General features: G+C 37.9%; 4 protein-coding genes across 7 annotated transcripts in view; 3 read left to right on the top strand and 1 right to left on the bottom strand.

Annotated features, from left to right (window-relative positions):
* Window positions 1-45,048: 45,048 nt before the first annotated feature.
* Window positions 45,049-50,628, top strand: LOC107788654 (calcineurin B-like protein 3). The gene is made up of 10 exons (XM_016610350.2): window positions 45,049-45,185; window positions 47,564-47,639; window positions 47,751-47,892; window positions 48,690-48,772; window positions 48,900-48,959; window positions 49,070-49,178; window positions 49,260-49,312; window positions 49,435-49,515; window positions 50,134-50,246; window positions 50,338-50,628. The coding sequence occupies exons 3-10, from the start codon at window positions 47,781-47,783 to the stop codon at window positions 50,393-50,395; spliced, it is 669 nt and encodes a 222-aa protein (XP_016465836.1). The 5' UTR covers window positions 45,049-45,185; window positions 47,564-47,639; window positions 47,751-47,780; the 3' UTR covers window positions 50,396-50,628.
* Window positions 50,629-51,068: 440 nt separating this feature from the next.
* Window positions 51,069-55,156, bottom strand: LOC107788653 (heat shock cognate protein 80-like). Its single transcript, XM_016610349.2, has 3 exons — window positions 54,860-55,156; window positions 53,189-53,330; window positions 51,069-53,105 (listed from the first exon to the last, which is right to left on the bottom strand). The coding sequence occupies exons 1-3, from the start codon at window positions 54,980-54,982 to the stop codon at window positions 51,271-51,273; spliced, it is 2,100 nt and encodes a 699-aa protein (XP_016465835.2). The 5' UTR covers window positions 54,983-55,156; the 3' UTR covers window positions 51,069-51,270.
* Window positions 55,157-61,217: 6,061 nt separating this feature from the next.
* Window positions 61,218-66,790, top strand: LOC107788652 (peptidyl-prolyl cis-trans isomerase FKBP16-1, chloroplastic). 3 transcript variants are annotated; one of them, XM_016610345.2, is made up of 9 exons: window positions 61,220-61,375; window positions 62,048-62,095; window positions 62,669-62,857; window positions 62,969-63,003; window positions 64,418-64,511; window positions 64,630-64,690; window positions 65,926-65,971; window positions 66,122-66,192; window positions 66,520-66,790. In XM_016610345.2, exons 1-9 carry the CDS (start codon window positions 61,254-61,256, stop codon window positions 66,595-66,597), a joined length of 744 nt encoding a protein of 247 aa, XP_016465831.1. In that variant the 5' UTR covers window positions 61,220-61,253; the 3' UTR covers window positions 66,598-66,790. The 3 variants fall into 3 exon arrangements, with proteins under 3 accessions (XP_016465832.1, XP_016465831.1, XP_016465833.1); XM_016610347.2 differs by having other exon boundaries at window positions 61,222-61,375; window positions 62,043-62,095; XM_016610346.2 differs by lacking the exon at window positions 62,048-62,095 and having other exon boundaries at window positions 61,218-61,375.
* A 4,687-nt stretch (window positions 66,791-71,477) lies between these two features.
* Window positions 71,478-72,089, top strand: part of LOC107788651 (uridine kinase-like protein 4) — a 9,088-nt gene continuing 8,476 nt past the window's right edge. For both annotated transcript variants that reach the window (XM_016610344.2, XM_016610343.2), the window contains exon 1: window positions 71,478-71,618. The gene's annotated coding sequence lies outside the window, so the exon portion shown is untranslated. The remainder of the gene's footprint in view (window positions 71,619-72,089) is intronic.

The following is a 72,089-nucleotide window of genomic DNA, read 5'->3' as shown; positions in this document are numbered from 1 at the left end:
ATGGCATTTTTCCCAATTCAAAATCAAATTTGACTCTTCACATCTTTCAAGTACAAGAGTCAAATTATGCAAATAATTTTCAAATGTTTTTCCAAACAAAGTAAAATCATCCATAAGAATTTCTAATTTTTTTTGTTATATTTGAAAGGATGGGACATGCAACGTTGAAAAGTGGTTGGTGAGTTGCGTAGCCCAAAGGGCATTCTTCTGTAAGCATATGTACCATGAGGACAAGTGAATGTTGTTTTATCTTGATCTTCAGGGGCTATCAGAATTTGGTTATAGCCAGAGTGACCATCAAGAAAATAGTAAAAACTATGACCCGCTACCCTTTCCAATATTTGATCAATGAAGGGTAAAGGAAAGTGATCTTTTCTGGTAGCATCATTTAATCATCTGTAATCAATACATACTCTTCACTGTGTGACTGTCCGGATAGGTATGAGTTCATTATTTTTATTTTTTACAATTGTCATATTTCCATTTTATGGTACTACCTATACTAGACTCACCCATGGACTGTCTGAGATTGGGTAAATGATTCCAGCTGCCAAAAGTTTTACCACTTCTCTTTTCACAACTTCTTGCATTGCTGGATTTAGCCTTCTTTACGATTGAACAATCGGCTTGTAGCTTTCTTCCATCAGTATCTTATGTGTGCATATGACTGGGCTGATTCCTTTGATATCTAAAGTTGTCCAACCCAAAGTTTTTCTTATGTTCCTTCAATACCTTGATCAACTGCAATTCCTGTCCATTAGTCAACAAAGATGAAATAATTACTGGAAAAGATTCATTCTTAAGATAAACATATTTCAAATTAGAGGGTAGTGTTTTAAGTTCAGTTTGATTGAACTGTTTCTGATGGTGTATTTTCTTCCCCTTCTTTTTTTAAGGTTTCAGCTTCTTTTCTAATTGTGGCATCATCATCATTAGTCGTGCCAGATTTTGCTAAACATCTTTTCAATGAATCTGAAAATAATTGATCATCTTTGTATTCATCTGCAAGATCATTAAGCAGGACAATGGTAAAACAAGAAGATGATGAGTTATCATCAGGATACATCATCATCTTTTGCATATAAAAAACTATTTTTTCCTCATCCACTCTCAAGATCAATTATCCTTGATGTACATCTATTATGGCTCTTCTTGTAGCTCGAAAATGTCTATCCAGAATTAGAGGTACATCAGTATTTTCTTTCATTTCTAGGACTATAAAGTCCATTGGGAATACAAATTTATCAACTCTAACCAGAACATTTTCAATAATTCCTTTTACCTTTTTTGTACTTTGATCAGCTAACTGCAAAGAAATAATTATATTTTTTATATCCCCAAGTTCCAACTTTTGAAAAATTGAAAAAGGCATCAAAGTGATTAATGCCCTAGAATCACACAAAACATTTTCAAAATGAGTTCCTCCTATAGTACAAGGAATAGTAAAACTACCTGAATCTCCAAGTTTTTGTGGAATCGTGTTTTGCAAAATCGCACTGCATTTTTCTGTTGGCTTAACCACAGAAGTTCCCTCAAGTTTTCTTTTGCTGGAAATAATCTCTTTTAAAAACTTGGCATATGATGGCATTTGGGCCAAAGCATTTGTGAAAGAAATATCGATATACAATTGTTTCAAAATTTCCAAAAATTTAGAAAATTGCTAATCAAGTTTTTCCCTTCTAAATTTTTATGGAAAAGGAATTGGCTCATCATTGGTATTTTCATTACTTTCTTGAGCACTCGTTTTCTTTGTCTCAGATTCAGATTTTTTCTTGCCATTATCAACAGTTTGCTTCTGACCTTGATCTTCCTTAACTTACCTTCTCTGTTGGGGTATGGATCATCAAGATTTTTACCTGACCATAAGGCAATTGTTTTGACAAGTTCTCTTGAATTTTTCTCCATATTGTTGGGCAATGGTCCCTGGATCTTTCCTGAAATTAAAGTGGCTAATTGACTTACTTGAATTTCTAAGTTTTTCAAAGCAGCATACAGACTTTCCATCTTCTCATAAGTTGTTTTGATGTACTTGTACATCAAGTCTTCCAAGGTTGGTGCCTGTTGTTGTGGTCTAGGTTGATATGGCCTAAAATATTGTTGCATCATGTTTTGTCCTTGAAATCCAGGTGGTACTTGTATTGGTGGTTTCTGAAAATGCTTAGCATTTTTTGCTCCAGTGGGATTATTCCATAGGAAATCAGGGTGCTTTTGGGCCAGAGAATTACCGTATTGGTAGTCTCTATATCCAATCACGTTCATCTATTCTTCAACTTGATTGCTCGTTTGGCATCCATAGTTATGATGATTTCTTGCACAGATATCACAATTTTCAAACACAATATTTTGCTGTGAATTTACTTGAAAAGTATCAAACTTTTGAGTCAAAGAAGCAATTTGTTTTGACAAGATTGTCAGGACATCATACTGGTTTATGGCTGCAACTTTCTTAAGGATAACTCTGTCAGATGTCTATTGAACCGCATTTTCAGAAATCTCATTTAGTAAATGTAAAGCTTCTGCATTGGTCTTTCCCAGTATAGCACCTTCAGTTGCAACATCTATAACATTTCTTGCTGATGGCTTTATACCATGATAAAAAATATATAATTGCATGTGCTCATGGATATCATGATGTGGGCATTTTCTCAATGTAGATTTCAGTCTCTCCCATGCTTGGTATACTGACTCTGTGTCAGTTTGCACAAAATTAGTTATTTCCTGCCTCATTTTAGTGGCTTTGGCTGAGGAAAAATATTTACTAACAAATTTTTGAGTCATTTGGACCATGTTGTAATAGATCCTCTTGGTAAACTACGTAGCCATAATTTTGCTTCTCCTTTTAAATAGAAGGGAAACAAGCGTAGCTTAATTGCATATGGTAAGACACCATTGTATTTTTCTATTTCAACCAATTCAAGAAAATCTATCAAATGAGTATAAGGATCCTCACTAGCTTCTCCATTGAATACATATGACAACCCAGCCAGTCGTCTTATGAGTTACTGCTCCATTTTTCCCCATTTATGCTTCTTATTGCTTTGTGTATCGGTTCTATATGTGATCGGATTGGTTGGCTCGGGTTCGGAAAGGTTTTTGAGAAGGTTTAAGACACTTAGTCTCTTTTGAGGAAGCTTAAGTTGGAAAATTCAATCGGATGCTGACTTATGTGTTAGAAGCCTCGGATATGAATTTCGATGGTCCGAATAGATTCAGGAGGTGATTTGGGACTTAGGAGCGTGATAGGAATGTGTTTTGGAGGTCCGGAGTAGATTTAGGCTTGAATTGGCGAAATTGGATTTTTGGCGTTTTTGGTTGATAGGTGAGATTTTGATATAGGGGTCGAAATAGAATTCCGAGAGTTGCAGTAGTTATGTGGTGTCATTTAGGATGTGTGTGCAAAATTTTAGGTCATTCGGACGTGGTTTGGTTGGGTTTTTGATTAAAAGCGTAATTCGGAAGATTTTGGAAACTTAGACTTGAATCCGATGTGTTTTGGTTATTTTCATGTTGTTTGAGGTGTTTTGAAGATTGGTATAAGTACAAATAAGGTTATGAGATAGGTTTGTATTTTTGGCTGAGGTCCCGGGGGCCTCGGGGTGATTTTGGATGGTTGACGGAAAAAATAAAAGTTTGGAATGGCAGCTGAAGTTGAAATCTACTGTCATAACCGCATCTGCGGTAGGGAGGCCGCAGGTGCGACCCCCGTAGATACAGAAAAGAAGTTGCAGAAGCAAAATAATCTAGGAAAGCTATGACCGTAGAAGCGGTTGGTGAACCGCACCTGTGATGGCGCAGGTGCGGCTAGTGAATCGCAGATGCAGAATGTAGCTTAAGTGAAAACCGTAGAAGCGGTTCAGGGACCGCAAATGTGGTACCACAGAAGCGGGATTTTGGCCGCAGGTGCAAAATCCCTAGGCCAGAAGGTATATAAATTGTTTCCTTCACCATTTTTGAGCTATTCCACCAAGTCTAAGTCGGTTTTGGAGCATTTTGGGCGATTTTGAAGAGGGAATTCAAGGGGATTTCATTGAGGTAAGGATTTTGAACCTAAAACTTGTTCTTATGATATTATTTCACGGATTAGAGCTGTAATTAATGGAACTTAAGGGTTGAAATTGGGGAAACTAGGGCTTGGTATTGGAGACCTAGACTTGAGGATTTGAGGGACCATATTTGGTCGGATTTTGGTACTTTTGATATGTATGAACTCGTAGGGAGATAAGGAATCTATTGATGTAAAATTTATTGAATTCCGAGATGTGGTCCCGAGGGTCAGGTTTTGGTAATTTCGGGATTTATGCTATAAATTGATTATTTTCGCTTGGGCTTCGTTGCTTTAACACTTAAATGATATTTTAAATGATATTTTAAATGATATTTTGGGCTGAGCACCATGTTTTACTGTTGCCTGAGTGGCTGTGAGATTCTGACTGAGTAAGGCCGAGGGCCTATGTTGTGAGGAAACACTGATTATGATTATGAGGCCGAGAGCCTGAGATTCGTACGCCACGAGGTGGCTTGTTGATATGAGGCCAAGAGCCTAGTGATGATGCCACGAGATGGCTTGATATTGCACTTGGGTTGTAAGGGACCCCTTCAGGAGTCTGCACACCTCCAGTGAGCGCGGGTACCCATTGTGATATGAGATATAGCCTGAGGGGCTGGTGTTGTTCTATGATATTGCCCAAGGGGCGGATTTGTTGACACTGTGGCCGAGGGGCGATCCTTTATGTGTTTATCTTTCCTAATTGTCTGCCATATACTTGCTTAATTGTTAAAAAGGCATTTTATGAAGTTTAAACTGAATTCAGTGACTTTACACATCTTTACTGCTTCATTGTTTCTACTGGCTTTTACTGCTTCCTTATAGCATGTTATGTGCCTTACGTGATTTTGTACTTCTCAGTCTTTATTTATGATTATTACTCACTGAGTTGGAGTAGTCACTTTACTCCTTGTACCCCATATGCAGATTCAGGCATTGTAGATCCTGCTAGCGAGGGTTGAGAGCTCCTGGCAGATTTCGGAGTTCACAAGGTAGCTGCTCGGCGTCCGCAGCCCCGTGCTTCTCCCCCTTTATCTCATTTCCTTTCCCTTATTAGTGACTCTGTAGTAGCTTTGTAGACTCTTTAGACTTGTATTAAATTGATAGATGCTCATGACTGGTGACACCCCGGTATCGGGCTATGTTGGTTTTATTTTCTGCAACTATACTATTTCACCTTATCTATTGGGGATATTTATTATTGTTAAGACTTACTTGCATTATCTTAACTACTTAAAAATGATTTGGGAATGTATTATTTGGCCTTGTCTTCTCAAGAGGCGCCATCACGATCGGGTTCGGGTTTAGGATCGTGACAAGTTGGTATTAGAGCCTAGGTTACATAGGTCTCACGAGTCATGAGCAGGTTTAGTAGAGTCTCGCGGATCGGTATGGAGACATCTGTATTTATCCTCGAGAGGCTGCAAAATCTTTAGGAAAACTTCATATTCATGAAATTCTTGTCGTACGAATTTGTTGATCCGAGTACTAAACTTCTATCATTCTATTCTCTCATAGATGGTGAGGACATGCGCTACCGGTCAGGATGGACGACCACCAATACCACCAGTTGTGGCCGCTAGAGGCCGAGGACGCGGTCTTGGTCGCGGTAGGGGCAGAGGTGTGGCCCGCACAGTAGCTAGGGGAGCACCTGCAGATCCACCAGCCGCCCCAGTTTAGAATCAGGTCCCAGTTGTGGATGCTCCAGCAGCACCATCTCAGGAACCAGTTGTGCCCATTGTGATTCCGGGTCTTCAGGAGGCCTTGGCTCAGATTCTATCAGTTTGCACTGACCTAGCTCAGGCGGTTTCAATCACTACAGCCGCAGCTACTTCTCAGGCCGGGGGAGGCTCAGACTCCCTCCGCTCGCATACCTGAGCAGGTCGTACAGGGACTTCAGACACCAGGGACACCTCCAGCCCAGCCGGTTTTAGTTGCTCAGGACTATGTAGTTCCTGCCATGCCAGAGGATGAGTAGTGTAGGTTGGAGAGGTTTGGTAGACTTCAGCCTCCGACCTTCAATGGTGCAGAGGGCTAGGATGACCAAGGTTTCTTGGATAAGTGTCAGAGGATGCTGCGTACAGCGGGTATTCTGGAGACCAGCGGGGTCGCTTTCACTACTTATCAGTTTTCTAGAGCTGCCTTCACTTGGTGGGAGGCTTTTAAGAGGCTTAGGCCTGTTGGTGTAGCACCCCTTTACCTGACAGCAGTTCTCCATTCTCTTTTTGGAGAAGTATGTGCCGTAGTCTCGCATAGAGGAGCTGCGCAGGCAGTTTGAGTGGTTACGTCAAGGAGAGATGATTGTGACGCAGTATGAGATGAGGTTCTCCGAGTTAGCTCGTCATGCGATTTAGTTGGTTCCAACTGATAGAGAGAGGATTAGGAGGTTTGTTGATGGCCTTACTTATCAGCTTCGTATTCTCATGACTAGCGAAAGAGTGACTGGTGCTACTTTTGAGGAGGTTGTAGACATTGCCCGTGAGATTGAGTCAGTTCGTCTCTAGGAGCGAGAGGAGAGGGAGGCCAAGAGTCCTCGAGGATCTGGTAGTTATAGTGGTACTCCTTCGAGGGGTTAGTTTCAGCACGGCAGAGGCCGTCCATTCAGGCATGCTCAGCCAGCTCGCCCAGGTTATCGTGGGGCGTCATCAGGTCGTGGTTCTCATAGTTCTCATCAGGGCCAGTCATCACTTAGTGCCCTTCCAGCTCAGAGTTCATGCAGTGCTCTATCAGTTCAGGGCTCTTCTATGCCAGGTGTATCTGCTAGTCATTCTGGTGCAAGAGGATCCCTCCAATCCCTTTTTCCAACACTCGGGAGTTGCTATGAGTGTGAAGAGATGGGTCATATATGGAGGCGGTATCCTTGTTGTCGTGCGGGTTCATCTTAGTAGAGGAGTTAGCCATCGGCTTCAGCACATATTACTTCATCACCACCCACCCACCCAGCTAGGGGTGGAGGTCAGTCAGCTAGGGGTTGTCCCAGAGGGGGAGGTTGATCAGGTGGCGGTCAGGCCCATTTCTATGCACTTCTAGCTAGACCCGATGCTATTGCTTCTGATGTTGTTATTATAGGTATTGTTTCAGTCTGCCATAGAGATGCCTCTATATTATTTGATCCCAGTTCGACCTTTTCTTATGTGTCATCATACTTTGCTCGTTATTTGGGAACGCCCCATTAGTCTCTTGTTTTACCTGTTCATGTATCTACCCCGGTGGGCGATACTGTTGTTGTAGACCGTGTGTACCGGTCGTGTGTGGTGACTATTGGGGGTATGGAGACCCGAGTGGATTTTTTATTATTATGTATGGTGGATTTCGATGTTATTTTGGGCATGGATTGGCTATCTCCGTGTCATGCTATTCTGGACTATCATGCTAAGACAGTCACATTGGCTATATCGAGTGTGCCACGAATTGAGTGGCGAGGTTTGACTAATTATGTTCCCAGTAGAGTGATCTCATTCTTGAAAGCCCAGCGTATGCTTGGGAAGGGTTGTCTTTCGTATCTAGCCTTTGTGAGGGATTTCGGTGCAGAGACTCCCAATATTGATTCTGTTCCAAATGTGAGGGATTTTCTCGATGTGTTTCATGCAATCCTGTCGAGCATACCACCGGACAGGGATATTGAACTGGTGCCAGGCACTTAGCCCATTTCTATTCCACCGTATCGTATGGCACCAGCGCAGTTGAAGGAGTTAAAGGAGCATCTTCAGGAACTCCTTGATAAGGGGTTCATTTGGCCTAGTGTGTCACCTTGGGGTGCGCCAGTTCTATTTGTGTAGAAGAAGGATGGCACTATGAGGATGTGCATTGATTATAGGCAATTGAACAAAGTAGCAGTTAAGAACAAATATCCCTTGCCTCGCATTGATGATTTATTTGACCAACTTCAGGGAGCGAGAGTGTTCTCCAAGATTGATCTTCGTTCACGTTATCACCAGTTGAAGATCAAGGACTCAAATATTCATAAGATGGCTTTCAGGACCCGATATGGTCATTATGAGTTCTTGGTGATGTCTTTTGGGCTGACCAATGCCCTAGCAGCGTTCATGCATTTGATGAACATTGTGTTCCGGCCTTATCTTGACTCATTTGTTATAGTCTTTATTGATGATATTCTGGTGTATTCGTGTAGTCAGGAGGAGCACGCGGAGCATTTGAGAGTTGTGTTACAGAGATTGAGGGAGGAGAAGCTTTATGCAAAAAAATTCAAGTGTGAGTTTTGGCTTAGTTCAGTGGCTTTCTTGGGGCACATGGTGTCCAGCAAGGGTATTTAGGTTGACCCGAAAAAGATAGAGGCGGTTCAAAGTTGGCCCAGACTGTCCTCAGCCACAGAGATTTGCAACTTTCTTGGTTTGGCAGGATATTATCGTCGGTTTGTTCAGGGATTCTTATCTATTGCATTGCCCTTGACCAATTTGACTCAGAAGGGTGCTTCATTTGTATGGTCGGTTGAGTGTGAGGGGAGCTTTCAGAAGCTCAAGACAGCCTTGACCACAGCTCCAATGTTAGTTTTGCCATCAGCTTCAGGTTCATATACTGTGTATTGTGATGCTTCGAGATTTGGTATTGGGTGTGTATTGATGCACAAGGGTAGAGTTATTGCTTATGCTTCTTGTCAGTTGAAGCCCCATGAGAAGAACTACCTCGTTCACGATTTGGAGTTGGTTGCCATGGTGCACGCGTTGAAGATTTAGAGGTATTACTTGTATGGTGTGTCTTGTGAGGTGTTTACGGATCATCATAGCCTCCAGCACTTGTTCAAGTAGAATGATCTTAATTTGAGGCAGTAGAGGTGGTTGGAGTTGCTAAAGGATTATGATATTACTATATTGTACCATCCAGGGAAGGCCAATATGGTGGCCGATGCTTTGAGCCGAAAGGCGGTGAGTATGGGGAGTTTGGCATATATTCCAGTTGGGGAGAGACCTCTTGCGGTTGATTTTCAGGCCTTGTCCAATCGATTCGTGAGGTTAGATATTTCGGAGCCCAGTCAGATATTGGCTTGTGTGGTTTCTCGGTCTTCCTTATATGATCGCATCAGAGAGCGTCAGTATGATGATCCGCATTTGCTTGTCCTTAGGGACAGAGTTTAGCATGATGATTCCAGAGATGTGAACATTGGTGATGATGGGGTTTTGAGGATACAGGGCCGGATATGTGTGCCCAATGTAGATGGGCTTCAGGAGTTGATTCTGGAGGAGGCCTATAGCTCGCGGTATTCCATTCATCCGGGTGTTGCGAAGATGTATCAGGATCTGAGACAACATTATTGGTGGAGGAGGATAAAGAAAGACTTTGTGGGATTTGTAGTTCGGTGTCTCAATTATCAGCAGGTGAAATATGAGCATCAGAGACCGGGTGGCGTGTGTCACACCTCCTTTTTACCGCCCGCGAGGGGTGAAGGGAGTTTTTCCAATTAAAGGACGATCGAAACGGGATTTATTTATTTATTTCAGAGTCGCCACTTGGGAGATTTAGGGTGTCCCAAGTCACCAATTTTAATCCCCAATCGAGGAAAAGAATGACTCTGTATTACAGTCCGCGAACCAGAAATCCGGATAAGGAATTCTGTTAACCCGGGAGAAGGTATTAGGCATTCCCGAATTCCGTGGTTTTAGCACGGTCGCTCAATTGTCATATTTGGCTCATTTATCAGATTTTTAAACAATTAAGAACTTATATGCAAATTTAACTTTTAAAACCGCTTTTATCATTATTTATTTTATACAAAATTGCAACGTCGTGAAAACGCATCTCGAACCACGCCACAACTAGTGCACACGTGATTTGTTGACGCATTTTGACTTCGTCAAGATCGTAATTTGGGTTACATAAATGTACACCCGTATTTAAGAAAATAACATTATTAAATATGCGCCAAAATACTACGTGTTATGATACTATTAGGTAGGACTGTGAATTTTACTAAATCGCCCATCTCGGAATCTAGGTATTTTCTTATATTAAAAAAAAAATTGGAGGACCGCAATTTTTTGTATTATTTATATTTATTTATTTTTTAGCGAGATCCTCCCTTATTTTATGAATACCCTTTAATGACTACATCTTTATTATTACTAAGTTTGTCTATAATTATGAAGTCAGTCTCTACATACTTAAAAATAACATATTAATTACTAATTTAAAACAAATATTAATGGAAAGTAATATTACTAAAATTATAATTACAAACAACATGGAATTGTCAAAAAATAAAAATAAAAAACTAATTATCCCATAGTTGGATTAAAATTCATATTGTTAGTATGACTTAAGCTTATTGAAATTAATTATTTACAAATACTGAAAATTTTAAAAAAAAAAACTTGATTACTAAACCATATTTCTAAAATTAAACAATTTAACCTTAACTAACCTTGTTTTAATTCACATCATGTCCTAATACTTGATTCGCAAATTAATTCATGTTTTAACTGAAATTAACTACATGATTCCAATTAACTTAACGTTGACAAAAAAACCTTATGAATAAGGAACTTAGTCAATTTTTGCCAATCTGATTTAATAACGCCATTTTTTACGTTATTTCTTCTATTTTGATTATTAAACAGTTTTAATTAGTAATCAGGCTTAAATATATCTCCTAATAATCTGGTTAAGGCGTTATTTAATATATCGCTATAACATGCCTAGTTATGCCAAATGACAGTGATTTACAGAATAATAATACATGAATAATCTAAATACAATACAAAAAAATTAAAAATATAACACTTCATTCTTCATTTCAGCTTACAAAATGCCAAAATTACAGTTGTGTACCTGATGTTGTCAATATAAGAAGAAGAAAGTCAGCAACGTAATACGTAACACAGCAACAACAACAATAACCAGCAATAACCAGTCAACGAAAACCCCAGTGACAGATTTGAAAAATTCAAAATAAAATTCAGGAATGCCGAAAATAACGGACAGAAACCAAGGGAAATTTTCAAATTTTTGAAAGGCTAGTTAATCTTCAACCCTTAATTTCTACACCTGTATACCAGAATATTTATCAGGTGTGTACTACTCTCTTCTAATTTTCAACTTTTTTTTTTTGTATGTTTTTTCTTTTCTTGAGAGTTTCAATGTTTTTTTCGGAATAAATGTTCAGCTCTTTTTTTCTCTCTAATCTGTTCTCTCTCTATTCTCTGTCTGTGTGTCTCCCCTAAAATCTGATTCAATACCTCTACTTATTATCCCATCCCAGAAATCTTTTAATCCATTAAAATCAACTCATTTTCTCCTACCAAACCCATTATCTTCCCACTCATCCCCCACTACATTAAACTAACATATCAAACCAACCCATTACATTTTGTCCCCCATGCCTACCATAAACAATTGTCATATTCCCCTCCACTATATTTTGTCTTGCCCCCATTAAATTAAACAATTATATCAAAACTCACCCCATTACATTTTGTCCCTCATGCTTAATTACTTTAATATTATCTTAATTTTAATGGAAAGAACATTCAAAATAAATAATTATTCATAAATTAAATTCCAAAAATGCCCCTCTGCCCTTACTGAAATTACCAAACTACCCCTGAACGTACTGCAAATTACCAAACTACCCCCATCAGCTATAACAAATCAATTAATCAAACTCAACCAAAATATAGCCAATATGACCAATTTCTACACAAATTCAAACAACAAATCATATGAACACGGATGAACAACACAACAACAATATCACATGAACACGAATTGAACAACAAAGAACAACTAAAATTTTGATTGAACAATATTTTTAGCAACAAACAAACCTACTTTCAGATTCAACAACAACAACAAACAAGTATATTCAGATTTCTAAATTCAATAATCATTTGAACTTAAAATCAACTCTAACAATATTACAACCAACAATTCCTATATTAAACTTAAACAAGATTATGAGACAAACTCAAGAAATAATCATAAATGATAAACAATAAACAAGAAAATCAAACTTATACTAATTTCGTATTCAAGAACAATCAAACAAAGTTTGGACATGAATTAAATCTAAAAATAAAACGACGGATTCAAATGATTAAACCAACATACTTCCCTATTACAACTAAATTATTTTAGGCAAATAACAAAACAAAACTTAAGAAGAAACAATTATAAATTTAAACTTGAACTTAACAATATTAACAATTTCTGAAAAAATACATAGAACGCATGAAACAAATTAATTAAACTTCAATTTGTATCTAACCAACATTAAACTAACAACTTTTTAACTAAACAATAAACAAGAATGATAAAACAAACATGAAACAAACTGAAAAATTAATTAATCAAAGTTCTATTTGAATCTGAAAATTTAATCAACAAAACATATGAACAAAGTAGAAAATTATTTCAACGACGAACAAACAAAACAAGAATTGAATCATTTAACGATTTTGGATCCGAAAAATATCAAACAAAAATATAGACAAAATAAAACTTAGAACAACTAACCGTAAATGACCAACGACGAACATCGAACGAACTCTAAATGAAACCAACGAAACTTTGACATAACGAAGAAGATGAAGCAACAGCCGAAGCAGAAACGTGAAGCAGCAACAGCTGCTCGACGCCGAACAGCAGCAGCAGTGGCGATGCGAGCAGCAGCAGTGGCGACGCGGGCCAGCAGCAGCGGCGACACAGCGACCGTAGGCAGCAACGAAACAGAAACAGGAGCAGCTTGGTCGTTTGGAGAACGGAGCAGCAGCGCGACGGGTTGACGAAGAAACACGAAGAAGAAGTAGCAGCTGAACGCATCAAGAAGGAGAAGCAGTTGAACGCAACAAGAAGGAGCAGACGATGCAGTGGGGGAAGCCATGGATGAGCTCAAACTCGACGATGACGAAGCTTGATGGAGGAGGGAAGCTATGGAGTTGTTGGTGCGTGTGTGTGTGAGTGTGACGGGGTGAGGGGGAAGGGATGGAGGGGGTGGTCGTTGGGTGAGGGGGTAGGGCAGCCATGGCTGCTAGGGAGGGGATCTTGAGGAAGAAGAGAGGGAGGGGGGTGGCGGATGGTTTAGGTTTTTTTAGGGTTTGTTTTTTTTTCTTTTGTTTTGTTTTACAAGATAGGGGGGTGTTGGGTATTTGGGTTATGGATTGGGTCGACCCAGTTCGAAATGGACCGAGTCGTGGGGAAGGTTGGGCCATTTTTGGGCCTGTGGCTTGAAATCGAAGAAGAAGCCCAATTCCGATTTTCTTTATATTTTCGCTCTCTTTTCTTCTTTTATTTCTCTAAAACTAAATTATAAAAATACTTAAATTATTATTAAGAACTAAACTAAGTTATAAAAGTGCAAATTAATTCCCAATAACAATTAACGCACAATTAAGTAATAATTAAGCATAAAATTGTATATTTGGACATTAAATGCTAAAAATGCAAACGATGCCTATTTTTGTAATTTTTTATTTTTTGTAAAACAAACTTAATTACTAACAATTGTAAAATTAAATCCTACATGCAAAATGCGACATATTTTTGTATTTTTAATAATTTAACAAATAAACATGCACAGACAAACATACAAATAATTACACAAAAATACCACAAAAATTGCACACCAAGGAAAATCATTTTATTTTTGAATTTTTTGGGAGTAATTCTCATATAGGGCAAAAATCACGTGCTCACAGCTGCCCCTCTTTGCCCGAAGACACGAAGGGTTTTTGTGCAAAGATAAAGCGAGCGATTTTTGCCCATCCGAGTATTCCGTGTGAAGCATTTTTTTTTTTTGAAAAAGATTTGATCGAACCTTTGCTTCAAAGGTTTCCTACATATCCTGGGCCAAACAGGAATCAGGTCAATGTAGTTCGGGAAGTTTTGGTAGCTGGGACTACCATGGGACTGTGATATTACTGCTGTTGCGTGCTGCTTTTACTGCTTGTTGACCTCCTTATTACTCCCTTCTTAAAAAAAACAAAAAGCTAGACTAGACCATGGTATATGAATTACAAAATCTTATCTAGATCATACCCTAGCGTTTCTTGTTGCCTTGATGTCTTGGTGACTCTTGGGTATCCTTTGCTTCTGACTTGTTTCGTATTTCTTTTCATTGTGTCTCGTATTTCCTTTCTCTGTTTGGGACTCTTGTTGTTTCCCGCTGGGGATTTGGTTGGACTCCTCTGCTTTATTGACTCTAAGTGTGCTCCTCTCTTATATGGGCGGGCTTTTGACTTCAACCAGCAATGTCAAAAATAAATTGCCATTCTGTTCTTCAGGGGGGCTCCTGACCTCGATTACTTCGACTGTTCTTCCTTGTTCTCCAGGTGGACGCCTGACTGCTGTTATGTTAACTGTTCTTCCTTGTTCTCCAGGTGGGCGCTTGATTGCTGATACTTCAACTGTTCTTCCTTGTTCTCCAGGTGGACGCCTGATTGCTGATACTTCAACTGTTCTTCCTTGTTCTCCAGGTGGACGCCTGATTGCTGATACTTCAACTGTTCTTCCTTGTTCTCCAGGTGGACGCCTGATTGCTGATACTTCAACTGTTCTTCCTTGTTCTCCAGGTGGACGCCTGATTGCTGATACTTCAACTGTTCTTCCTTGTTCTCCAGGTGGACGCCTGATTGCTGATACTTCAACTGTTCTTCCTTGTTCTCCAGGTGGACGCCTGATTGCTGATACTTCAACTGTTCTTCCTTGTTCTCCAGGTGGACGCCTGATTGCTGATACTTCAACTGTTCTTCCTTGTTCTCCAGGTGGACGCCTGACTTCTAATACTTCCGTTGCTATTCCTTGTTCTCCAGGTGGACGTCTGACTTCTAACACTTCCATTGCTCTTCCTTGTTCTCCAGGTGGACGCCTGACTTCTAATACTTCCGTTGCTCTTCCTTGTTCTCCAGGTGGACTCCTGATTGCTGATACTTCAACTGCTCTTCCTTGTTCTCCAGGTGGACGCCTGATTGCTAATACTTCCATCGTTCTTCCTTGTTCTCCAGGTGGACGCCTGATTGCTAATATTTCACTGCTCTTCCTTATTCTCCAGGTGGACGCCTGACTGCTAACACTTCCATTGCTCTTCCTTGTTCTCCAGGTGGACGCCTGACTTCTAATACTTTCATTGCTCTTTCTTGTTCTCCAGGTGGACGACTGACTTCTAACACTTCCGTTGCTCTTCCTTGTTCTCCAGGTGGATGCCTGATTGCTGATACTTCAACTGCTCTTCCTTGTTCTCCAGGTAGACGCCTGACTTCTAATACTTCCGTTGCTCTTCCTTGTTCTCCAGGTGGACGCCTGACTTCTAATACTTCCATTTCTCTTCCTTGTTCTCTAGGTGGACGCCTGACTTCTAATACTTTCGTTACTCTTCCTTGTTCTCCAGGTGGATGCCTGATTGCTGATACTTCAACTGCTCTTCCTTGTTCTCCAGGTGGACGCCTGACTTCTAATACTTCTGTTGCTCTTCCTTGTTCTCCAGGTGGACGCCTGATTGCTGATACTTCAACTGCTCTTCCTTGTTCTCCAGGTGGACGCCTGATTGCTAATACTTCCATCGTTCTTCCTTGTTCTCCAGGTGGACGCCTGATTGCTAATATTTCACTGCTCTTCCTTATTCTCCAGGTGGACGCCTGATTGCTAATACTTCCCTCACCGGGTGTTTCCTGAAACAAATGTTGTTTTTGCCCCTGTTTCAAATCAAAGAAAATTTTGTTAGTTTAAAGCAGGGTGGTTAGTTGTGGCGTTCTTGCTGAGGGTGGGGTTTCTCTTTGTCCTGTTTTACTGCCTTGGAGTGGTTGAAAAGACCATTTTGTCCTTGTAATTGATCCTTAACCGTAGGATCCCCAACTGTTGTTTTCACTTCAAACCCTTTCAATTGTAATCATATGTCTCTCCTGACATTACTGAACCACTTTTCTGATTCAACTTTCTCACACCCATATCTTATTTTCATCCTATTACTTCCCACCTTTCATGGCCGTATTTTGCATTATGCAATCTTGAATCTTGGTAGTATACCTTGACATTCATTTTTATTTGTTTGGAACAAAACTTACCTCAAAAGCTTTAGAAGAGTAAGATTATTAGTGACGAAACATGACGATTTCGACAATATAGAATGAAAAGAAAAATCCAAATTTGGATGACTGTTGGAGAAAGGAATAAGGAACTTATCTGATTGGAGTTACTGGCACCAATGATCAGGGTATGCATTTTGGATTAATCAGCCCAGTCTTTTTAACCAATCTCCTTTTCAATTGTTTCATTTTGTTTTCCCAAAATTTCCACAACCCAATTTTACTTTTGCCAATTTACAGACCTTGTTCGACTTGCAGTATCTTAAAGAGTTTTCACCGACAAACCTTCCTCATTTGTTCATTTCTTAATTCCTTTTCGCCTTATGGTGCCTGCGAAAGTTTTCACCAATAAGACTCTCTCATTTTTCTTTCTCTCAGCTTCCGTCGCCTCATGGTGCCCGTGAGGGTTTTCACCTATAAGACTCTCTCATTTTCATTACTTCTTCTTGTTTGGACCAGAGTGTTATGAATAATCTTCATTTGCTCGACTCGGCATTTTTCTAAGATTGATCGAAAGGTCTTTTTTGGTATGTGGTTGGAATGAAATGGTATCAAAAGTTAAACAATTTTGATAGGGGTTTAAAAAATTACAACTCTTGGAATCATTTTTCTTATTGCCAATATAATTCCTGCCCTAGTTTCTTGATTGGGGTCTATTGATGTTTCCTTTTATGCACATTATGTATATTATGCACCCTATGACCGAGCCGTGAGGCGCCTACGTATCCTCTTTGAGGAATCAGGTCAAACGTAGTTCACTCCAATAAAAATAATAAATTTTTTTTAATTGATTCCAAAAGAGGGTAGGAAAGAAACAAATGTGGCTCAAAGGGGAAACAAAGGGTACAATGTTTGGATAGCAAAATAAATTGCCTTTGTCATTCCAATCTTCGAAATAATGCCGAATACAAACATTTAATAACTATACCAAAGAAAAATCATGCATAATATCTCTTTACCACATCAGAATTGATAGTCATGTCTATGCATTTTCCTTCAATATATGTTAAACATAATGCACCATTGGACAATACTCTGGTCACAATGAATGGTCCTTGCCAATTCGGGGCAAATTTTCCCTTTGCTTCAACCTGATGTGGAAGAATACGTTTCAGCACATGTTGACCCACTTCAGACTTTCGGGGACACACCTTTTTGTTGTATGCCCTTGCTATTCTTCTTTGATACAATTGGCCATGACATACTGCTGCCAATCGTTTTTCATCAATCAAGTTTAACTGTTCCAAATGGGTTTTGACCCATTCATCATCATCAATCTTAGCTTCGGTGATGATCCGAAGGGAAGGAATTTCAACTTCTACAGGAATTACCGCCTCAGTGCCATATACCAACAAATAAGTAGTTGCTCCTACTGAAGTGCGAACAGTAGTGCGATATCCCAACAACGCAAATGGTAATTTTTCGTGCCATTGTCTTGAACCTTCTATTATTTTCCGAAGTATCTTCTTTATGTTTTTGTTGGCTGCCTCGACTGCTCCATTCGCCTTGGGCCGATATGGGGTAGAATTGCGATGTATAATCTTAAACTGTTGACATACTTCTCTCATTAAGTTACTGTTAATATTAGCACCGTTATCTGTGATGATCACCTTTGGGATTCCGAATCGACATATGATATTTGAGTGAACAAAATTGACCACAGCTTTCTTGGTCACTGATTTGAATGTTTTGGCCTCAACCCACTTGGTGAAATAATCAATGGCTACCAGAATGAACCTGTGCCCATTGGATGCTACTGGCTCAATCGGTCCAATGACATCCATGCCCCAAGCAACGAAGGGCCATGGTGCCGACATTATGTGCAACTCGGATGGTGGAGAGTGAATCAAATCCCCGTGTATCTGGCATTGATGACATTTGCGCACAAAACTGATACAATCTCGCTCCATGGTAAGCCAATAGTAACCAGCTCGGAGAATTTTCTTTGCCAACACATATCCGCTCATGTGGGGTCCGCAAACTCCCGAATGTACTTCAGACATGACAGCCATAGCTTGTCTAGCATCTATGCATCTTAATAATCCAAGGTCTGGTGTTCTTTTATACAAAACTCCTCCACTTAAGAAGAATCCATTTGCCAATCGCCTAATGGTTCTCTTTTGATCCCCTGTGGCTTGTGCTGGATATATCCCCATTCTGATATACTCCTTGATGTCGTGGAACCATGGTTCACCATCAAATTCCTCCTCAACCATGTTTCAGTAAGCGTGCTGATCGTGGACTTGAATATGCAGTGGATCCACATAAGCTTTGTCTGGATGGTGCAACATTGATGCCAGGGTAGCCAATGCATCGGCAACCTCATTATGGATCCTTGGAATATGTCGGAACTCCACTGATTGAAACCGCTGACAAAGATCATGCAGACATTGTCGGTATGGTATGAGCTTCAAGTCTCGTGTTTCCCATTCTCCTTGAATTTGATGTACCAGAAGATCCGAATCTCCCAAGACCAAGATTTCCTGGATGCCCATGTCTGCGGCTAGTCTTAACCCCAGAATACAAGCTTCATACTCAGCCATATTATTGGTGCAATAAAATTGAAGTTGAGCTGTAACAGGATAGTGATGCCCTGTGTCAAAATAATTACAGCTCCTATCCCGACTCCTTTCATGTTAGCGGCCCCATCAAAGAAATGTTTCCATCCAGGTTTTTCAATTTGCTCCATCTCACCGATATGCATTATTTCTTCATCGGGAAAATAGGTTTTCAATAGCTCGTACTCCTCGTCGATCGGGTTTTCGGCTAAATGATCGGTCAATGCTTGGGCTTTCATTGCAGTCCGAGTCACATAGATGATGTCAAATTCTGTGAGCAATATCTGCCACTTTGCAAGTCTCCCCGTTGGCATAGGCTTTTGAAAAATATATTTTAACGGATCCAGACGTGAAATGAGGTAAGTAGTGTAGGATGACAAATAGTGTTTCAATTTCTGAGCTACCCAAGTTAGGGCGCAACATGTCCTTTCCAGATGAGTGTACTTAACCTCATAAGCTGTGAATTTCTTGCTAAGGTAGTAGATGGCATGTTCTTTTCTGCCGGTGAGGTCATGTTGCCCCAATACACAACCAAAGGAATTTTCCAAGACCGTCAAGTAAAGAATCAAAGGTCTTCCTAGCTCTGGCGGAACCAGCACGGGTGGGTTTGATAAGTATCCTTTTATCTTATCAAATGCTTCTTGACACTCATCAGTCCACTTGACCGCAGCATCTTTCTTCAACAATTTGAAAATAGGCTCACAGGTTGCCGTAAGCTGAGCAATAAACCTGCTGATGTAATTCAACCTCCCTAACAAACTCATTACTTCAGTTTTGTTCCTTGGAGGTGGCAATTCTTGGATGGCTTTGGTCTTTGATGGGTCTAGCTCGATGCCTCGCCGACTGACTATGAATCCCAACAGCTTTCCAGATGGAACACCAAATGCGCACTTGGCAGGGTTAAGCTTGAGGTTGTACCTGCGAAGTCTCAAGAAGAATTTCCTCAAATCCCCAACATGGTCGGCCTGATGCTTTGATTTTATGATCACATCGTCCACGTATACCTCAATCTCCTTATGTATCATATCATGAAACACCGTGGTCATTGCTCTCATGTAAGTTGCCCCGGCGTTCTTTAAACCAAAGGGCATTACCCAGTAACAATAAGTTCCCCATGGAGTGATGAATGCCGTCTTTTCTGCATCTTCTTCATCCATCAGAATTTGATGATACCCGGCATAACAATCCACGAAAGATCCTATCTCATGTTTGGCATAATTATCGATCAAAATATGGATATTGGGCAATGGGAAGTTATCCTTCGGACTTGCTTTGTTGAGATTGCGGTAGTCGACGCATACTCTAATTTTGTCGTCTTTCTTTGGCACAGGAACGATATTAGCCAACCAAACAGGATATCGAGTGACTCGAATGACCTTTGCCTCCAACTGTTTGGTGATTTCTTCTTTAATTCTCACACTCATATCAGGCTTGAACTTTCTCAACTTTTGCTTGACAGGAGGCACCATTGGATCAGTGGGCAATTTGTAAACCACTAAATCAGTGCTCAAACCTGGCATGTCGTCATATGACCATGCAAAAACATCTTTGAATTCGATGAGTGTTTTAATTAACTCTTCTCGGATCTTTGGTTCAAGGTGGACACTTATTTTAGTTTCTTGGATATTATTCGTGCCCCCTATATTGATGTTTTCGGTATCACCTAGGTTAGGTTTGGTTTTTTCTTCAAAATGAATTAACTCTTTACTAATCTCTTCGAAAGCCTCATCCTCATCATATTCTGATTCATAATCACAATATATTTCTTGAATTATTATTTCGGAACCAGATTGATTTTTAAGACTGGGCTGAGGATTCCTTATGCATGCCATATCACGAGAGCCAGCGTAAAAAGAACTGTACAGAAAAAGAAGAAAAAGAAAAGAAAACTATCAGGAATGATAATGAAAAGGAAACTGTATTTTATTGGATGATGAAAGATAACAAGGTTTGCACACTTCAAACAAACTGTAAGATAAACATCGGGATTACAACCCTGAGGTAACCCAAACAAACTGAAGGAAAATCAAAATAAACTACCAAGACTCCTTTCGAATGGGGAGAGGAGTGGCTTTCCAATTATTAAGCCTTGTCTCTGGCCCGACGAATTGCACTTCTGCGTCGCTAGAACCTTCACTACTTTCCACCATGTTCACATCGTCAAACAGCTTTTCGAATCTTTCAATTAATTCCTCCTCAAGATTAATCATGGATTTAGGAATTGTTGTTATCGGGTGATTTCTGGTACCGGACTTGACAAAAGATTTTGATAGATGTGGGACTGGCTTTGGAAGGACTCATGCCTTCTGTTTTGGCTTCTTGGCTTTTCTCACGTCTGCGAAAGTGGGTATGAATCCCAAACCAAAAGTTCCCCAGTTCTCGGGGAGAGATACTGGTTGTATAATGCCTTGCAAAGATGAGCCCAAACCTTTGTCGGGTACAAAATCATTCATTAACATTTCATAGGCTACCATGACTGATGCAGAGGTTATCTTTGGATTCGGAAGGTACTTCCCCTCTGGAATTTTCACTACCGACATTGTGTCGAAAACTTGGTAAACCCATGGTCCCTGGTCATTTTCTATTCCCTCGACCGGTACAATGGCACCGTTGTGAGCATTTAAACTGTCTTCCCCATGCACAACTATTTCCTGTTTATCCCATTCAAACTTGACCACCTGATGTAGTGTTGACGGGACTGCTTTAGCCGCATGGATCCATGGTCGACCCAATAGCAAATTATAGGAAACAGTTATATCCAACACTTGAAACTCCATTGTGAATTCAACTGGCCCTATTGTCAGTTCCAACACTATGTCGCCAAATGAATCTCTGCTTCCACCGTCAAACCCTCGTACGCAAATACTATTCTTCTGGATCCTCTCCTCTTTGATTTTCAACTTGCTTAGAGTGGAGAGAGGGTAGATGTTTAAGCTTGACCCGTTGTCAACTAACACCCGGGTTACTGCGGAGCTTTCACATTTCAAGGTGAGGTAAAGAGCTCTGTTGTGCTCAGTACCTTCCACAGGCAATTCATCGTCAGAAAATGTGATTCTGTTTGCCTCAAATATTCTGTTGGCTATTTTTCCCAAGTGATTTACGGAGATCTTGTCAGGAACGTGTGCCTCATTTAGGATCTTCATTAAAGCTTGACGGTGCTCGTCAGAATGGATCAGCAATGAAAATAATGAAATTTGAGCGGGTGTCTTTTTCAATTGTTCCACGATAGAATAGTCGTAGAGCTTCATCTTTCTCAAGAATTCTTCCGCTTCTTATTCCGTCACAGCTTTCTTCATTGGTGTTGGATTTTTAGTTTTTCTTAATTCCTCAGGGATAAAACATCTTCCCGAGCGAGTCAAGCCTTGCACCTCACAGACTCCTTCCTTGACTTCTTTTCCTTCGTACATTACCGTCACCCGTTCGTAGTTCCATGAAATGGCCTTGTTGTTGATTATTTGTAACTGGGTTACTGGCTTGATAATGACCCGATCTATACGGGCTCCTTCCACGACTACAATGGGTTTGCTGGCGACCCCTGGTACAATCACTTTTGATCCTTCTTGCTTCGTGGCAACTTTGCTCAAAGATCCCTTCTCAACTACCACAGATGATTCATCACCATTTTTGTTCTACTTAGGTACCGACTTCTCCTCTGTTAACTGCTCATCTGGCTTGGCTTCATGAGACCTAATCATCATGACGGTTTGCGATGGCTTCTTTGTTTCCCCATCAGCCCGTACTATTTCTATCATATTGGCCTCCTGATGGGCTGGCATTGGATTTCTGTTGATATTGGGAGCTTCGGGGGTTTGAACTTCAATTTTATTAGTATCAATCAGCTCTTGTATTGCATTCTTCAAATGCCAGCACTTTTCTGTACCATGGCCTGGTGTACCAGAACAATACTCACAGCTTGCGGTGTAGTCCAGATTCTTTGGAGGAGGATTGGGCAGCTTGGATTGTATCGGCCTTAGCATGTCTAGCTGTCTTAACCTGTGGAACAGACTAGTGTAGGATTCACCCAATGGAGTGAAGGTTTTCTTTTTCTGTCCCCTTTCACCCCTGAATACCTGATTAGGCCTGAAACCTGGTCCGGGGTAAGTTCGTGGGTAAGTACTTGGTATGACAGGGGCACGCCAATGAGCGTGGGTAGGTGGTTGATTGTATGCTTGTGCATGATTGACGGAAAAATGAGGTTCCGACGGGTGATAGTAGTGTTAGGGTGAATTGTGGTGGTAAGTTGATTGGTGGGATCGATGTTGATTGTAGTAATGAGGTGAACCTCCAGATCCCAACCAAGTTCCTGAATCAACCACCGTCGCTTCCTCCCTTTTCTTTTTTCCAATCCCTCCTACTCCGCCTTGAATAGCTTGAGTAATCGCCTTAATAGCCGAATAACTCGTGATTTTATTTGTTTTGAGGCCTTCCTCCACCATACCTCCCATCTTCACTACTTCGTTGAATGATTTTCCTACCGCTGAAACCAATTGGGCATAGTAAGTTGGCTCCAGGGCTTGTAGGAAGTAGTCTACCATTTCACTTTCCTTCATAGGAGGATCAACCCTTGCTGCCTGTTCCCTCCACCGGAAACCATATTCTCTAAAACTTTCATTGTGCTTTTTCTCAAATTTTGTCAAAGATAGTCGATCTGGGATGATTTCCAGATTGTATTGGAAGTGGTAAGCAAATGCCTGTGCCAGGTCATCCCAGGTGTACCATCTCCCATGGTCCTGGCGTGTATACCACTCCAAAGCTGATCCGCTCAAACTTTGACTGAAGTAAGCCATCAATAATTCGTCTCTTCCCCCGGCTCCTCGCATCTTGCTGCAGAAACCCCTTAAGTGGGCTACTGGATCGTCGTGCCCATTGTATAGGTCAAATTTGGGCATTTTGAAACCAACTGGCAATTGCACATTTGGGAACAAGCATAAATCCTTGTAGGCCACACTGACCTGCCCTCCTAACCCTCGTATGTCTCGGAACGATTGTTCTAGGCTTTTGACCTTCCTGAACATCTCTTCTTGTTCAGCATTTTTGACTGGCTTGTCAATTTCGGTTGGGAGGTCAAAACGAGGAGTAGATGAATGGATTTCAGAGGCTTTGAAGGTGGGCTCCGGGGGGTAGTATTGGTTGTCCTGGGCCTGGAATATAGGCTCACTAGGAGATTTGTGGAATGTAGCCGGGGGAGGTGCTACGAAAACAGGAGTTACTGGTGGAGGAAGGTATGGAACTGGTTTAGGAGGTGGAGACTGCGGTGTCTGAGAGGTGGTGCCTCGGTAGTGTTGGTAGATGGGGAAATTTGGGGATAGTTCAGTGGTAAGATTATCCTGAGTTTGGGCTAGTGATGGAGCAGGGTTAGCTGGGTAAGATGGGGGTGATTGCCCTGTAGACCAGGCCCGGTACATCTCAGCCATTTGCTGCTTGAGTTTAAGCATTTCTTCTTTCATTTTACTGACGTCCATCTCCTCTATCTCAATACCTGTGTCGACATCCAGGATAGACATACTTTCGGGTATTGGTCCTTTTGATCTCGTGTGATAATGATAATATGCCAGTATACTCTTAGAGAAACTAACTGCTTGAATTCTGAAACTGAGCAAACTTGTTAGTTTTGAGAGTTTTAACACATATATAATTACACGTTGAGATGCAATGTTCCTAGACAAATAACCCTTTTCTATCATGCATTTGCTCGGCTGGTTGTGTCATCCCAGCTTTTCTTGGCCTTTCTTTTTATTGTCACTCACTCTTTATTTTATTCTTTTATGATTGTGGTCGAATCTTATAGAGATTGCCTACGTATCATGCCCCCGCATGAATCAGACCTTGCGTAGTTCGGACGTAAAGCAATTGTCAACACTTTTATTTATTTTACAAAGATGGAACAGACATTACATTTGAAAAACATTATAAAAATGGTTTAAAACTCGACACAAACCCAAATCAAACAAAAGACATAACTCTCAATAGTTGTGAACATGCTCCACTCCCCACTTTTGTTTTCAATCATTGGATCATCTGCTCATGGTGGGGCTTGACCCGGATGACCTCCCAACGTACGATACATTCTTTCTAACTCCATTGCTAGATGACGGGCAAAAATAGGTGCGTGCTCTATAAACCTTTCATAATCCATCCCTTGGCAGTTTACATAACTTTGAGAGGTGTAAACCGCTAAATCATGGATTTGTGCCCAGAAATCTTGGAGATGTTAGTCTTGGTTTTGCAGTTGCTGTTGGCGAGTGGTGGCTATATCTCTGATACGGTCTTCACGATCTAAAGCTGACTCTAATTGAGCTCGGAGTCTGGCCTGATCGAGTCTTGCCTGTGCTCTTTCTCTGTCGATGTCTGCGTGCTGATGTTCTCTATTGTATCTTCTTGCTTCTTCCAGTTGTGCATGAAGTCGGGCTTCTGAATGTATCCAACGGTCTTTCTCCTTCTTTAATTGTGCCCTATATTCTTCGGATTGCCTTACTTGGCGTTCCTTATTAGATCTGGCCTCTTCGTTTAATTGTTGGATTCTTTCTTTAGCTTTGCTCAACGCCTTTTCGGTTTTTTCCAAAATGGAATCACAATCTTGCATTTTTTCCAAAAGATTGGCGATGATTTTTTGATCCTTCCAACTCCTCATTGGTGTTTCAGAAGCTTTCTTCATTTTTTGAAATTGAGCGTGAAGATTTTTATTCTCACAAGCTAGACTCTTCTTCTCGCCTTCTGCTTCTTGTGCTTGCAAATCTTTCTCCAAACTGAGGCTCCTCAGATTTTCCTTTAAGGCATGGATAGTCGCTTTGTACCCCTTTTCCTTTTCTCCCCAAATTAGCCGCTCTTGGACTTTATTGTTAAAGGTTTGAACATGGGGTCTTTTTGTTGGCCTTCTTAGATCGGGTTCTGGTGCATCATCCACGCGGGATCGTTTCTCAAACCACCTTGCATATCCTGGATTTATCTCGCCCTTTGTAGTGTCTGGAACTTGAGTATCATCTTTCAAGTATCGACATTCATTCCACATCTGCTGAATTAAAGCCTCGGGAAGAGTGGCTTCAGGGTGTAACTCGATTACTTGCATACTCAAATCTTCATCATCAGGAACCACTTGGTATCTCCCTAGTTGTCTTAGAACTCTCTGTGGCGCATATGGCTGGATGCTTCTCAATCCCAATAGTAGCAAATAACTATTCGAGGTTGACATGTGTATCACTTCCCTTACCGGGAGCCATCCCAAAGTCCACTCAATTTGACTTGCCGTTAAAGATCTTAGATGAGATACCCAGGCTTCGACCCCTTCTGGTGACTTATAATCTTTTATTCTTTCTTCATAACTCTCGATGAAAATTATCATGGCTTGGACCATACTGTATGAACTTGGGGTGATGTTGGAGATGTTCAATCATCCACATTTGCAACAAAATTTTGCACCCTTCGAAGACCTTTGCCCCTGATTTACATAAAGTCAACGCCCGATAAATGTCGGAGAGAATGATCAGGGCAAGGGTGTGATTTTCCTAGGTAGTGAGGACCTGTACAACTTTCGCTGTGCGAATATCAATTGTTCGTTCTTTGTTTGGGAAGACCATGATTCCTAGAAAAGCCACCATGAAAGCGAAGGGACGGTGAATCTACCAGGTGTCTTTGTTCTGCTTGTTAGTAAGGCCCTTCTCATGAATTTCAAATCCATCTGGCTTTCTGAACCTTGAATATAGGAAGTTGAAAGAACAACACCCGTTGATAACGTTGCTTTTTCTGATTTGATTACTGATGTTAAGGAGCCCAAAGAATCGATTCACTGAGGGAGCTTTTGGGAATATAAGATTTTGGTTTCTTAAATCTCCGTCAAAACCGAGCTATCTCTTCTAATGTAGGAGTAAGCTCGAAATCAGAGAAGCGAAAGACATTGTGAACAGGGTCCCAAAAAGTTACTAATGCCGCAATCAAGTCATCACGTGATTTAACTTTCATAATATCTGTGAGAGTTCCCAAATGCTTAATGACCCATTTTTGACCATCTTCTCCTAACTCATGCCACCACATCTGAAGCCGAAATAGAAACTCATCTGCATTTGAGGATGGTGGGTTTTGGGTGGTGCTCATTTTGTATCTGCGATTAATTTTAACAAAATCAAGACTCATTTTGAAAACAGACACTCATAAATAAAAAAAATCTTTTTTTTATATTTTTTATTTATTTATTTAACACTTCTTTTCTTTTCAAAACTTAAAACTATTTTTGGGAATTTTCTAAAACAACCCATTTTATTCCTCGGCTCTCACAATGATTTTTTTTTTCAATTAAGCTGGTCAACAAGCAAATCCGAGGCAAATGAATGCACAAGTAGCAAGTAGGATGCATCAGGATGGTCTTTTCATTTCGGGTTCACCTGTCCTAGACAGACTCAACCCTTGTGTTGAGTCTCCAAGGCCAAATGTACATGATGCAAATAGACGTTCCTACTAGGGATCCGGTACATGGCTGAGTTATTCTAAGTGAAAAACCTGAGGCAGATTGTTCTAGACCTGGCTTACCCAAACGGACAGTTTGAGCCGAAGTGGGGGCAACGTACCGGGAGCACGAAAGTCTACCCGGCCTAGTTACTTGTCCCAACTTCGTCTTATTTGGTATGACTTTTAACAGAAAGGTGGGCCACGCACACGTGTGCACCATAAATTTAGAAGACTCAGAAAGAAGGAGGGTTTTCGTAGCAGTTTTATATACACAATTCAATTAATATTAAAGCGGTAAAAGCATCATTTAGCATATTAAGCATAAACAGGTAAAAATTAGATAATAAATAAAGCCAGCTATAATAGTTATTTTAAGCTCGAATTCTTAAACCCTGAACCAGTGGTTCTGGGTTAACTGTTATCCCCAGCAGAGTCGCCACAGCTGTCACACCTCCTTTTTACCGCCCCGCGAGGGGTGAAGGAGTTTTTTCCAATTAAAGGACGATCGAAACGGGATTTATTTATTTATTTCAGAGTCACCACTTGGGAGATTTAGGGTGTCCCAAGTCACCAATTTTAATCCCGAATCGAGGAAAAGAATGACTCTGTATTACAGTCCGCGAACCAGAAATCCGGATAAGGAATTCTGTTAACCCGGGAGAAGGTATTAGGCATTCCCGAATTCCGTGGTTTTAGCACGGTCGCTCAATTGTCATATTTGGCTCATTTATCTGATTTTTAAACAATTAAGAACTTATATGCAAATTTAACTTTTAAAACCTCTTTTATCATTATTTATTTTATACAAAATTGCAACGTCGTGAAAACGCATCTCGAACCACGCCACAACCAGTGCACACGTGATTTGTTGACGCATTTTGACTTCGTCAAGATCGTGATTTGGGTTACATAAATGTACACTCGTATTTAAGAAAATAACCTTATTAAATATGCGCCAAAATACTACGCGTTATGATACTATTAGGTAGGACTGTGAATTTTACTAAATCGCCCATCTCGGAATCTAGGTATTTTCTTATATTAAAAAAAATAAGATTGGAGGACCGCAATTTTTTGTATTATTTATATTTATTTATTTTTTAGCGAGATCCTCCCTTATTTTATGAATACCCTTTAATGACTACATCTTTATTATTACTAAGTTTGTCTATAATTATGAAGTCAGTCTCTACATACTTAAAAATAACATATTAATTACTAATTTAAAACAAATATTAATGGAAAGTAATATTACTAAAATTATAATTACAAACAACATGGAATTGTCAAAAAATAAAAATAAAAACTAATTATCCCATAGTTGGATTAAAATTCATATTGTTAGTATGACTTAAGCTTATTGAAATTAATTATTTACAAATACTGAAAATTGAAAAAAAACTTGATTACTAAACCATATTTCTAAAATTAAACAATTTAACCTTAACTAACCTTGTTTTAATTCACATCATGTCTTAATACTTGATTCGCAAACTAATTCATGTTTTAACTGAAATTAACTACATGATTCCGATTAACTTAACGTTGACAAAGAAACCTTATGAATAACGAACTTAGTCAATTTTTGTCAAACTGATTTAATAACGCCATTTTTTACGTTATTTCTTCTATTTTGATTATTAAACAGTTTTAATTAGTAATCAGGCTTAAATATATTTCCTAATAATCCGGTTAAGGCGTTATTTAATATATCGCTATAACATGCCTAGTTATGCCAAATGACAATGACTTACAAAATAATAATACATGAATAATCTAAATACAATACAAAAAAAATAAAACTAAATTAAAAATTTAACACTCCATTCTTCATTTCAGCTTACAAAATGCCAAAATTACAGTTGTGTACCTGATATTGTCAATATAAGAAGAAGAAAGTCAGCAACGTAATACGTAACACAGCAACAGCAACAATAACCAGCGATAACCAGTCAACGAAAACCCCAGTGACAGATTTGAAAAATTCAAAATAAAATCCAGGAATGCCGAAAATAACGGACAGAAACCAAGGAAAATTTTCAGATTTTTGAAAGACTAGTTAATCTTCAACCCTTAATTTCTACACCAGTATACCAGAATATTTATCAGGTGTGTACTACTCTCTTCTAATTTTCAACTTTTTTTGATTTTTATTTTTATTTTTTATGTATGTTTTTTCTTTTCTTGAGAGTTTCAATGTTTTTTTCGGAATAAATGTTCCGCTCTTTTTTTTCTCTCTAATCTGTTCTCTCTCTATTCTCTGTCTGTGTGTCTCCCCTAAAATCTGATTCAAGACCTCTACTTATTATCCCATCCCAGAAATCTTTTAATCCATTAAAATCAACCCATTTTCTCCTACCAAACCCATTATCTTCTCACTCATCCCCCACTACATTAAACTAACATATCAAACCAACCCATTACATTTTGTCCCCCATGCCTACCATAAACAATTGTCATATTCCCCTCCACTATATTTTGTCTTGTCCCCCATTAAATTAAACAATTATATCAAAACTCACCTCATTACATTTTGTCCCTCATGCTTAATTACTTTAATATTATCTTAATTTTAATGGAAAGAACATTCAAAATAAATAATTATTCAGAAATTAAATTCCAAAAATGCCCCTCTACCCTTACTGAAATTACCAAATTACCCCCTGAATGTACTACAAATTACCAAACTACCCCCATCAGCTATAACAAATCAATTAATCAAACTCAACCAAAATATAGCCAATATGACCAATTTCTACACAAATTCAAACAATAAATCATATGAACACGGATGAACAACACAACAACAATATCACATGAACACAAATTGAACAACAAAGAAAGACTAAAATTTTGATTGAACAATATTTTTAGCAACAAACAAACCTACTTTCAGATTCAACAACAACAACAACAAACAAGTATATTCAGATTTCTAAATTCAATAATCATTTGAACTTAAAATCAACTCTAACAATATTACAACCAACAATTCCTATATTAAACTTAAACAAGATTATGAGACAAACTCAAGAAATAATCATAAATGATAAACAATAAACAAGAAAATCAAACTTATACTAATTTCGTATTCAAGAACAATCAAACAAAGTATGGACATGAATTAAATCTAAAAATAAAACGACGGATTCAAATGATTAAACCAACATACTTCCCTATTACAACTAAATTATTTTAGGCAAATAACAAAACAAAACTTAAGAAGAAACAATTATAAATTTAAACTTGAACTTAACAATATTAACAATTTCTAAAAAAATACATAGAACGCATGAAACAAATTAATTAAACTTCAATTTGTATCTAACCAACATTAAACTAACAACTTTTTAACTAAACAATAAACAAGAACGATAAAACAAACATGAAACAAACTGAAAAATTAATTAATCAAAGTTCCATTTGAATCTGAAAATTTAATCAACAAAACATATGAACAAAGTAGAAAATTATTTCAACGACGAACAAACAAAACAAGAATTGAATCATTTAACAATTTTGGATCCGAAAAATATCAAACAAAAATATAGACAAAATAAAACTTAGAACAACTAACCGTAAATGACCAACGACGAACATCGAACGAACTCTAAATGAAACCAACGAAACTTTGACATAACGAAGAAGATGAAGGAACAGCCGAAGCAGAAACGTGAAGCAGCTTCGGTTGGTTGACGCCGAACAGCAGCAGCAGTGGCGACGCGAGCAGCAGCAGTGGCGACGCGGGCCAGCAGCAGCGGCGACACAGCGACGGTAGGCAGCAACGAAACAGAAACAGGAGCAGCTTGGTCGTTTGGAGAACGGAGCAGCAGCGCGACGGGTTGACGACGAAACACGAAGAAGAAGTAGCAACTGAACGCATCAAGAAGGAGAAGCAGCTGAACGCAGCAAGAAGGAGCAGACGATGCAGTAGGGGAAGCCATGGATGAGCTCAAACTCGACGATGACGAAGCTTGATGGAGGAGGGCAGCTATGGAGTTGTTGGTGCGTGTGTGTGTGAGTGTGACGGGGTGAGGGGGAAGGGCTGGAGGGGGTGGTCATTGGGTGAGGGGGTAGGGCAGCCATGGCTGCTAGGGAGGGGAGCTTGAGGAAGAAGATAGGGAGGGGGTGGCGGATGGTTTAGGTTTTTTTAGGGTTTGTTTTTTTTTCTTTTGTTTTGTTTTACAAGATAGGGGGGTGTTGGGTGTTTGGGTTATGGATTGGGTCGACCCGGTTTGAAATGGACCGGGTCGTGGGGAAGGTTGGGCCATTTTTGGGCCTGTGGCTTGAAATCGAAGAAGATGCCCAATTCCGATTTTCTTTATATTTTCGCTCTCTTTTCTTCTTTTATTTCTCTAAAACTAAATTATAAAAATACTTAAATTATTATTAAGAACTAAATTAAGTTATAAAAGCGCAAATTAACTCCCAATAACAGTTAACGCACAATTAAGTAATAATTAAGCATAAAATTGTATATTTGGACATTAAATGCTAAAAATGCAAACAATACCTATTTTTGTAATTTTTTATTTTTTGTAAAACAAACTTAATTACTAACAATTGTAAAATTAAATCCTACATGCAAAATGCGACATATTTTTGTATTTTTAATAATTTAACAAATAAACATGCACAGACAAACATACAAATAATTACACAAAAATACCACAAAAATTGCACACCAAGGAAAATCATTTTATTTTTGAATTTTTTGGGAGTAATTCTCATATAGGGCAAAAATCACGTGCTCACAGCGTGCTTCAGCGGATGGATATTCCAGAGTGGAAGTGGGAGGGGATCACTATGGACTTTGTAGTTGGACTTCCACGTACTTTGAAGAAGTTCGATGCTATTTGGGTGATCATGGATCGGCTGACCAAGTCTGCGCACTTCATTCCTGTGTGTACTACCTATTCTTCAGAGCGGTTGGCAGAGATCTATATCCGGGAGATTATTCGTTTGCACAGTGTCCAAGTTTCCATCATTTTATATAGGGGCACTTAGTTTACTTCGCAATTTTGGAGGTCTGTGCAGTGAGACTTGGGTACTCAGGTTGAGTTGAGCACAGTTTCACCCTCAGACGGACGGGCAGTCCGAGCGCACGATTCAGATATTGGAGGACATGTTGCGTGCTTGTGTCATTGATTTTGGAGGGTCATGGGATCAGTTTCTACCGCTTGCAGAGTTTGCTTATAACAATAGCTACCAGTCAAGTATTCAGATGGCTCCATATGAGGCTTTGTATGGGAGGCGGTATAGATCTCCAGTTGGTTGGTTTGAGCCGGGTGAGGCTAGGCTATTGGGGACAGACTTGGTGCAGTATATGTTAGAGAAGGTGAATGTAATTCAGGAGAGGCTTCATACAGCATAGCCGAGACAAAAGAATTATGCTGACAGAAAGGTTCGGGATGTGTCCTACATGGTTGGTGAGAAGGTTCTGTTGAAGGTTTCTCCCATGAAGGGTGTTATGAGATTTGGGAAGAAAGGTAAGTTGAGTCCTCGGTTCATTGGGCCTTTTGAGGTGCTTCGTAGGATTGGGGAGGTGGCTTATGAGCTTGCTTTGCCACCCAACTTGTCGAGTGTGCATTTGGTATTTCATATTTCTATGCTCCAGAAGTATATTGAAGATTTGTCTCATGTTTTGGATTTCAGCACATTTCAGTTGGATGGTGATTTGACTTATGATGTGGAGCCAGCAGCTATTTTGGAGCGTCAGGTTCGAAAGTTGAGGTCAAAGGATATAGCTTCAGTGAAAGTGTAGTGGAGAGGTCGGCCCGTGGAGGAGGCTACCTGGGAAACCGAGCGGGAGATACGGAGAATATATCCTCACCTATTTGAGGCTTCAGGTATGTTTCTTGACTCGTTCGAGAACGAACGTTTGTTTAAGAGGGGGAAGATGTGATGACCCGGCCAGTCATCTCATGAGTTACCACGTCGTTTTCCCCTATTTTTGCTTCTTATTGCGTTTTGTATTGGTTCTATATATGATCGGGTTGGTTGGCTCGGGTTCGGAAAGATTTTTGAGAAGGTTTGAGACACTTAGTCTCTTTTGAAGAAGCTTAAGTTGGAAAAGTCAACCGGATGTTGACTTATATGTTAGAGGATTCGGATGTAAATTCTGATGGTTCGGATATCTTCGGGAGGTGATTTGGGACTTAGGAGCGTGGTCGGAATGTGTTTTGGAGGTCCGGAGTAGATTTAGGTTTGAATTGGCGAAATTAGATTTTTGGCGTTTTCCGGTTGATAGGTGAGATTTTGGTATAGGAGTCGGAATGGAATTCCGAGAGTTGCAGTAGTTCCATGGTGTCATTTGGGATATGTGTGCAAAATTTCAGGTCAGCCGGGCATGGTTTGGTTGAGTTTTTTATCAAAAGCATAATTCGGAAGATTTTGGAAACTTAGGCTTGAATCAAGAGGGGTTGCTCTGATGGTAAGCAACCTCCACTTCCAACCAAGAGGTTGTGAGTTCGAGTCTCCCCAAGAGCAAGGTGGGAAGTTCTTGGAGGGACGGATGATGGGGGTCTATTTGGAAACAGTCTCTCTACCCTAGGGTAGGGGTAAAGTCTGCGTACACACTACCCTCCCCATACCCCACTAAGTGGGATTATACTGGGTTGTTGTTGTTGTTGTAGGCTTGAATACGATGTGTTTTGGTTGATTCGATGTTGTTTGAGGTGTTCTGAAGATTGGTATAAGTTCGAATAAGGTTATGGGATAGGTTTGTGTTTTTTGTTGAGGTCCCGGGGGCCTCAAAGTTGAAATCTACTGTCATAACCGCATCTGCAGTTGTGAGGCCGCAGGTGCGACCCCCACAGATGCAGAAAAGAAGTCGCAGAAGCGGAAGAAGCTAGGAAGGCTGTGACCGCAGAAGCGGTTGGTGAACCGTAGCTGCGATGGCATATGTGCGGCTAGTGAATCACAGATGCGGAATTTAGTGGCTTAAGTAAAAACCGCAAAAACGGTTCAGGGACCGCAAATGCGGTACCGCAAATGCGAAATCCCTGGGCCAGAAGGTATAAATTGTTTCCTTCGCCATTTTTGAGCTATTCCACCAAGTCTAAGTCGGTTTTGGAGCATTTTGGGCAATTTTGAAGAGGGAATTCAAGGGGATTTCATTGAGGTAAGGATTTTGGACCTAAAACTCATTCCTATGGTATTATTTCACGGATTAGAGCTGTAATTAATGGAATTTAAGGGTTCAAATTGGGGAAACTAGGGCTTGGTATTGGAGACCTAGACTTAAGGATTTGAGGGACCATTTGTGGTTGGATTTTGGTACTTTTGATATTTATGAACTCGTGGGGAGATAAGGAATCTATTGATGTAAAATTTATCGAATTTTGAGACGTGGGCCCGGGGATCGGGTTTTGGTAATTTCGGGATTTATGCTATAAATTGATTATTTTTGCTTGGGCTTCGTTCCCTTAGCATATTTTGATTTTGTGATTCTGATTTTGGATAGATTCGATGTGAGTGGAAGCCGATTCGAGGGGCAAAGGCATCGCGGGCTAGAGTTTGGACCAGATTGAGGTGAGTAATGATTGTAAATGATGTCCTGAGGATATGAAACCCTGGATTTGCACATCGTAATACTATATTGAGGTGACGCACACGCTATATGATGAGCGTGGGGTCGTGCACTATTAGGGATTGTGACTTAGTCCATCCCGAATAATTGTTTTACCCCGTATTTGATTGAAAACTAACTGCTATCATTATGCTTTGGGTTGAATACCATATTTGGGCCTCGTGCCAATTATTTGAACCCTTAGAGGATTTTTATTGATACTTCCTCACTATTTTGACTTTATACTTGAACTCAATCATACTATATTCTATTGTTTTCATAACTCAACCATGTTTACTCTACTTTAACACTTAAATGATATTTTGGGATGAGCACCAAGTTTTATTTTTGCCCGAGTAGCTGTGAGATTCTAACTAAGTAAGGCCGAGGGCCTATATGTTAGAAAACACTGATTATGATTATGAGGTCGAGGGCTTGAGATTCGTACGCCACGAGGTGGCTTGTTGATATGAGGCCGAGAGCCTAGTGATGATGCCACGAGATGGCTTGATATTGCGTTTGGGTCGTAAGGGACCCCTCCAGGAGTCTGCATACCCCTAGTGAGCGCGGGTACCCATTGTGATATGAGATATAGCCCGAGGGGCTGGTGTTATTCTATGATATTGCTCGAGCGGCAGATTTATTGACATTGTGCCCGAGGGGCGATCCTTTATGTGTTTATCTTTCCTAATTGCCTGCCATTTACTTGTTTAATTGTTGTAAAGGCATTTTATGAAGTTTAAACCGAATTCAGTGGCTTTACACATCTTTACTACTTCACTGTTTCTAATGGCTTTTATTGCTTCCTTATAGCCTGTTATATGCCTTACGTGATTTTGTACTTCTCGATCTTTATTTATGATTATTACTCACTGAGTTGGAGTGCTCACTTTACTCCATGCACCCCGTGTGCAAATTCAGGCGTTGCAGATGCTGCTAGCAAGGGTTGAGAGCTCCCCGCAGCCCCGTGCTTCTCCCCCTTTATCTCATTTCCTTTCCCTTATTAGTGATTCTGTAGTAGCTTTGTAGACTCTTCAAACTTGTATTAAATTGATAGATGCTCATGACTGGTGACACCCCGGTATCGGGCTGTGTTGGTTTTATTTTCCGCAACTGTACTGTTTCACCTTATCTATTTGGGATATTTATTATGTTTAAGACTTACTTGCATTATCTTAACTACTTAAAAATGATTTGGGAATGTGCCAGCTGGCCTTGTCTTCTCGAGAGGTTCCATCACGACCGGGTTTGGGTTTAGGGTCGTGACAAGTTGGTATCAGAGCCTAGGTTATATAGGTCTCACGAGTCATGAGCAGGTTTAGTAGAGTCTCGTAGATCGGTACGGAGACGTTTGTATTTATCCTCGAGAGGCTACAGAACCTTTAGGAAAATATCATATTCTTGAAATTCTTGTCGTGCGAATTTGTTGATCTGAGTACTAAACTTCTGTCAGTCTACAAGTGATGGAACGTAATTTTTGCTTCAACCTGTACTACGAGGCTTCTTAGAAAAAAGCAATGGGATTTTGTGATTCTAAGGGAGTACGATGCAATCTTTCTCAAGAATATCATACGGATGTTTCCATACTTTGATCCGCCGTTACATGTTGTATCACGTTTGACAAATGAGGGAAGGATTTTCAAGAGAACCGACTCAAGTATGTTAAGGCTATCCCTTCTTTCTTTTGGCATGATCTATACGATACAAATGAAACGAGCAAATGCACAAGTTTCATAAATGACTCTATTCATAGAAATACTAGAGATGCTCATGTTCTTAATTCCCCATGTGTCATATTATTCTATCATTTGTTCATGGGTCTCAAAAAATATGTATGTTGATAAAGTCTATTTTATAATATTAATCAAAGGCATAATGGTCTTATGTCACTCTGAAAGATTTTATTGAAGTACTTCTCATGCATTGCATTCATTTACATTGACCCATGACTAGATAGCGTTATATACGCGTATATATGTATATATATATGGGATATGGGAAAAGGTTACGATGTTATATATGCACTACCACCTGATCAGCTGGTATACGTTGATGATTTTGCCTACAGTGGCCAAGATGATATGATAGGATGCCCTCAGAGGCTTGATGATGTTATGAAACATGTACTTATGCACGACATGACATTCATACGCATATGCATGACACTATAAGTATTTCATTATATACAGAGTTATCCAGACTTACAAATTGAGTCATTTACTCCATGTTTCTCCCATGCCTTTTTATATACTTATTATGTGCCTTAAATTTGGTACATTATTCGCATTGACGTCCTTTTTGCCAGGGGACATTGTATTTCATGCCTGCAGGTCCCGATAGACAGGTCGAGAGTCCTCCAAGTATCCTATCAGCTCAGCGAAAGATGTTGTTGCGCTCCATTTACTCCGGAGTTGCTTATATGTTCAGTATAATTAGGACATGTATTGATTGGTATGGCGGGGCTCAGTCCCGATCTCTGTGTACTTATGTACTCTTAGAGGCTTGTAGACGGATATCATGTATATGGATACTTGTATGGCCTTGACGGCCTATGTTTTGAGTTTACAAATGATCATGTTGGTCTTATAGGCCTGTATGTCACATGTATAAGTTTTTATATCAGGTTGGGTCGTCTTATATTGAGTATTCCTTTATGTTTATTCTGGTTAGCCCATGACGGCCCGTTTGGCCCATTTGCCAATAAAAGTATGATAAGAAATGTTATGTTGGTACTCGGTTGAGTAAGGTATCGGGTGCCCGTTGCGGCCCATAGGTTTGGGTCGTGACAAAAGTGGTATCAGAGCAGTTTTGTCCTAGAGAGTCTACAAGTCATGTCTAGTAGAGTATTGTTTATGGGTGTTTCGTGCACCACACTTATAAGCAGGAGGCTACAGGGCATTTAGGACTGTCACTCTTTCTTCTTACTTTAGATTGTGTGGTAGAGCTCAGTTGTAAGAACTCAATTTCCTAAACTCTATATTATTGATAATACGACGATGCCTACATACAGAAAGACGATTGGTAAAAGATTAGTTGCGGAAGAGTTAAGTCAGAGGAACTCGATTTTGCATGATTCTTATGATGAGTAAATGTAAGGTCTTCAGTAGATCATGTGTGTACTAAAATGTGTAAGCCTCTTGATAAGGATACTTAAGGGAAGCATATATATCCACCTCTATGGTGAAAAGCAATGAGAGATTCAGAATATAGATACAAGTTTCAACAAGTAAAAGAAGCAAGGTGAAGAAGGTTATGAGGCGCCCAGTTAATGAAAAATCAGTATTCACAATTCAGGCAGAGGAATATAAGACTTTTGAGTTACCTTCAACAATAACAGAGGTATGTACAATTGGCCACACCTATCTCAGTTATGCCCTATGGAGAGCTAACATATATAATTTAAGAGAAGGACGGGATATCAGGATCCGGCTGGGGTTAGAGTAACCCAAAATGGTGAATGCATTGTTTGTGTTACCCAGCTGGTGCACTCTAGAGTAGTATAGCTAGATATGAATACTAGAATGTTCAAGAATTTTTTTTTTTACAAAGATAGGCACTGGAAGCCTGGAAGGGATAAGTATTACCTTAGTGTGGCTCTCGTCCCTAGTAGAGGGATAATGTTAGGCAACTCGAAGAGCCAGTGGATAGAGCAACGGGAGCTAAAAGCAAAATAATGTCTTGTTGAAGTTTTTGGAATAAAGTGATAGACAGAGATGTTAGCAAGGAAATAAGAATATGATTAATAAAGCATTATGAGTAAGATGTGATACATGGATGACAATGGTCGATTAAAAAATGACAATATTACAGAGTTTATAGTTAGGGGACGGAAAAGATGAGAGGTGACATGCCTTGAGATAATAAAAGAGTATAGGCCATAAAGTCATATCCTCATTTCGAGAAATAAGTTTGTGACTCCAACGCGACTACCAGAAGGAAAAGTTAGACCCTAGAGTAATAGAAATCAGTATGGGCTAGTGAATAAGATAAACTAAATAGGAATTAAGGACTAAGTGATTTGATTATAGTCGGCATCATGAAAAATTCAGAGATTGCGTTTCGGCGATAATAGAACAGATGATAGAAGAATAACCCTTAAAGGTCATTTAGGAAGATGCTTCCCTAAAGCAAGCAATGTGAGCAAAGTTAAGCTTAAGGGATGGTATGTGTCAGTTACACTAAGTATCGCCCTCGCGAGTAAGGAATTTTGTTATCCTTGGTACAGAAGAATTATCGTGAGGTGAGTAAGGGTCATCGATGATGTGAAAAATGCCTAAGAGGAAAAAGTAAAACATCTATAGGTAGATCGCCGTAGTTCTAACTCTTAGTACTCCCTTAAAGGGGGGAATATAGAGTGATGTGGCATTAAGTCAGAATTAAGTGGTTCTAGTAACTATGGAATCGTAAAGGAAGAATGCGATAAAAATGAGAAAGGAATAAGATTGTACTTATCTGAATCCTACAAATATGTTAAGATTCCAGAACATTATGCAAACACGATGTCAATGAGAGGAAGTAAGGGTTCCTACTCGGAATGTTATTGATAAAAAAAGAGCCAGCGCAAGATGTGAGTTAAGACAAAGAAAATAACCCAAGAAAGATTATGCAGAGTATTGATATGAGAATGGGCCAACGAGTAGTTAGTAGTTGATTCAGGAAAAGCCTGGTTATGGCTAGCTAAGAGGATACAGACGAATCAGCAGATCATGCAAGATAAATATAGTAAAACCCAACATAGTGAATTCAGCCTCGCAGTAATGTCATTGTAATTCTTGAGATATATTCAGATAGGAGTCGGGGTAGTTAAATGTACCGTATGAATGTTATGGGAATAAAAGAGAGTGCCACTAGAAAGACAGTCAAAATATCAATTTAGAAGCAACCCTACAAAAACAAAGGCATGGAGATAAGTAACTACGGATAATTATAGGCAAGGAAGGACATCAAAAGGTCCGTTGAATATACAATGTAATAAGCTCACTGCTTTACAAGAGTCAGAGGATCCTCCCTAAATACTACAATGAAAGACTAGCTGGGGAAGCAAGGAAGAAGGCTTCAACCTAAGCTCAGTAACCTAAGGAGGAAATGGTCTTATAACAACAGTCTCACAACAACATTGAATGTACTCCATAAGAAAATGGCACCTACCGTGGCTAATGAATGGGAAGTAAAATCCGAAGTGATATTCAAGATCATATGAGTTGTATGGAATTCCAATGTGTGTGGGCACTAGGGTTAGCTAAGTATGTACGCAACAAGGGGCAGAAATACCAGGAAAAGTAATTGCTTACATTTAAAAAAAACTGAGGAGGAACGAAAAGAATTATTCGATTAATGACCCAGAGTACGTTATGAACGCACTTAAGAGTTCGGAGTTTTATACATGCAGCATATATGTTGGAAATCATACAGACAAAAAAGACTCCAGTATAAGTTAAGAGAAAGAATTGAGCCCAAGGCATAGACAAAGGATAGAGTTGTTAGAAGATCGTATCATGGATATTCCATAATGCCCATGAAAGGCTAAAGTAATAACTACTACCAGGAGCTGCAGATCGGAAGATAGCTTAAGCCTATATAGAGGCTGATCAAAAGGAAGAGGAAACTAAAGAGTTACATCAATCAAGTAAATCAGGAGTCTGATTATTAGACCCAGAAAATTATAGAAATTGTGATTGAGAACGTTGGAGGATCACCCTTAAAATTAGAGGTACAAGAGAGATAGTACAACAGCCATATTCTATAATGGCTCTACGATAAAGCTAGTTAGAAAAGTATCAGCCTCATAAGAAGTTAATACGAAGCTCCCATCGGATTGTGTATACACCAGAGGTGCAAGTATTATAATAGAACTTCAAGTTATGGACGTGAATTATACCTATGTGGAAGGGAGGTCATGAAAGAAATAGAAGATACGATGCAAGATTTTAAGGTAGTAAGGTAAATGTGAACAACGTACGAATAGTCAAATGCAAAAGGTTGTGAATAGTCCATACTTTGGATAAAAGACTAGAAGCGGGGGGATTCAATATTCAGGAATAATAGCAGCATCGTCAGTAGCATATCTTCCAGCCTATGGTTTCTAGGTACCGAGAGATCTAGTCAAGAGAGCAAAGAAGAGTTGGAGACGATGTGATGTCTCGCTTGATGTTTCAGAATAACATAAGAAAATATATGGTGCAAGCAAGTTGAAGGAATGTGGCAAATAATATCAATAGATATGTGTAGGTCGCAAGCTAAAGTATGGTAAAGTGACAAGGTTTTAGGAAGACCTGAGTAAAGATAAGAAAGGGCAAGTGAGAAGGTGAAAAGAATGGATAAGTCCTCAGGATTAAGCCCATGAAAACAAGAAGATGTGATGGTTTCTCTAAGTTATACAAAGCTCAGTATAGCCTGAATGAACTCAAAGGAGTCGAAGACTAATGGCATTAAGAAGATATGGAATGCTGCCCTGATAGTAGAATGGGGGTGTAATTGTGATAGATAAAGGATGACGTTTGGGCCTTCGATTGAGTTATGATTTGATGGAAAAAAAGAAGAAGAAAGGGATTTCATGAATTATACATGATTAAAATGCCCACATAAGTTGAATCACATTGGGATGCTATGAAATACAGCTATAAAAGCATGGTATCACCCCAGGTGGATCAGTCTAATCATTTCAGATGTTCCCCGATGAGATGTGAGCCTAGTGATTACTAAGAGGTTTCAAGTTATCAGTGATAGATTGTAGATCAATATTGAGGTGAATCAATAATGGATGGATAAAAGTTTCAAAGTATGAGATAAGATTAGTCCATCATTCTTAAGATGAACAATAATGAAGAAGTACTAAAAGACTTAGATTTATACATATACGATAAACAACAAAAGTAACCTCGAGTTTGGTAGCAGACCTCAATAACGATAAATCGAAGTAAGAGTTATGGTATAATATTACCTACCTTGATGCAGTAAAGTCATACGGATGGATAACCAGGTCTATGAAATAAGATATAATAATATTCGTAAGTTCGACAAAGTACCGAGCGAAGAACTTCAGTATACCTATAGATGCCTAGAGGACATCTTATTAAGCTCTATATATGTTTACAAAGTGAGGCCTAGAGATTGGCTAAAAGATGGAGGAAAAAAGAGAGAAGAGTCGCACAAGCGCACTTACAAGGTCAGAGTCGTACAGGCTGTATGATAGAAGGTAGCAACAGTTATGAGATTGGAAGGATTCTGACCATAAGGCGTGGTGTGAGAAAGAGGCCTAAAGGGGGGATTTCCCTCGCCTTTGGAATTATTCATAGAACAGTTGCCTAGATGTCAAGGAGAGTACTAAAATATTCGGAAGACATAGGTTTTGAAAATAATAAGTACATTAGTCAACATTCGAGGACGAATGTTTCAAAGAGGGGAATGATGTTACACCTCATATTTTCTTACGTGGATGTACACCATAAGTAAATTAATATAAGCTCGGAAATTAGATGTTGTATTCCGCATTTTCGTACGTTAAATTTTCGTCGTAAGCTAATCGACGTAGGTTCGGGAATGAGATTATTTTGAGATTATAAGCATTATGCTATTTCAAACAAGTGATGAGTAAATTCGTGAAGGTAAAAGGGTAACCAAATCAAAGAAAATGAATTTTTGTCAAAGTTTGACATGTTGGGATAAAATACGGCCCGAGCTAAAATACCCTGTATTTATGGACTAGTGTCATACAAGGTACCACATGACTATGATAGTAAGATGTATAAAGTGTATTAAAAGTGAGTATTATTTTAAGTAATTTGAGATAATTCTTAATTATGTGGATAACTGATTAATTATTGGATTAGTGGGGGATTAATAAGTTGATTAAGGAAAATGGGTGAAAACTTGGATAAGTTTAAGTGCATTAACGTGGAAGCACATTGTGCCCACCTAGTGACTCTTGAATTCAAGTGGATAGGTGGCATTTGGAGGATTTTTTGTGGCCAGCTCATCACCTTAGCGGGGCCCACACTCACTAAGGTAAAAGACATCTCAAAAATCCAAAGAAAGACATATCTAATCTTCATAACAAGATATAGTGCTTCAGCAAACTCATACAAGTGATGGAACGTGATTTTTGCTTCAACTTGTACTACGAGGCTTCTTAGAAAAAAGCAACGGGATTTTGCGATTCTAAGGGAGTACGGTGTAATCTTTCTCAAGAATATCATACGGATGTTTCCCTACTTCGATCCGCCGTTACATGTTTTATCATGTTTGACGAATGGTGGAAGGATTTTCAAGAGAATCGACTCAGGTATGTTAAGACTATCCCTTCTTTCTTTTGACATAATCTATACGATACAAACGAAACGAGCAAATACACAATTTCCATAAATGACTCTATTCATAGAAATACTAGAGATGCTTATGTTCTTGATTCCCCATGTGTCATATTATTCTATCATCTGTTCATGGGTCTCAGAAAATACGTAAGTTGATAAAGTCTATTTCATGATATTAATTAGAGGCATAATGGTCTTATGTTACTCCGAAAGATTTTATTGACGTACTTCTCATGCATTGCATTCATTTACATTGACCCATGACCAGATGGCATTATATACGCGTATATATATATATATATATATATATATATATATATATATATATATATATATATATATATATATATATATATGTGTGTGTGTGTGTGTGTGTGTGTGTGTGTGTGTGTGTGTGTGTGTATACGCACCACCACCTGATCAGCTGGTATACGTTGATGATTTTTCCCACAGTGGCCGATATGATATGATGGGCTGCCCTAAGAGGCTTGATGATGTTATGAAATATGTACCTATGCACGACATGACATTCATATGCATATGCATGACACTATAAGTATTTCATAATGTACAGAGTTATCCAGACTTACAGGTTGAGTCATTTACTCCATGTTTCTTTTATGCCTTTTATATACTTATTATGTTCTTTATATACTCAGTACATTATTCGTACTGACGTCCCTTTTTCCTGGGGACGCTGCGTTTCATACCCGCAGGTCCCAATAGACAAGTCGATAGTCCTCCAAGTAGGCTATCAGCTCAGCGGAAGATGACCCTCATAATTGTCATTAAAGATGGGCTTATCCCAGGACCTAGTTCCCTAGGTGCAATTATAAATAGAGAGCTCAACAACCATTGTAGAGGACGCGAATTTTCTAACAAACTTATGCAATACACTGTTCAAAGCTTAATAATATTTTATCTCCTTGCTTATTAATATTGTTAGTGCTGCCTTCGGAAGCTCTGCTTCTGAAAACATGATTTCGACTGTCTTATCTTAATTTCAATGCTAAGTCTTACATTCTTGTTTAATTTATTTATCTTTCTCGGATCAAATCGATTCACTTGTCTATAAACCACGTATAAATTTAACTGTACCGTTTTACGGGTAAACACTGCCTTGGTCGGCCCAATTACGATATTGAAGGAAGGGGCTTGTTATTGAAAGATCGAAATTATGGCAACTACGAAAATCACAACACAAGTACCCATTTTTTTATTAATTTTATAAATTAATACGACTAGTGAATTTTGAATTAAAGAAAAAAGTTAAACAAAAAATTACTAACAGTATCATAATAGAAAAAGTTTTAGCATTGTAAAATCCATGGAATTAGTAATACCAAGGCTATTAATGCATGCATTAGTATGGTTAAAGATAAAATTGTCCTTAAAGCCCTTTAAAGCTAGAGAATATGGAGGGCATTTTTATAAACAACTATTTTTCTTAAAAATTATGCAATGCATTATAATTTTAATACACCACCAAACAGTAGATAAGAAATAATATCTGCATAACTAATGTTTGCATTACGTATGAGGTATAAGGAGGTATAGTGCTGGTATAAAAATTTAATACCACCTTAATATTTTGTTTGGTTAGCAAACCAGGTATAAGTTATCCCGGGATTAAAATTAACATCGGGATAATTTATACCTTATAGAGGGTGAGGTAATTAGCACTGATATAACTTATGCAGTCTTCTTACAAATTATGCAATTGTCATATTTAATACAACATACCAAACAATGGATAAAAAATAATCACAGCATAACTTATACCAGTACAACTTATCCCGACATAAGCCGTATTAAAACCAAACGCACCCAAAGTGTTATAGTCTGCTCAAATTCTTCATATCCATCTTAATGTTGTTGTTCATTTTTCATTTTTTCATTAGAAAATGAAGAACGAATTGCAAAGTGAATAATCAAACCACACGTTAAAAGTTCAGATAAATAATTAAATTGGTTAGCTTTGAAACGATGTCGTGTAGTATAGAAAACGAGTATATATTTGTACAGCTGGCGAAACATGTCAATATCAAACTATCAACATTGGCCACGATTAAATTTGATTGTATTAAATTATTACTGATATTGACGTAATCACAGAACAGCAACCAGAAATTACAGTTATTGCAGATAATAAAGAAGAAGCCCATCTACTTCATTCTATCTGTTGAACGTATCTTCAATCTGAATTTCATCAAATTTCTGTCTTAATTCAAAAGGGTAATTTTTTTTCTTCTTCTTTTTCTATACATGTCAGCTAATCCCATGTTAATTCATAGTATTCTGATTCTATTTTGTTCTCTAAAATTAATAGATCCATTTACAGTAATCATCCATGTTGAATTAATGGTTTTTATCATTTTTTGAATTCTTGATTTAATCCATCTAAAGATTGTGTATATATATATATATATATATATATATATATATATATATATATATATATATATATATATATATATGTGTGTGTGTGTGTGTGTGTGTGTGTGTGTGTGTGTGTGTGTGTGTGTTCCAGTATCAGTTAGAACCAAATTGACCTGAAATACAAGTATAAAGATTGTGTCTTTTGATATGTCATTTTCTGATTTCCTTTTTTAGCTAAGTTCTTTCAGATGTTTTCCAGTTTCAGTTTACTTAGAATCAAATTGACCTGAAATACAAGTATAATGATTGTGTCTTTAAATCTACAATTTTTTCTGATTTTTCCAGTTTAGCTAAGTTATCCAAGATATTTTTTCCAGTATCAGTTTACTTTTAGTCAAATTGACCTGAAATACAAGTTTAAATATTGTCTGATAGTTTTTTTTAATTTTTTTAAAAATATTATACATGGAGACTGTCCCTTCTTGTCTATATTTTCATTGATGTGGTGTTTATGCTTTACTGAGCCGAGGGTCTATTGCAAACAACATCTCTATCCTCACAAGTTAGGGGTAAGGTTTGCGTACACACTATCCTCTCCAAACCCCACAGTGCGGGATAATACTGAGCATGTTATTGTCGTAATATTATACAAAGGGAGTAGGGGAAGGGGAAATTGGGGGAGGGAATTACAAAGTGAAAGTTCAGGTAGCCAACCAACTGATCTATTAATATTACCCGAATATTTTGTCTTTATTTATGCCTTTTTTCTGATATTTTCCGTTTAGCTAAGCTCTCCAAGATATTGACCTGAATAGAGTGGATTGGATACAGAGGATTCATATAGCTGATTCCAACTAATTTGGGATTGAATCACAGTTGACTCATCAGTTAATTGATTGGGTTTAGTTGTTGCCCTTTGATGACTTTGTTGTATATTTAATTCTAGAAAAGATTGGGTTTTTAGTAGGTTTTTTCTGTTGAGTGGGCATTTCCGAGTTTAAATTCACTTAAGATGGCATAACTTGGATCTTGATCATCATCATTAATATCATAGCTAATGAAATCTGCAGTGGGTGAAAAGAAATCTTGGAATCATATCAATCAAGTTTAATTCTTTCTTGAGCTGAGAGTTTATTGGAAACGACCTCTCTATCGTCCTAGGGTAGGGGTAAAATCTGCGTACACACTACCCTCTACATACCCCACTTGTGGGATTCCACTGGGTTTGTTGTTGTTGTTGTTGTTGTTGTTGTTATCAATCAAGTTTAACTTTTCTAGTTATCACCAACTATCTAATCATGAAAACTGCAAGATATAATGGTGCACGAAGCTAGGGGCGGAAGGGGTGCATCTGAACCCTTTTCATCCGAAAATTACATTGTAACTGGATACAATATATTCTCCCCTTCCTTAATTTGCAACTAATTGGCAAGTTGGCATAAGCTGTTGAGTATTGGAATCTTTTGTGTTCTTTTTTTTGTGGGGGCTGGCATTAATTTGGAGGTGTTAGTTTGCTCTAATCAGGAATGTATCAGTGCTTGTAACTATTTGCTCATAGGGATTACAACAACAACAATAACCCAGTGAAATCCCACAAGTGGGGTCTGGGAAGGGTAGGATGTACTCAGCCTTACTCCTATCCTGGGAGGGCAGATTTGCTCATGGGAAGCATTTTTGGGTTTCGTAATGAACACACTCTTTCATAGCCCTTTTAATATCTTTTTAATAGCCATATCATAAACTATGAAGAAAGTGAACTATTGCCGATTTCTGTTGTTACTCACATCTAGAAGTACAATCTTTTTTTCCTACTTATTAGGTTGACTCTACAAGAGCAAAGTTGTTTAATGCATATGAAAATCCAGCTATTGCTATTTGATAGCTAATTCTAAATTGCTCAAGAAGATAGAGTCGAAGATATTTAACGTAACTTCTTTCCTAGATATGTTTTGCTTCGGAGAGGGCATGTTCTCTTGCTTCGTTATTAGTGTGGGGAGGTATTGATGACAGGGGCAGATATACATGGGCTCAAGCAGTGTCACGTGACACCGCTTCGTCGAAATTTTTACTATTAGTACATAAATGAAAATGGGGGGGGGGGGGCTATAAATGTAAAAAATAACACCGCTTATCATTATAGTAATTTTATTCATTTATTCACTTCTTCAAATGTTGATACCTCTTACAAAAAATCCTACGTACGCTATTAATTGATGACATGGGTTCCTTGTCAGGTGTATAGCTCCAAACTTCGAGAACTTTTGGCATTTTACATTCACATAGTCAAAAATAGCAAAGAATGGTCACGAGGTTTGTTCAATTTTCCTGTTTGTCTGCTTCTCAACGATTTCTTAGAGCCAATTAAAGTGGCTTCCTTCTCCTCCTCCCGCTTCCGAACCTTCATTTTTTTTGGTTGAACAGCTATGGAGAACTTTGAAGTCGGGAAATACCATGTCGCATTGTTTAGAGGGGATCAAGCATTTAGGTGCTTCCCTGTTGCACTGTTGTGATAGGCAATCAACGGGCCTTGAAGATCCCGAGATTCTTGCACGAGAGACAGTTTGTATGCTATCTGGACACACCTATCTATATAGATTTATCCGCTATTTGTAGAATGTAAAATGAAATCATGGAGGATGAAAACAAATTCGATGTTTATCTGGTTCTAGGTTTGTCTTATTTAATGATTACCTCATCCGGGAAATATGATTTTGATTTTGAAGATCATTACAATTATAACTTTCTCTATTTTCACAATTTATTATGTTCCGTTCTCTTTTAATGCTTGTCAATGCCAATGTTGTCAAAGGCGGGAAAAAAACACAGAAAAGCAGCTAGTGCAAAGTGTAATTTAAGTGTGTGCTTCAATGAAGAAAGGATTAAAAGAATGGAAATTAATGAAATATATAAAACCATATGAATTTTGATTCATTTGCAAATTTATAACTAGTTTTCTGTTTATAATTCAATTTAGTAACTAGCCTTTCATGTTATAATTCTAGTTTCATATACATTGTCATAATCATCCATAATTTCCTTAATAATATGTATGACTTTACCAAATACCAAATATATTACTTGTTTAGTCCTGCCTTCTTCAAAACTGGGTCCGTAGCTGTTGAAGCGCACACCTTAGCGCCTCGATGCATGCCCTAAAGTGCTACTAACAAGGGAAGCGATCCACTTACATTGCACCTACCTTCAATTTTAAGTGTGCCTCAATGACACTGGTCAATACGTAAAAGATTTAGAATATAGATTTCTGAAATATACGTTCTTACCATGTGTATGAGTTTCATGACTTCCTTTGCTAGCATAAATGTCGTAACTGGACCTGTATAATCTTCCTTCTTGTTGCAGTTAGCGTCAGTGAGATCGAAGCTCTTTATGAGCTTTTTGTGAAGATTAGCAGCGCAGTAATTGATGATGGGCTGATCAACAAGGTTTAGTCTCACATTTTTTTATAACGTTACAATTTTTGGAAGCTGCCATCACTAAGTTTAGTTACTTCTCTAGCATAGATGTTTAATATGCTTTGCTTTTTAATTTGAAACTTTCACTATGTTACAGGAAGAGTTTCAATTGGCGCTATTCAAGACAAGCAAAAAAGAGAGCTTGTTTGCTGATAGGGTTTGTTCTCCAAACATACATTAGCCTTTCATTGTTATCTAACTTTACCGCATGATACTACAAGGTTTTATTGTCTTCATTTCTTCTTACTCCGACACGTTTTATTGCAGGTGTTTGACTTGTTTGACACAAAGCACAATGGACTCTTGGGTTTTGAGGAGTTTGCCCGTGCGCTCTCTGTTTTCCATCCAAATGCTCCTATCGACGATAAGATTGGGTGTATGTTACTTGGTTACATGAATAACGACGATTACCTCCAATTTGTGCATATCAGCTTCTAATGGTAGATTACTGTTGTAGTTTCTTTTCAGCTATATGATCTCAAGCAACAAGGCTTCATTGAGAGGCAGGAGGTAAACCTTTCATAATATGAAGTTGTTAATTATAGATATAAACGTCAGTCTGTTTTAATGTGTTGACTTACTTCTCTTCTTTTCTCCTATGACATAAAAAGATAACGGCATCTGTTATGCAGGTGAAGCAAATGGTGGTTGCTACCCTTGCTGAGACTGGTATGAACCTTTCAGATGAAATTATTGAGAGCATAATCGACAAGGTATTTAAACAACCTACAACTAAATGCTATTTTTGATCATTTTTTCATTTGAAGGAGCGTTTTCTTATTTATATATGTTTAGTAAGTGATCTGTCCAATACTAGTTTCCCTTGATTATTTGGCTTGTTGTCCGTCTCATTGAAGTTTCGGCCCATCCTGTTTCTATCTTCTCAGAACCACATCATATTCTTAGAGAAAATTTGGTGATTTAAAGCATGGGGAGGAATTAAGGATGGAACCATCTTTAGCTTTGTTCCTCCCATAGACGAGATATCGACAGTGTTTGATACCAATAGTGTCAGTAAGAAGTTGTTGAGAAACCATTCAACTTCTGAGTTGGAGTCTCTTCTTTCAACTCTCCCCTGCGTTATGCCACAAAATGGTATTTTATAGATATTTTGTATTAGGAATTTGCTCGTTTATTTGACTAATGTTGAGTAGTTTCTGATTCAATGTTAATTATGTGTTTGCTAAGACCTGGGCATTCTCATGTTTGTTATAGTTCATCTTTATCGAAATCCCTCTTTTCTCCTTGGGAAGGGGGAGGCGTGGTTGGATGGTAGCAACTGCAGGATTTAGCTTTTTACTGCTTAACCAATGTTTGCTTTATTTGGGCAGACGTTTGAAGAAGCTGATACTAAACATGACGGAAAGATTGATAAGGAAGAGTGGAGAAATTTGGTCCTGCGACATCCTTCACTTCTGAAGAATATGACCCTTCAGTATCTTAAGTAAGTAGCACATTTAGAATCACGTTTTGCCCATTCTGGTTCTGTCGATAGCACGTTCTTATTGACCCAAATGTCATTTTCACTTAAATAGGGACATTACGACTACATTCCCGAGTTTTGTCTTTCACTCAAGAGTCCCGGATACCTGATATGGAATTGGCAAACGGACTTGCTTACGGAAGTAGTTTTGTTACTTGAGTGCTGCAGCTCAAGGTGAAAGTATATAACTAGTCTTGCTCATCTATTCTGAGTTCCAACATTTTCATGATTTGTTATTCATTCTGAGAGTAGTGCTTGTGTATTTTTGTTGCCACTTAATAAATGTTGAATATGTATCCTTGTAAGTTTCAATTTGCTCCTTATTAATTGATTTGCTTGATTATATGTGCATTCAAATTGAGACATCTACAAGTTGGAATCAGGCCATAAAATCCACAAGTTGGAATTGCATGTCATGTCGACTTGCACACAGGGAAAATCATTTGAACATTTGCCAGTTAAGCTCAGCAATAAGTTTACCAGAAAAGTTCAACTTCTTGGGGTATTGCAATAAATTTCTCTCTTGAAGTTGGTTATCGTGGTAGATTAGAAAGGTAATTAATCCGTATTCTCAAATTCTCATAGTATGCTGTTAGATTTTTCCTAGCAAAAGCTGGTATAGGCAGCCCCAAGGTTTATGATTCTCAGCAACTTAAAGAAAAGAGCAAACTCATACGCAGAAGACAAGCAGCAAAAGGAAAGTGTCAATAAAACATGGAAGTACTGGGTGGTTTTGTTTTAAGCTCATACGCAAATTTTCTCCAAATGATATGTGGGCGCAAGTTTTAGACATAGGCAAAAGAAGTTCATTCACAAAAAACAATCAACAGCAGATGGAAAGAGAACTTCAATAGCCAACAAAACAAGATCTATTGCATTGGAACTACTATTGTCAAAAACGGCACCTTATGCGTCATATTTTCTAGGTAGGGTAAAAGAGAATTATGGAGACAGAATATCAAATGAACTTCTACAGACTAAAAACTTAATCAACTTCTTCCATCTTGCTGCCCTCAGCATCAGCTTCAGGATCCTCAAGTGCTGGCATGTCAACATCTGCATCCCCGGAATCCTCATCAATGCTGAGACCAAGTTTGAGCATCCTGTGAATTCTGTTACCAAAGGTGTTGGGATCATCGAGACTGAAACCCGAGGTGAGAAGAGCAGTCTCGAACAGCAACAGGACCAAATCCTTGACAGACTTGTCATTCTTGTCCGCATCAGCCCTCTTCCTAAGCTCATCCATGATGGCATTCTCTGGGTTTATCTCCATGGTCTTCTTGCTAGACATGTATCCAGCCATACTAGAATCCCGAAGTGCTTGTGCCTTCATGATTCTTTCCATGTTGGCAGTCCAGCCATACTCACCAGTAACCAAACAGCAGGGAGAGTCCACAACACGGTCTGAAACGACAACCTTCTCAACCTTGTCACCAAGTACATCCTTAATCACCTTGCACAGGCCCTCAAATTTCTCCTTCAATTCTTCCTTCTTTTTCTTCTCATCCTCGCTTTCATCGAGTTTGAGACCTTCCTTGGTAGCAGAAACAAGCTTCTTACCCTCAAATTCCTTCAGCTGACCAATACAGTACTCATCAATAGCATCAACCATGTAGAGAACCTCATAGCCCTTCTTCTTCAGTTTCTCGAGGAAGGGTGAGTTCTCAACAGCCTTCTTGCTCTCCCCAGTAATGTAGTAAATATCATTCTGACCTTCCTTCATCCTGGTCACATAGTCCTTCAAGCTGGTCATGTCATCACCACTTTTTGTAGAGTGGTATCTCAGCAGTTCAGCAAACTTAGACCTGTTCTGTGAATCCTCATGGATACCAAGCTTGATGTTCTTTGAGAAGGCTTCGTAGAACTTGTCAAAATCTTCCTTGTTTTCAGCTATTTCAAAGAATAGCTCAATGCACTTCTTTACCAAGTTCTTGCGAATAACCTTAAGGATCTTGTTCTGCTGCAACATTTCTCTGGAGATGTTGAGGGGAAGGTCCTCAGAATCCACAATACCCTTCACAAAGCTCAAATATTCAGGAATCAACTCTTCACAGTTGTCCATGATGAACACTCGGCGAACATACAGCTTGATATTGTTGGGCTTCTTCTTGGTGTCAAAGAGGTCAAAAGGAGCCCTCTTTGGAACAAAAAGAACAGCCTTAAACTCCAGCTGGCCCTCAACAGAGAAGTGCTTCACAGCCAAATGTTCCTCCCAGTCATTAGTCAGGCTCTTGTAGAATGCAGCATACTCTTCCTTTGTGATCTCCTCGGGCTTCCTCATCCATATGGGCTTCTGCTTGTTCACCAAGGACCACTCATTAGAGACTTCCTTGATCTTCTTCTTTTTCTTTTCTTCCTTCTCCTTTTCTTCGTCAACCTCCTCTACCTTCCCTTCCTCGTCTTTCTTCTCCTCTTCATCCTCATCATCAGAGATTTCCTTTTCAATTGTCTTCTCAACCCAAAGAGAGATTGGGTAGCTGATGAACTCCGAGTGCTTCTTAATCAGGTCCTTGAGCCTGCGCTCTTCCAGATATTCAAGCTGATCCTCCTTGAGATATAGGGTCATTTTAGTACCCCTACCGAGGTTCTCCCCAGAAGTGTCCCTGGTGACAGTGAATGAACCACCAGCTTGAGACTCCCAAACATACTGTTCATCATCGTTGTGCTTTGTTGTCACAATAACCTTCTCAGCCACCAAGTAAGCTGAATAGAAACCAACACCAAATTGCCCAATCATGCTAACATCAGCACCAGCTGCAAGAGCTTCCATAAATTCCTTAGTCCCCGACCTTGCAATTGTACCAAGGTTGTTCACCAGATCTGCATTAACACAAACAGGATGAGTATGTTGCAATGTAATGCAGTTTAAGCACCAAGTACTTCCACAAATTACTCCAACTTACCAGCCTTGGTCATACCGATACCACTGTCAATGATAGTCAAGGTATTGTTGGTCTTGTCAGGAATAATGTGGATAAAGAGTTCAGGTTGAGCATCAAGCTTGCTCTTGTCGGTCAAGCTCTCAAAGCGAATCTTGTCCAAAGCCTTTCATAAATTATCACAACATAATCAGACATTTCATACATATTTGAGACATAAGTAAATGAATAGTTCATCATATCATACAATATAACATACACGGACACACAACAAAAGTCTTTGACAAGAATAACACTGGTTTGTAAGACACTCCAAGACATGCACAGAATCGATCCAAGATTAAAGTTTTACTAATTGATACATTGAACAACATCCCCTTCAGCTTAATCAATCTGGAACAAGCAAATTCAGCTTCTAGGGCTCCAAGATTTCCCTTATAAACAAATGTCTTTAATGTACGCCTCAAAATACTAAACAAAAAGTCCACATGATTCATAAACAAAATTTTCCTACCAGGTGCGGTCAGTGCATACTCATTAACAAAACAATAGATCAACACCCTGATCAACATTGTAATGATATATACATCTTAAATTTGTACATGCCAATATCTGATTCATGAATAACAGAACAAAAAAATCTATGCACTTGTCAACCCATTCATGTAAGGAACCAGGCAGGTTTCGTGATTATAATCTTAAAGAAAAATATTCTAATAATCAAACAGGACACTGACAAACGATCTAGTTTTCAGAGAACAAAAAATATCTCCAAACCCCAGGTTTATAGCCCCTAATCACATCCATCGAGCCAGATCTGTTGTTTCTCAAACTACTAACATCAAATCACAAACACATATACATCTACAATATGAGCAGAATTAACTACAGAGAGCACCCACGATCAAAAAACTTGAACATTAAATTACAAACAAAAAAAAAAGATAAAATCATGCACCTTATATATGATCAGAATCAATTATAGAGGCATCCGCAATCAAACAACTAACATTAAGTCAGAAAAAATCATTGCATTTAATATAAGAGCAGAATCAACTATAGGGAGCGTTCACAAACAATTCTCAATGTACAAAAAGACAACGTAACTCCAAATACAGATAGATATCAAGCACTTATCAACCTGTTCTTTTTAAGACCAAGGCAATTGTGTGATTTAATTTATAAAAAAGGCTCAAATCATCAAACAGAACCTAAATTGTCAAAAGCTCTAGTTATCAGAATACGGGAAAAAAACTCAAATCATTTAGAAAAAAACCTAAAATCATAAATTTGAAAAGCTCAAATCATCAAAGAAAAACTGAAATCATAAATAAATAAGGACTCAAATCATCAAACAGAACCTAAACTACCAAACGATCTAGTTATCAGAGTAGGGAAAAATCTCAAATCATAAATTAAACATAGTTCAAATAATCAAAGAAAAACTGAAATCATAAATTAAAAAAAAAATTAAATCATCAAACAGAACCTAAAATATACGATCTAGTTATCAGAGTACGGAAAAAAACTCAAATCATCAAAAAACAAATGCTCAGAATCATTATTAAAAAACTCAAATCATCAAACAAACAAGCATCTAATATATGAGCAAAATCAAATATACAGAGCTTATCGCGTTAAATAGACAATGCAATTACAAATTCACATGGAATATCAAAAAGAGAATTGACTTACATCAGAAGAATTGCTAATAAGTTCCCGGAGAAAAATCTCCTTGTTGCTGTAGAACGTGTTGATAATAAGACTCAAAAGCTGGTTAATTTCAGCCTGAAAAGCAAAGGTCTCTGTGTCCGCCATTGCGATCTAGCGATGCCGCTGCTACGTCAACGATTGTAGAAAGCAAAGCGGAGAGAAATTAGGGTTGAGGAAGGCGAGAGAACAGTAGAATAAGCAAAGATAGAGAGATTGGTGAAGGAGCAGGGTGTTTATATCGATGTGTATTGGGTTTCTAGACTCTTCTATTGCCAAGTAATTCAGAACCTTCTGGACTATCAGATTTATTAAGTATTCTCTTTGTTTCCTTTTAAAAATTTAAAAAAAAAAGTAAATAATGACCTTTGATATATAAGTATAATTTAGATATAGTTATTAGAAATAATTTTAAATTTATGATCTTACTTAAATAATCTCTCTGTTCACTTTTAATTAGCACGTTTTGACTTTTCACGTCATTTAAGAAATAATAAATAAAGTACATAATTTAACATGATACTCATATTAATTGATGCATATTTTATTAAATTTGAGAAAATAATTTGAAATAATAAATATTGTGGGTATAATTAAAAAAAATTATCTTTTCTTGATATGCGTAAAGTGACAAGTAAAAATAAAAATCTATTTTTAGTATACATGCCAAATAAAAGTGAACGGATGGAGTAACATGTTTGGCCAAGCATTTAAAAGGCCAAATGTAGTGTTCCTATTATTCGGAAGAAGAAAAATAAATATTTTAGAAAAATACGTGTTTGACCAAGTTTTAAGTACTAACATAAGAGATATTTTTTAATTTTAACCAAAAGCTAAGAAAGTAGCTCTTCAAAGAATTAAGTGCTTTTGATTTCAAAATTGTCTAATAAATTTCCGTATTGTTAGGGGCAGTTTGGTTTAAGAGATTAGGTAGGTTATTCTATTTAAGATTAAATTTATTCTGCAATTAGTTGGAGGTATTAGCTAAAATAAAGATTAATTAATGTTACATCGGGTTATAACTTATCTAATGTAAAAGCTATAAGTTATTCATATTATAATCTTGGTTAATCTTGATTCTTGGGATATTTTGATTTTAAAGCAAACGATCTATTGTTTATCTACGTTATACTAACCGTAAAGGAGGAGAAATGATTAAAGTAACAATATTTTAAATATATAATATTTCTGTGCGCCGCTAGAAAAAGGATTTGATTTTAAAATATAGAAGGGTCTTTTGTTTTAATTGTTCAACCAATTATGTATTCAACACATATTTTGCTCTATTTTCTTTTACATTATTATTGTAGGAGTACCAATATTTTTCTTTAGTCGGACTTTTTTTTTTTGTTATTGTAATTTTTAATGGTTAAACTCCCCGATGGAGCCATTCTCCAATAACTTTTCAACCTCCTCGCATACTGCATCGTTTATTGAGGAATTGAACTTCCTCCTAACATGCCTCACCGCGGGGTGGAATGGGTCGACATTCAATTTGTGTGTAGCGATCTCCTTCGAGATACTGGCATATCTGCATGGCTAAAAGCAAATAAGTCCGCGTTAGCAGTTAAGAATTGACGGAATTTATCTGGTTCTTGGAGCTTGCAACCGATGTAGGCTTTCTTGCTGTGATCGTTGTCATCAAGCTGGACGGGATCGAGGTCTTCTATGGTTGATTCTGTGGCTTCTACTGTTTCGGGATCTCTGATGACGTCTTCATTTTCATCGCAACTCGACCTCGGCCCTATTAATTGCTATGCCTCTTTTGCTTTGGCCTTCATTTGTTGGATGGTCGTACAATCCAGGGCGCTGTGGTAGCATTCTCGAGATGTACGTTGTTTTCCTCGTATGCTTAATATTCCCCATGGGGTTGGGAATTTGATAACCTGGTACAAACTGGAGGGGGCGACCTTCATGGCGTGTATCTAGGGTTGGCCTATTATAGCGTTGTACGCCGTATCCTGGTCCATGGTGTGGAATGTGGTTTCCAGAGTGACGTCGCCGGCCAGGACGGGAGTGTGATTTCTCCACATGTTCGTTCAACTACATTGTTAAAACCTGTTAGCCTGATGCACTGCGGCACTATCATATCCTCGAGTTTCATTTGTGCAAGTACTCTAGGGTAGATAATACACGCGCCGCTCCCATCACCTACCATAATGCGTCTCGCATCTGTATCGAATATGCGTAAAGTGATAATTAGGGCATCACAATGAGGGAAAATCAAATCGTGGGTATCTAACTTATCAAAGATGATACATTTTTCGAGTTCGTCATATCGTTCGTGAGTGATCAACAGTTTGAGCTTGTGGGTTGTGGTAAACTTTACGTTGGTTACTGAAGCGTCGTCGCCGCCCCCGATGATCATTTGAATGGTGCGGGTTGGTGAGGGTTTTTTCGGTGGTCCCTGGTGCTGTTCATGTCCTCGGGCAAAGTTGGTCCTCCCCGATCACTCAGCAATTCTTTGATGTGTCCATGGCGAAGCATGTTCACGACCTCCTGCCTTAGGGCGATGCAGTCCTCAGTCTTGTGACTTGCTCCCGGTGGAACTCGCACAGGGCGTCCGACTTTCAGGTGCATGGATCTGGCCTTATCTTTTGTGGCCACCTTACTTTTGGTCCGAACTTCTCCAATGCGTACACTATTTCTGAAGGTGATACATAAAAAATATGAGCGGATAACAAATGGGGCATATCTCTCTCGTTCCGGTGAGTCCCTGTCCTTGATCTAGGTGGACCCTCTTCGCAGCGTGAGGGGGCATGATGGCACTTCTAATATACGGCTGATATCGTTCTCGGTTAGATTGTGGAGCTGCGAGATCTTTCCTGACATTGTTTCTTTGATCCCCCCTGGACTCGGCCTGTACCGAGGTCAACCAATGAGTTGGCCTATTTAGGTCGTCCTCGTCTGCACGGACAACGATACAGTAGGCGTTATGTATTTCATCTAAAGGTGTCTAACGGGCCGGGTTGACCCGTAACCGGACCAGCCCAGATCGGTTAAAACCGGAACCGGACCAGCCCGGTACATAGGGGTTGGGTAGGAGGGGTAGAGGGGGTTGGTCTGTTTAAATTTTGGTAACGGTTAACCAGACGGGTCAAATCCGGTCCACGTGAACAGTACCATGTACCGGTTAAATTTTGAATTAAGTGGGGCCCACTAACCGTTGGCAACGGTCAGACCTGGCAGGGATCCGTTGCCCGACGGGTTAATTGCATTAATAGCCTATTTTTTCTTTAAAATTTAACCTTTTTCAATTTACAAAATTAACCTTCTCTAAAACTATAAATACACTCCCCTCTTCTTCATTTCTTCACTCAACTCTCATTTCTCAATCTCAATTTCTCTCGTTCTCTCATTCTCCAATTTTCAATATTTCAAGTCTCAATCTCAAATTCTCAATTCTCAAATCTCAATTCAATTTAAATCATGCCTCGTACTTCTAGAGTGCGCTCATATGTTTGGCAACACTTTGAGGTAGTAGAAGAAAATGAAGAAGGTCAGAAAGTAAAGTGCAAGAACCGTGGTCAAGTCTTAAATTTTCGTTCAAAGTCTGGCACATGCAGTTTAAGGAAGCATATAAAGTATTGTCTTGAGCGTCCTCCGGAAATTCGTATTTAAGATTTTAAGACAATTTGTGTTATTTTAAAATTATTAGACGTATTTATGCTTAATGTTTTAGTTTGTTAGATTAATTTGAAGTATTGTTAATTTATTATGCATGAAAATTTAGTTTTACTATTTTTTGTTAATTTACTTTTTAAATGCAAACTTTAATTTTGAATTTTGAAATAAATGTACCACTTGCAATTTATATTAATACTTTTGTATTAATATAACTTGTAATCTTTAAATTAATACAAATTATTAATATAACTTACAATAGTTATACAAAATACAAAAAAAAAAAATACACTAAACCTGGCCCGGCCCCGTTAACCCGTAACCCTTACGGTTCAATTTTTACCCGGATGAACCCGTTAAACCCGTTAAGCCCCAACCCATAACCGGCCCGGACCGTAACCCGTACGGGTCCAAAAAATAGTAACCTGGCCCGGCCCACCCGTTTAACACCTATAATTTCACCCCAAGTGGTTGGAGGATATTTCATAAGCCGACATAATAACTTTCTGGTCGCCCTTGAACCATTCCTGCTCAGCCCGTTTTGGAAATATGCTACGACCATTCCTTCCAATACATTTGGTAAAGTCATTCTTACTCGAATGAATCGAGCGAGGGAAATGGCCGTGCTGCTCGCCCGCTGTTGGTGTAATGTAAGCCCTTACATTTTCTCTTACGGTCTCCTGGGCGGGCTTGTTGAGTATGCCAGTTAGCGTGTTAGTTAGACTTTTTTACTGCTGGTGGCGTCTCTTCCGTTGTATATGTGGAAGCTCTTTTACCGCGAGATGTTGTGATACTGCCGTGAGGGAGGGGTGACCCACTTCGCGTGGGGGGAGGCATTAGGCGTTATGTCGTCACCTTCTGTCTCAGAAACCTCATTGATGGTGTTCAAGAGATTGGTGGTGAGGTCAACCACTACCCTCATTCTTTCTTCTCTGTTACCTGCCATGTCAGATCCGTGTGTACAAGGAAAAAGGAGTTTTTTTTTTTTTGTAAACCGTGATAGTTATAAATCTAGAAAAAACTAAAGATTTAACTAGGAAATCCCTACAGACGGCGCCAGATTGTTTGACCAAAAAGTGTAAATCTTCGGTTAAACTAATTAATCTTATGTAATGAGGGGTTAAACCTGGTTAATGATAATATCTCTAGATTTATAACCGGTTAACACAAATAACGCAAAACAACGTTAGTGGGGGATTAAATGCAGTGTGCATTTAATATTCCAAGAGATTTGAGTGATGATTGAAGAATATCAAACAATAAATAACAATAAATGACATTAATGTAAACAAGGAGAATGATTCACCAAACATTGAATGAGGTGGATGATTCTTCTTTCTGATAGTGATGAGTGACAGACAAATCCTAAAATATTGGAACTATTCTCGGTTCTAATGGAATAATTGATGGTAGAATCTTAGTAAAAAGGTAGTGTTTGTATCTTTTGTAGAGAGAGAGTCTTCTTCTCAAAAAGTGTTCTTATCAAACTTAATATTACATACCATTTTCCCCTATCTCTTTTTCTATTTATATTGGACATATCCCTAGTTAACCCTAAAAGTACAAATACAGGGAATATTCAATGAATATTCTCTTAAATATCCTATTACAAAAACTAGCCGTTAGTACTGTCAGGGAATATTCAATGAAATATTCTCTTAAATATCCTATTACAAAAACTAGCCGTTAGTACTGTTTTTGATACTTAACCTCGACCGTTATTGACCGCCCAACTACGAGCCCCACTGCTTACTAGTCGATCTTGGCCACATCACTTTCTATAATACCACTCGGTGCTAAATCCCCTTGAGGTAGATTTTGACCTATACACATATTCCATTAAGAAGTTAAACTAAATTAAAAATTACAATATGCATGTTCATTAATCTTTTAAATAATAACATTTATTTATTCATAAAAATAAGTAATTAATTATTTTTTTGAGTCATCATGCTAATTGATAAATAGACTCAACTTATATGCATATTCTTTTTTTATAATTTGATTCTTAATACATTTTAAAAAATATTGGTCAAAAAATAAACTCTTCAAATAAATTAGCTAAGCAAAACTACAATTTCCAAAATGCTTCAAGCTAATTTTAACACCTTGACCAAACACATAAGATAATATCAGTAGGAGCAAAATGACAATTTGAAATTAAAGAGTCTTCAAGTTAGATATTAGATATGGATCCAAAATCAACTTAATGAGTCTATCGTGGAAATGACATCATGTAGTTATTTTTAATCATGTTGTTTAAAATATATTTACAATGTTTTTAAGATTAATAAATTCGCTCAAACTTGAGGACAAGACGTCCTAGAATTTAAACCTCAAAATTAAACTTTAGGACATCGTGCCCTAAAGTTCGAAATTTATGTCCAAAACTTCGAATCTTATGTCCTGAATTTCAAATTAGTAGCTCAAAAATTCAAGACGCTAAGTCCCGAATTTCCAAATTTAGGATACTTAGTTATGAAATTTGGGTGAATTGGTTAATTTTTAAATACATTATACATTATACATTATGAATATATTTTAAACAATATGCTTAAGAGTGGCTATTGGTGCAATTCGCCCTTCTATTCCTAAGATTTCTATCATTGAATTAATTTAAACTTTTACACTAAATATTACTCCATTTACTAATAATCATCATAATATAAAAATATTAAAATAATATTTGGGTCTTTAAATTAAATGGTCCAAACGCCATATATGCTACCACCTTTTGTTTCATTCTTATCCCTTAATGTGGAAAAAAAGTTCCCCACCACTTAGCTGCTCCATTGGTAACCTTCAATCGACAATGGAAGCTCCTCAATTTCAAGCCAGTCTCCAATTCAGACGTTTCTTGGCGTCCCAAAGCCCATGGTAACGAGCATTCTCATTTATCTTCAACTTCGATTGCTTTAATTAGTGTTCTTCAGAACAAGGGCGGAGTTAGAAGCCGAATACGGGTTCGGCTGAATCCATTAGCTTTTGCTCAAATACTGTATTTGTAATAATTTTTTTATTAAATATGTATAAATATTAAATTTAGAACCAAGTTATTAGCATTTAAAGTCGTTATTCTAAAAACACATGAAGTTGAAATCCCAGCTCCGCCTTGGCTTCGGAATACTTTTTAGTTTATGTAGTTGTTTGTTAACCAGAAATCGTTAGTTTCATGATGTAGATTCATATTTATATTAAATTCGCATCTATTATCGGGAAGGAGTAGTGGTTAAAAGTACTATATGCACCGATTTAAAACCCTGAATCCGCTTTTTTGATGGTCATATGACAGAAAAGACTATTGTTTTAGTTATTAAATAGTTTAAACGGTTAATTATTCATTAAATCTATGAAAATTCACAAGCATAGGGATCAAAAGTGCACATTATAGTTAATTGAATGTGCTTAACCATATATCACAAGGACCAATATCCCTAATATTTCTGAACCACTTTTGCCACTGCACTAGAAGCTTTTTGTAAAAAAAATCCAAGGGGATTCAAAAATCTATATATACAAAAAATTATTATATCCTGTTGCACAGTGCAGGGGTGGCAAACGGCTGGATCGGGTCGGATACGGCGGGTCGAAAAACGGGTAATGCAAAACGGATAAATCATCCAATCTGGCCCATATTTAATACAAATAAAAAATTTTATCCGGCGGATAATATGGTATCTATATTATGCATGACTTCTTGAATATGATCACTTTTGGGAGAATACCTAGTCTTTCAAACTCGAGGAACCCCCAATTTGAGGCTTTATAAATGTAATAGTTAATCTCATTAGTTATCCATTGATTATCCATTTTTTAAGTGGATAATATGATTCTTATCCAGATTTGACCATTTTTTAAAAAGTTTATTATCCAACCCGTTTTTAAATGGAAAACATGGGTGCATAACTATTTTCTTTTAACTATTTTGCCACCACTAGTACAGTGTAATTTTTGTATAGAGGCGATTCAATACATGCGGCTCCAGCACGGAATAGTTGGAGCCTAGATTTTACAAACCTGATGCAAGATGGTCCAGTTTATGGATGAATGGAATTTTTGTAGTTAGAGAAAAAAACAGAAGAAGACAAAGAAAGAAGAAAAAGAAGAAGAATATTAAATGTGTCATTTGCTTAATCCTACTTGTAATTTATAACTTGTTTATGCTAACAGTTTTAGAGACTCTGATCATTGTAAGATTGCTGCACCTAAAGCCTCAGATCAAAGAATGCCATCTCTAAATGTCAAAAAGTTGCTAAGAAGGTCAGTTCTGCAACTTGTTGGATTGAGTCCCATCTTCATTAGTATTCGTCCTGTCTTATCTGCTCCAGTTCAGGAGATGAAAGAACCTGATGTTATCCGGTAAATGTTGTTTCCATTTCTTTAATCTCCACAATTAAATTGTCTATATGGCCTAGAATAAGTGCTGTCATTATTTTAATGGTGTTGTTAATTTGGATTTGAAGCATTCAGGACTCTAAAGCTTGCTAGTGGAGTGAGAATACAAGGTACATCCCCTTTTAAGGTTATTAAATAAATACAGTCAAACCTCTCTATAACAGCCTTATTTGTTCCGGATTTTCTTGGTTGTTATAGCGTAATGCTATTATAGAGAACATATATTATAACATATTAGTTCCAAAGAAACTTGGCTTTTATGGTGAATGAGTGTTATATAGCGATGCTGTTATAGAGAGGTCTGACTGAATTTTATAAGATGTTTTCTAATTGAGATATTTGATTAGTTTTACTTGGAGCTAATAACAACCCTGGCTGTAGGTTAATTGCTATTTGACTTATTAATGGATAGTATTAGCTCAAACACCAGCTTAGCTTGGCTTGTTTGGGACAATATCATCAAATCCTGAATCCTAATTCGGGGGAATACTCATAAGCTCTAAATTCTACAAGTAAGCCAAACCATTCAATTTCAAGCCGATTCTAGGAAAATTGACTTCACATAGATACACAAAAACACACCAAACATGCCCTCGACAGATAGTCATCAAACTTAGCAAACAAGGAGGAGAACAACTTTGTTGAAATCTCAAACAACTGCATGGACTTTTAGCGTCAAGAAAGAAAAAGATATTCATTGCTGGTGGTAGGACCAATGTTTTTCTTACTTGCAGGTTTAGCTGTTTAGGAAGAATTGAGAGCATTAGGAGGAAGAATCTTAAGTGACAAAGTAGAAAAGAGTTGTGGGAAGAGAAGGGGTAACAATGATGAATCCAGGGCTGGGATGTGGGAACATTGAAATAAAGGTGTAAATTTGTTGTTTGATTTCATTATCAAGTATCCCTACTATAAATATGTTCTAAATGAAAGTGACAAAGGAAATTGTATATTACGAAGTTAAAATGTTTAATAAGCTGGACGCAATTTCAATAATTTGGGAAATACATATAGGCTTATGTTTGGCGAATAAATATACATTCGTGAATATGACTTTTGACGAGCTTGATTTGGTTAATCATTGAAGTAAATAGTCTGGTGTGTGTTTCTTTATTGAAGAAACAAGTCAAGGTTGAGTTTACACGAGTCCAGTTGAGTTTTCTTCACGACTCCTTTGATCATTTTAGAGCTTGAAGATGTTATAATTGAATGGAACATGATCACTTGCTTTCACATTTGACGTGCTGCAGTTTCACGTATTTAATGTTTGGAGCATGCATACAGCATACAGGATAAGAATTGTAGATTTTAACCCAGCGAGAAAGTTAAGAGGAAAAGCAACTTTTATTGAAAAAGTAACTGTTTAATGATCTCCTTCCTTACAGTCATAAGTTCAATTTAATGAAGAAGTCAGTGATATCGTGACAAGCGTAAAAATATTATGCTGAGAGGAGGCACATCAATCTGTCCGTGTCGTTCTTGTTTTATATTTCTGAGTATTAATATGAGTTGTTGGGTCTTCTAAAGATGTTGTTGAAGGGGAAGGACCAGAGGCTCATGAAGGAGATATCGTCGAAATTAATTATGTCTGCCGACGATCAAATGGATATTTTGTCCACAGGTACTGTTTTCAGTTTATATTCTGCTCCTCCAGATATTTGTTCGTCAGTAAATCCATGTCATGCTTTCTTCTATTTTGTGGAATTGACATTGAACTTCTTCATTTTGCTTCAATGTAGTACGGTGGACCAATTCAGCGGAGAAAGTGCCCCTGTCATACTTCCTCTGGATGATACACAGGTTACCATTTTTGTTATAGCTTCGGGCTAAAAATAGAACATCTTAAAGGTCAGACAGCAACCTTCTGATATCCATTATGTGGCATGGCTGGAAGCTGTCAAGAAGTTATATTGCATCTATTTTTCTATTAACTGCGTACATCTTACCCTCCCCAGACCCCACTTGTGGGAAACAAGGGCGGAGCTAGCATAGGATTTGCGGGTTCGGCCGAACCCAGTAACTTTGGTGCAAACCCTGTATTTATCTTTAAAAATCCATTGAATATGTATAAATTGTTAATTTAGAACCCAATAACATAAACGAACTAGAATCTCGAACCCACAAGCTCCAAATCCTGGCTCCGCCTCACTCCGCCTCTGGACTGGGAAATTACTGGGTTTGTTGTTGTTGTTGTTGTTGTTGTCATTTGTGCCTTCAAAATGGGTGGTCAAATAGAGCCACTTGGTTAATCAAATAGGTGTTAAGAGGTAACTTGTAGTCTGTAGACAAGGTTTCTTGATGAGTTCAAAAATAATCTTTTTTCCTATAAGGTTACAATTTCTTAAAGACATGCTAGAAATGTCTTGGTACGTATTGTCGAAGGTCACACAGAAGAAAAAAAGCGGAGAGACGAAATGCAGAGAAACTTAGAAGTACGCTAAACTAGTAACAAATTAACAAGAAGAATAACCATTGTTTAGGCAACGTATTGTGCTGCCAGGACAAGCTGCTGTCTTGCTGAGCAACAACCTGTACTGTTTTAATCTTTCAGATATAAAATTTATACTGCCGTCAACTGGTGATGATAAAGATGTACTGCGCTCAAACGTTTCTAACGTTGACCATGTCGTCCCTCCTAGCATAGAACATAGTAGCTGCATTACCCCTTTCTTCTCCTTCACTTTCCCCTGCCATCAAGACTGCTGAGGTTAAGGATATCTACGTTGTCTGTGTCTTCTCGCCATCATTAGTCATAGCTGCATTTCTCCCCTCTTCTTTCTATATGTCTAGTTTGGGAAGGGTTGGGGGATAGTTGATAATTAACTGCATTCTTGTTTTCTTTATTGAAGGGGAGCCTTGGAGCAACGGTTAAGCTGTCTCCGTGTGACTTATAGGTCACAGGTTCGAGCCGCGGAAGCCACTAATGCTTGCATTAGGGGTGCGGTCCTTCCTCGAACCCTGCGTGAATGCGTGATGCTTTGTGCACCGGGTTGCTCCTTTTTCTTGTTTTTCATACTAAGTCTGTGAATCTGCAGATAATTGAAGGTCTGAAGGAAGTCTTGATTGGAATGAAGCCTGGAGGTTGTGCCTACTCTTTAAGAATTTATTCACTTTTTGTTTGCAAAATATATTCAAACCATAGTAAATGACAGGACCTCAGGGAAAACTTATTGGCCATTTTTTTTTTTAATATAAGTTCTATTTGTTTGAGCTGTAAGGCCTGTACTGCAGGAAAAAGAAGAGCGCTGATACCGCCTTCGGTAGGATACATCAATGAAAACTTAAAACCAGTACCTGAAGAGGTATGTGTTCTCAGAAATTTATTCATTTAACATCCTTTTGGTGCCCTTATCCTACACTCTCCAACTAACTGAATCTATGATTCTATGTTCCTTTTCTGCTTTATACAGTTAAACCTCTCTATAACAATGTCGTTTGTTCTGAAATTTTTTGGCTGCTATAGTGAAATGTTGTTATAGAGGACATATATTATAACATAATATAATAATGGGTTCCGAGAAAAACTCGGTTTTTATAGTGAATGACTATTATATAGGAATGTTGTTATAGAGATATCTGACTGTAGTTGATGTTATTGGTTCATCAAACGGATATTTGTCGTGTTGCAGTTTGGGCCAAGGCGTAGCCTTATGTCTCATGTGAAGGAGCCTCTAATTTTTGAAGTGCAGCTGTTGAAAGTTTTATGAGTATCATACTTATTGTCGGTGCTTAACTATAGTACGTAAGTTTTTTAATTGATTAACTTCATTACTTTGATCTCTTGAACAGTGTACTGAATTTTTGCCAAGATATGCTAAAATTGTCAGCGCGGGATGTTCCTAAACTGGTTATAATATTGGTTTAATTTCTAGTTTAAGGGAACTTATTCTTTAGACAAAACTTCTACTTGGTTACTGTAATGACTAGTACATATTGTTTAGTACCATTAGTAGTAATTTTATCACTAGTGGGTTGAGCTATTACATATGCGTGCAACCTTGAACGATGGTGGGGCAAACCTACGTGAGGACGTTGAGTCCTTCTAAGGGGGTGTATGTGACACCCAAGCGAATCAAACACGACACGGGATAGATGTAGTTATATAAGTAGACTAGCCTTAGACTCTAGTGATGCGTTTTAAAACCGTGCGGGTCTAGGTCCAAAGCGGACAATATCATTAGTGGGTTGAACTATTACATAAATTTCAAATACGAGTTTATTTATGTGAGAGTAATAGCACATTCAGCAGATGCAAATGAGTGAGTGACCATCTTTTTTTTAGATGCAATAACATCTTCCTTGACTTCTTTTCAGTGAATGAATGACCATCTTTTTGTTAGATGCAATAATATCAAAATCAGTTTATATACACCTTAACTAATTTTATTGAACGATCAAATGGACTCGCACCGAGTATTATATTAAATTTGAACCTGATATCTCATGTTGTTACTACTATAATTCTACAACCAGCCGCTCAACCATCTTGGGACTAACTGGCTGCCTTACCGTAGTGGGCGTTTGGACATAAGAATTGTAAAATTCCTAAAAAAAAAAGTGATTTTTTTTTTTCAAATAAAAATGATATTTGAAAATTAGAGTTGTGTTTGGACATGAATATAATTTTTGGGTTGTTTTTTAGTTTTTTGTGAGTGATCAGAGTGAAAATTTTGAAAAATAGCTTTTTGAAGTTTTTCAAATTTTCGAAAAATTCCAAAATTCATCTTCAAGTGAAAATTGGAAATTTTATTGCGAAACATTAATTTTAAAAAAAAGTGAAAAAATTCTTATGTCCAAACGGGCTCCTAGTTTCCTAAAAAGAACTTTCCTTTTCAGCTAATAGGACTTGCTAATTCTTACTCCCTCCGTTCAACATTCCCTTTTTGTTTGAAAACATATAGCAACTTTTTAAATTTGGAAATAATTTAACTTAAATTTTCTTTTTAGCTTTAAGGAGCTCACTCACTGAAAAGAAGTTAAAGGAAGGAAGCTGGTTCTCTAATAGTCCTATTGAATGGGAGGGTGAAGGCTTTTTGAAAAGTCTAGTTTATCTTGTAAATGAATTTCTTTTCTATTTAGAGAGAAGGAGTTTTGAGTTCTTAGGAAGAGCATGAGACAACTCACGTGCAGTTCAAAGAGCCTAATAGAATAAGTGAGGATCACTCTGAATCGTTATTTTTTTTTTTTTGCTATAACTTTGCCGAGCCACCTAGCCTCTTGCATTTTTCGAATAAAGAAGATGGTTATAAGATCAAATTCGCTTTAAGAAGTAACTTTCATCTTTAGTAATTTACCAAGGTATCAGAGATATAACTTTCTAGACACTTTTGAGATCTCACTCTTTCAAGTCTATGAGCCCGTTTGGCCATGAATTTTTTTACTTTTTTCAAAATCAATGTTTGGCCATACATTTTTTAATTTTTATTTGAAGATGAATTTTGGAATTTTTCGAAAATTTGAAAAACTCCAAAAAACTATTTTTTAATTTCACTCAGACCATTCACAAAAATTCAAAAATAACCTAAAATTATATTTGTATCTAAATACAACTCTAATTTTTAAATAATATTTTCGCTTGAAAAAATATTTCACTTTTTTCGGAATTTTACAATTCTTATGTTCAAACGCCCACTATATTTGTGCAGGCAGATTGAGGCTCCTCAAATTTTGCAAAATGCGATAAATAAAATTAAAAAAGAAATAAGGGGTGAAGTCACAATTAAGAACGAGCTTACAACTTTACCAAAATAGTAAGTCGATCCCCGAGATGTAAGAATAACGAGGCCCACTTATCAACAGACTCCAGCTAAAAGTGTTTCGGTTTCTGTGCCATTTATAAATTTCTGTTGTTCATTGTCTAAAGAAAGTTTTGACAATTAAATACAAGAATATAGAAAATATTAAATAATTGACAAAAGGTTACAAGAGCAGGAATTATCTGAACTATAATTTAATAAACATTTCCTTCTCCAAAAATTTACTAAAACAAAGACAGTAATTTAGGGGCTGAGCCACAATATTGTTACGGATTCAGCGCAATCTAGTAATTTTTTTATTAGACTCTTGCATTTGTATTAAATGACTCTAATATGTATAAATATTTAATTTCGTACGTAATAATTGAAACGTGTTATGAATCGATAAATTTCAAATTTTGACTTAGAGCTTTCTACAAAAAAAGCGATGCAAGAACGTATTCTTTTATCTAAGCTTCTTCCCTGTGCATTAGCTCCCCCCATCGTAGATGGTTCAGCCACGCCCGGTGCCACGAAATGATTGAGAACTACGTCGGGGTCGAAATGAATTTTGTTCTTTGTATTCAATAAGTATTGCATGACCGGATAATTCAAGGAAGGGCGGACTGCGGGGAGGATCCTTTTAAGTAGATGACTCGTCGGTCGGTCGGAGCGGAACTTCTTTGGGAAAAAGAACTTAAATAAGTTTATTGTTCTGAAGGAGTCGTCATTTTACCTTTTATATTCTGTTTTCTCATAATTTTTTAGTGGCGAATTTTATCCATTTAATGTAAGTGGTAGTTTAGGGACAAATCTACAAACAAATGGTAAAACTTAAACTCGCTCCAATTCCCAGGCACGTTGGAATATAGTTTTGATTTAATTTAAGAAATAGAATCTCAAGTTTAAAGGATGTAATTTGTAAAACTCATTTTGTAAATTGTAAAAAACTTAGAAATTACTATTTGATTTATAGTGCGTTATAGTCTAAACAGTACTTCAAGAAATTAACCCGAATATGGTTTAACGTTTACTCCGCCGGTCTTATTTTATGTGAATATATTACTATTTAGGAATCAAATAATTTTTTATTATATTTTCTCAAACTCTTTTTAAATATTTGAATTATTTAATATTAACTAAGTTGACAAGAGGGGTTGTTCTGATGGTAAACAACCTCCATTTCCAATCACGAGGTTGTGAGTTCGAGTCTCCCAAGAGCAAGACGGGAAGTTCTTGGAGGGAAGGATGTCGAGGGTCTATTTGGAAACAGCCTCTCTACCCCAGGATAGAGGAAAGGTCAAGTGGGATTATACTGAGTTGTTGTTGTTGTTGACTTACTTTTCATGCAATCCTCAAATATGTAATGTTTTATTTTAAAGCAATAAAGAATTTATGTTCAAATTATCATTAAAAATTGTAAATATTTTGATACTTTTACTATGAACTACTTCATATAAATTGGGACAAAGCGATAATTATTGTTGATGAGAATATTAAGTAATATCTTTCCATCTATTCAAATTTAAATAGAAAAATAACACAATATTTATACAATTAGGACTAACAAAAGTCGCATAAAATTAATCGAGATATACATAAACTGACGGCAACATAAGAAAAAGACTTTAGGAAAAGGAAAGTAATTGGGTAAAATTCACTCAATTGTCGTTGGCTTAAAGTCCACATCAGAAGGAGAGTGGACCCCACATCCGATTCGGTGCTGAGGTGTAACGGCTCACCTCTTATCATGATTCCGTACAATATTTTTCTTTTAATTTGTTTACTTATTATAATAAGCTATATACTATAAAGCAACGTAAATATTTAACTACTACAACAACTCAGTATAATCCTACTAAGTGGGGTCTGGGGACGGTAGTGTGTACGCAAACCTTAAATATATAACTATTTGTTAAAAATCATGTTAAAAAGTATAATAAAAGAAAAATTGTTTACTTCAAAATAACAAAAAATTCATATAAAATAATATCATATAATTTAAAAAAACTGTGAAAACTGCTCAAGTTTCACTACTCAAATATAAATTTTCCTTTTGACTACTTAAATATGATATTTCTTTTATTAGTAACTAGTTTTTTCCTAATTCAATAAATATCAAATAAAATATACTTACATATATATATTTTTACGACTTAATTATGGTTAATAATCACCTCTATTTTTTGTATTCCCCTAGAATTAACTTTTTTTATAGGATTTACCATCAAAGGAGTGTTGTGGATAGATGAAATTCTTTCGATATTAACTTGAAGTCTCGACTTTGAATTTCGTAAATTTGTGATACGAACTGCTACCTATTTTAATGATCTATATATAGCAAAAATTTGAATTAGCGGGGCGAACACGCCAAATGTTAAACAAAAACAAAATGTACAATATTTAATGGTGGAATTAGGTTTGAGCTCTTAGATCCTTGATAAGAAGCTTTCATTTAACGAGTTGGAATTTGAATTAATCGAGTCACTAATTTCGAAGTTAGAACATCATATAATTAATTAATTAAAAAAAGATTTTTTTTTACCTGATTTGGTGCAACCACATAGCATAATTAGTATCTAATGACCAAAGAGGGTTGTGGTGGAGTAGCAAGTACTTCTTCATCCCTAATCGGAGGTCATGGGTATAGAGTCGCCTTTGTTAGTGAGCGTTTTACCCCAATGTGGGACTTTCCGGTGCGAATCCGAATTTAGTCGGGCCCAACTACAGTGGTAAACCAAAAAACAAACAAACTAGTATCTAGTGTAAACAGTGGCCTGTCACTGTAATTTCACCAAAAATATCAACACAATAATACAGCAAACCGCTCCTTCTCTGAACTTTCCGCCCCTATAAATTCACTTGGGTCCGCAGCAAACTGCTTAAAAATCATATATTTTGATACTGAATAAGATACTGTTCCTTATTTTTTTTCTCTCATTATTCCAGTAAAAGATCTTTATTCTTTTTTAGCTGAATCCAGCCATAAAAAGGTATATTCCAGAATCTGATTCATATCTATATATTTTGTATTTAACTTTTGCACTCACATTAACATTTTTGCTTTATTTGTTCTGTTCAGTTTGTGTTGGAGATATGGATCTTGATGTTGATTAGTGAATATCTTTAATCTGTTGAAGTATGTGTTAAAGATTTTGATTTGAGAAAAAAAATCCCCTTTTTTTTATGATAGAGTTAAGATTTTTAGTGAAGTTAAGTACTTTAATACAGTTTAGAAGGTAGAATCTTTATTGCTATTATTAATTCTTCTGGTCCCCCCCCCCCACAACCCCACCCCGAGGGCCCTCATTAGGGGTTAGGTGATTTGGTTGTGGCAAAGAAGTGTTCTTTTTAGATATTTTTTTAGCTGCTGACATGTGCTGAGTCAGTCTTTCAATTTTCTGAGTGATCATTTGTACTCAATTTGAGGATGTTTGAACCGTGATAAGGGTAGCCCAGTACAC

This window comes from Nicotiana tabacum, chromosome 1 (genome assembly GCF_000715075.1).
Source record: "Nicotiana tabacum cultivar K326 chromosome 1, ASM71507v2, whole genome shotgun sequence".
Lineage (NCBI taxonomy): Eukaryota > Viridiplantae > Streptophyta > Magnoliopsida > Solanales > Solanaceae > Nicotiana > Nicotiana tabacum.
This window is presented reverse-complemented; position numbering and strand designations above follow the sequence as displayed.

What these genes read in the sequence shown, in the direction of transcription:
- LOC107788654 (XM_016610350.2), top strand. Translation starts at nt 47,781, where the DNA reads ATGTCGCATTGTTTAGAGGGGATCAAGCATTTAGGTGCTTCCCTGTTG. An exon ending in ATGATGGGCTGATCAACAAG is followed by an intron (nt 48,773 to 48,899) that starts GTTTAGTCTCAC and finishes ACTATGTTACAG; the next exon opens with GAAGAGTTTCAATTGGCGCT. An exon ending in ATGACCCTTCAGTATCTTAA is followed by an intron (nt 50,247 to 50,337) that starts GTAAGTAGCACA and finishes TCACTTAAATAG; the next exon opens with GGACATTACGACTACATTCC.
- LOC107788653 (XM_016610349.2), bottom strand. Translation starts at nt 54,982, where the DNA reads ATGGCGGACACAGAGACCTTTGCTTTTCAGGCTGAAATTAACCAGCTT. An exon ending in TTATTAGCAATTCTTCTGAT is followed by an intron (nt 53,331 to 54,859) that starts GTAAGTCAATTC and finishes AATTTATGAAAG; the next exon opens with GCTTTGGACAAGATTCGCTT. An exon ending in TATCGGTATGACCAAGGCTG is followed by an intron (nt 53,106 to 53,188) that starts GTAAGTTGGAGT and finishes GTGTTAATGCAG; the next exon opens with ATCTGGTGAACAACCTTGGT.
- LOC107788652 (XM_016610345.2), top strand. Translation starts at nt 61,254, where the DNA reads ATGTGGAAAAAAAGTTCCCCACCACTTAGCTGCTCCATTGGTAACCTT. An exon ending in TTCCTCTGGATGATACACAG is followed by an intron (nt 64,691 to 65,925) that starts GTTACCATTTTT and finishes GTGAATCTGCAG; the next exon opens with ATAATTGAAGGTCTGAAGGA. An exon ending in TAAAACCAGTACCTGAAGAG is followed by an intron (nt 66,193 to 66,519) that starts GTATGTGTTCTC and finishes GTCGTGTTGCAG; the next exon opens with TTTGGGCCAAGGCGTAGCCT.